The sequence below is a fragment of the Chenopodium album genome, chromosome 20, assembly GCF_948465745.1.
Source record: "Chenopodium album chromosome 20, dcCheAlbu1.1, whole genome shotgun sequence".
In the NCBI taxonomy this organism is placed as follows: domain Eukaryota; kingdom Viridiplantae; phylum Streptophyta; class Magnoliopsida; order Caryophyllales; family Amaranthaceae; genus Chenopodium; species Chenopodium album.
The window spans coordinates 36507111-36576533 of record NC_137853.1 but is presented as its reverse complement, the minus strand read 5'-3'; the positions used below and the strand labels follow the sequence as shown (position 1 = coordinate 36576533).

Below are 69423 nucleotides of genomic sequence, written 5' to 3'. Positions count from 1 at the left end.
AATGGTGAAGATGAAGGGAAGGAGGAAGAAGAAGGGACGATGAGATAGAAAGTGGAGGTTAAAGTGTCATGGAGTTTGGCAAGGGTGGTGAAGCGACAGCATGGGACGTTGAGACTTGAGAGGTGGGGGGTCTGGCCGTCTGGGGAAGGAGGTGGACAGAAAAAGGATTTTTATAAAACTTTTTTTCCTTTTTTTTTGTTTAAATTGAAAAAAATAATAATTTATCATTAATAAAAATAATAATAATAATTTTAAAATAAAAAATAGAAAAAGGACCAAACACATTATGACACATGGCATTATTTACCTGAATAGCAGGTTACCTCCTAACTCAACAGGTTATGACTTATTTTTAGAAGAAAACCCATAAAAGTCGACTTATTTTGAGTTAATCGAAAGCTTGACTTATTTTGAGAAGACCGGATAAAGGTTGACTTATTGTTGACAAATTTTCCTATTTTGAAATGTTATGTTCACTTTCTGAATGCATAAGTTCATATTTTTTATGCCTATGTTCACTTTCTGAAAAGCTAATGTTCACATTTAAGGGAACCTATGCATATGTTCATATTTTTCATGATTATGTTCATTGATAAAAAAAAATAATAAAATAAATAAATAAAATAAATAAATAAATAAATTCAGAAAATCTGATAAAACCAAAATTCGTTATTATTAAGAAAATCATATATACTACCTCCGTTAACATTTAGTTGCAACTTTGGAATATTTTATGTCTCTCAAAAAATACCCCAAAGTTGCAACTAAATGTTAACGAAGGTAGTATAATCTAATCAATCGAAGTTAATCACAAAGTCACCAGTCACCACATAAGAAATCGAAAATCACACATTTTTATGCCTATGTTCACTTTCTGAAAAGTTAATGTTCATATTTTTTATACCTATGTTCACTTTCTGAGAATTTAATGTTCATATTGTGCTGTTGTTACACCTATTTCTAGGTGCATGAGTGTGCACCTAAGAGTATACGGGAATTGTCAAGTAATGAAATATTTTAGAGCCCATGATTCATATACAACTAGTCTTCTAAGCACGCAATGCGTGCATGTAATCATAAAAAAACGTAGTAATTGTATAAGGAAGGACTGCCTTTAGGGAGTGAGGCATCTTCTTTCGCCTCTCCAACTATGTCCAATGGCTCCATTATAGATGACCATGGTTACGTTAATATGGTATATGGACCTCATATGTATAATTTATGTATCATAAGCATTGTTTAGGGTAAAAATACCCCAGGTACGTGGCCCAATCTCATAGTGACACGTGGCCCAATAAACAGGTGACACGTGGCCCTATGAGAATGTGACACGTGTCCACTGGTCATAGTGACACATGTCAGCCATCTCTAAATGCCCCAATGCTAAAATCAGAAAGAGAAAAGGGCCCTGATGACCTCAGGCCCAAATCCCGAGAAAACCTTGAAAGCCGTAAAACGGCGCCCCTTACGACACGTGGCGACTTCTGATTGCGCAGCCAATCATGTCACGAAATTCTAGGGTATAAACCCTAGAGGGGTACATGTTCTCACCCCTATAAATACCCCAATCATTTATGATGGGAGGGGGATTTTGTGACATAACATAAATACAGAGCATCAAAAAGCTCCAACTTCTCTCTACTTTCTCTCTCTAGCCTTTTCCGTTTCCGTTCACTAACTTGAGCGTCGGAGGCGAATATTCCGTACACCGGAATATTCGTTATTTTGCAGGTGTCCGAGTCTCATTGCCAGCAGAGCGTGACCAGTATCCGAGGGAATCACAAAAAACCCCGAAACATCTGGCGCCGTCTGTGGGGATACTCGTCCGTTATGGCAATAGACGGTCAGGCACCTAATTCTGGACCTCGTCCAGGCGAAGATGGATATGTAGAGGACATACATACTACCATACACTCAAGCAATCCTTTGACCGCCTCATTTGAAGAGGCCGAACAACCTTCCCCGGCTGCTTTAATGGCCGAGCTGACTAAGCTCCGCAAGGAGTTAGCGGCTGTCCAGCAAAAAGGGGGAGGAAGTATCTCTAAGAAAGCAAACAACAAGACCAATGCAACCGATGCTGGTAATACCCCATTCCGTCGTCCGCACGGAAGATCTCCCCGAGTCCCTCGGACCAATTTCTCTGACCTGCTGGCGAAAACACAGTCGGCTGGGGGGAAGGGCAGACAGCCAAAAAGAGTAGAGGCTGAACCGTCCCAGCGTTTTAAGGATGCAAGGGATTACATTCGGCACAAACAAAGGGAGAGGGCCGCATACTCTGACACGGCCTCTACCCCAACCATGCCGGAGGGAGTCTCCAACCAATCTTTCTCCCAATACACCAACACGGCTGCTTCTAGCAAGAGTCATACTATTACTCCCCGACCAGTTCAGCCGTTGCCATATCAGCCCCCTCAGGTACTCAATGGGTGGATGCAACCAACTCCCCAAGTTTTTGGGCAAAATGGGCCGTATGGTCAGATGTTCGGCCAGACTCCCTACCTGGCTGGAACGTCCGCTCAGCCTCAGCCCATTGACTGGCAGATGCGTTTGTTGAATTTGGGAGATAAGCCGCCTCCGTTTTCGCAAGACATATTAGCATCTCCTCAACCAGCAAAAGTCAAGAGTGTACTAGTGGGTGCCTATGATGGTACGGGCAACCCAGAAGAGCATGTTACCTCGTACAGGAATCTGATGTACTTGCAAAGTGTAGATGATGCTACATGGTGTAGATGCTTTCCGGCCACTCTCAAAGGGGTAGCTCAGGATTGGTTTAACAGCCTCCCAGCCGGGTGCATCAATTGCTTTACCACCCTCAGTTTGTTGTTTGTGGGAAACTTCTCATACAACATCCCACCAAGAAAGACAAGTCTCAACTTGGCTACAATTGTCCAAGAAAAGAATGAAGGACTACGTTCGTACGTCCAAAGGTTTAACCAAGAAAAAGCCCAAATTCATAATCTTCCGGACGAAATGGCTTACTCAGAATTTCTCCGGGGATTAAGGCATAATGGTTTTAAGTTTGATTTGGTAAGAAAAAAGATTCGGTCATACGCAGGTGTGTTGCGGGAAGCCGAAGCCTATATTGAGGCCGCGGATTTTTGTTCGCTCACCAAATCAGAACAGCCGGCCAAGGGGGCTGAGAAGAAACAATCTTCTCGGCAAGACTCGGCCGGTCGAAAGAAAGAAAGAAACAAAAGAAAAGAAATCTGGGTAGCTGATGACCAGCAACCCAAGTCAAAGAAAACCAAGACATACGAGCCTCAGTATGAGTTCAACAAGGATGGGTACTCTATTTTGATGGAGATAAAAGACAAGTTTGAGTTTGAGAAGCCTCAGCCTCTGAGAGGCTCAGCCCAGTACAGGAACAAAAACAAGTATTGTCATTACCACAAGGATGTGGGTCATGACACGAATGAGTGTATCAATTTGAAGAGACTGTTGGATAAGTTGGCCGACAAGGGTCTACTGAAACCCTATGTGACCAAATCCAAATTCACCTTCAAGCGGACAGACAACACGTCCGAGAAAAAGCAACAAAGCGAAAAGAAAAATGACAAGGAAGATGATGGGAATAGCACTGATTCAGGTTTTGTGGCCGTCATATCAGGAGGCTTTGCCTCAGGCGGCCCTACCATGAAAGGAATCAAGCAGGACGCTCGAAACCTGTCAAAAGTGATGCAAATGGACGTTGTTAAAGCCGAGCCATTTCCTGAAGTGATCATAAGTGAAGCTGACCGTGGTGAGGTCAGAGCTTTGCACAATGATCCCATGGTCTTTGTAATGAAAATAGCAAATTTGAAGGTGGGACGGGTATTGATTGATACGGGCAGTTCGGCCGATATCATAAGTCTCTCTGCCTTGAGGAATTTAAGCTTCCCAGAAGATGCTCTCCAAGATATAACTCATCCTTTAGTAGGATTTGGGGGGAATATCATTCATCCAGTCGGACGGATTGACCTTCCCATCCGTTTCGGGCAGAAGGGGGAAGGAAGAGACATGGTCGTCCGTTTCCTTGTGGTAAAAGAGTTGACTGGGTACAACGTAATCCTTGGCCGCCCTACTCTCAATGCAGCCAAGGCGGTCATAGTGCCTCACTTGATGTTGCTCAAGTTTGAAAGGTCAGACGGAAAAATCGGAACAATTCAAGGAAGTCAGAAAATGGCCAAGGAATGTAATCAGCTGGCCGTGAAGCCAACAGCACGCGGCCCAAAGTTGTCCGAGGTAAAGGAGGAAGGAGCCTCACTCCCAGCATACCAGGTCGGCCAGAAGCGTAAGGCGACCAGGACAGAGGAAGCCTAGCAACTAATGACTGTCGGCCGGCCAGATGAGTTGAGGCCCCAGCCGGCCGGCAGCCACCAGGATATAGTGCTTGACTCCAACCACCCAGAACGGACAGTTAGTGTCGGCACTATAGCCTTGGAATTGCTTGGGGATGAGTTAGTGCGGCTGTTAAGAGAATTCAAAGATGTGTTTGCATTTGAAGTTGGTGAAATGCCAGGAATAAGCCCTGACCTGGCCGTGCACAAGTTGGCCGTGAATCCTTTGATAAAGCCTATCCGCCAGAAGAAGAGAAATCACGGAGAAGAAAGGAATCAGGCGGCCGCAGCAGAGGTAAAAAAGCTGCTGGACGCCGGTTTCATTCGGCAATGCTCTTACCCAGATTGGGTGGCCAATGTAGTTCTTGTGAAAAAGCCGAATGGGACTTGGAGGATGTGCGTGGATTACACGGACTTGAACAAGGCGTGTCCTAAGGATAGTTTCCCCTTGCCTAAGATCGACCGCTTGGTTGACTCTACAGCCGGACACGCCCTCATGAGCTTCATGGACGCATACTCCGGATTCCATCAAATTCCTTTGTGGGAAGAAGATCAAGAGAAAACAGCGTTTGTGACCGAGCAGGGGTTGTACTGTTACAAGGTTATGCCATTCGGCCTCAAGAATGCCCCTGCTACATTTCAGAGGCTGGTTAATACAGTCTTCAGAGACCAGATCGGCCGTAACATGGAGGCGTACATTGATGACATGATTGTCAAGTCAAAAGAGCCGGCCGACCATCTCAAGGATCTACGAGAAACGTTCGCCGAACTCAGGCGGCATAAGATGATGTTAAATCCAAAGAAGTGTGTATTTGGTGTTGAGTCCGGCAAGTTTCTCGGATTTTTGATTGATCAACGTGGAATCGAGGCCAACCCTGAAAAAATTCAAGCCGTCCTTGACATGAAGTCTCCAAGAACAGTCAAGGAAGTGCAAAGACTGACCGGTTGTTTAGCAGCCCTTGGAAGATTTTTGTCAAGGTCAGGGGATAAGTGCCGTTACTTTTTTCAAACCATAAAGAAGAAAGCCATGTTCGAGTGGACAGAGGAGGCCGAGGAAGCATTTGTACAGTTGAAAAATCACTTGCATACATTGCCTCGCCTCGTCAGTCCGTTCAAGAATGAGAAACTATACATCTACCTTGCCATCTCTGAACACTCTCTAAGTGCCGTCCTTCTCGCTGAAAGAGACGGCCATCAGGTCCCAGTGTATTTTATCAGCCATGTACTTCACAATGCTGAGCTGAAGTACCCTCCAATTGAAAAATTTGGCCTGGCCTTGTACATGGCATCTAAGAAGCTGCGGCCATATTTTTTAACACATTCAATCGTGGTCTATACAGACCAACCCTTGAAGAAGCCGTTCTCAACTTTGGAGGCAAGCGGCCGCATGCTCAAGTGGGCCTTAGAGCTCAGAGGTTTTGACCTTGTATTTGAGCCAAGGAAGGCAATCAAGGGGCAAGCCTTTGCAGATTTTTTGGCTGAAATGACACGGCCTGATCTTCAGCCGGCCGGGGACCGAGTTTGGAAAGTGTTTGTGGATGGTAGTGCAACAGCGACCGGGTGTGGCGCTGGTATTATATGTGAATCTCCTGAGGGAGACAAGTATGAGTACGCGTTGAGGTTTCAGTTCCAAGCGTCAAACAATGAAGCTGAGTACGAAGCATTGTTGGCCGGCCTAAGGATGTGTAAAGCGGCCGGGGCAACCAAAATTGAAGTATGCTCGGACTCCCGGCTAATAGTCCATCAGGTCAATGGTGGCTTTGAGGCCAGGGAGCCGGCCATGATGAAGTACATGCAGCTAGTTAAAAATGAGGCCGAAGGCCTAGAGCTTTTCTCTCTCAAGCAAGTTCCCCGTTCAGAGAATCATCAAGCGGACGCCCTCTCCAAATTGGCTTCCTCGGCGTCATGTGATACTCCTAGATCAGTGTATTGGGAGGTAAAGGAAAAAAGGAGCATTGATGCCGAGCCCGTTCATATAATAGATAGAAGTTCAACCTGGATGGACGGAATCATTTCCTACTTAAGGGATGGAATACTTCCGGACGATCCGAAAGAAGGTTGGCTATTGAAGAGGAAGGCGGCCTGGTTTGAGATGAAGGACGGAGAGCTATTCAAAAGAGCCTTTGTGAAGCCTTACCTTAAATGTATAACTCCCGAAAGAGGGCATGATGTGTTGGATGACCTTCATCAGGGGCATTGTGGTTCGCATATTGGAGGCCGAGCCTTAGCTGAAAAGGCGACACAGTTGGGATATTACTGGCCGAGCCTAAAATCGGACGCCATGAAAATGGTGAAAAAATGTGACAAGTGCCAGAAATTTTCAACCCTTATTCATCGTCCAGCAAATAGCCTATCAGCCATCAGTAGTCCACTCCCCTTTGCCAAATGGGGCATGGACATTTTGGGACCGTATACTCCTGCATCCGGCCAGAGACGGTATGTATTGGTGGCAGTAGACTACTTCACCAAATGGGTTGAAGCTGAGGCCGTCCGGGGCATTAAATGGACGGATGTGTCAGCCTTCATTTGGAAAAGCATTATCACTCGGTATGGGGTGCCTCAGTCAATGGTGTTCGACAATGGACCCCAATTTGAGACGCGTCAACTCAAAGAATGGCTGGGCGACCAAGGCATTACCCATTGCTTTGCCTCGGTCGGCCGACCACAAGCCAATGGTCAAGTTGAGGCCTATAACAAGTTGATTGCAAATGGGATCAAGCGCAGGCTTGAAAAAGCAGGCGGCCTATGGGCAGACGAGCTGGTCAATGTACTATGGTCCATACGGACAACAGCAAAGAGTTCTACAGGGGAGACTCCATTCTTTTTGGTCTATGGAGCTGAGGCCGTACTCCCAATTGAAATGTATGAGCCCACTTTGCGGGTAATGCTTTATGATGAATCGGCCAATTGGGAGGCCATGAAGACCGCCCTAGATTTCCTTCCGGAAGCTAGGGGCAATGCGGCGCTTAGGCATGAAATTTATCGCCTAAGGATGACAAGGGCATATAACCGCCGAGTGTCTAAGCGGCCGCTCAAGATGGGGGATCTAGTGTTGAGAAAAATGGAAGCTGTTGGTCGTGCCAATGAGGACGGCAAGTTGACTCCAAACTGGGAGGGACCGTACAGAATCAGGGAAGAAGTCCGAGACGGCACATATCGCCTTGAGGCAATTGATGGCCGTCAGATCCCACGGACATGGAACACTGATAACTTGAAAAAGTATCATGTTTGAGCTTGGTTTCTTTAAGTACTTAGCCAAAAAGCTGTTTATACAGCTAGGTCTACTGACCGAGCCTTGTAATTAAAGTCGTACGGCCACAACAATGTACTTTTGACAAAAATTAATGAAAGTCAGGCATTGTTGAATTGTTTGTTGTTTTTATGTTTAAAGGCCGAGTTAATAAGGAAGCAAGGTTGCTTCCAATAAAGTAACGCGGCCTACCATTCTTTTTGAATGGCCGAGTTAACAAGGAAGCAAAGTTGCTTCCAATGTAGTAACACGGCCTATCATTCTTTTTGAATGGCCGAATCAAAAAGGAAGCAAGGTTGCTCCCAATATAGCAACTCGGCCACACACAAAAAAAAAAAAAAAAAAAAAGAAGCTGATTTAATTCAGAGATCAATGCGTCCGCCCAAATCTAGGCGGACGATTGAGGCAAGGTATCCCGAACTTGTGTAGAGAACAAGTGTCCTTTATAAATAGGGCAAGGGCATACCTAGGCATTTAGCCCGGCCAATCAAGGAATCTCTGAGTTGAGATAATACTCAGGATTTCTAGGGTACGTCCGAGCGATAGATTCAACGGACCACTCGTACAATGATAGCCGAACGGCCGATTAAATTAATTCGGTGCTTCACCTAGCCCAAGGGCAATCATTACTATGATTTGATTAACCTGCTAGCCGTCATGCCCTTTTAAGGCATAAAAACTACCAAGTTAATCAAACCACTTAGAAAATGGACTAGGCGAACACCGAATAAAGGGGCATACCCCTAGAAGCGTACGAAAAGGCATAATACTGAGACGTACGGAAAACTTGCAAAAAGCATAAAATTTGCAAAAAATTGCCAAGTACAAAATAAACTAAGTACACAGTAAGCTGAAAAAGAAAAGGAAAGCTGAGCAGACGGCTGCTGGAGGACCTGAGCTCTACTTAGCCGTGTTATCTGTGGCAGGCTCCTCCGCTATCTTGGCGTCCTTGGCCGGGGCAGCCTTCTTGTCCGCCTCCTCCTCCTCCTCATCCCCGTCCTCTCCGGACTCGGGGGAAGTAACTACTAGTTCTGGAGGAGGCATGCCGGCCTTCCTTGCCTCTTCTTTAAGGCAGACGTACTGAAGCCGCTTTTTGAAGCGTTCCTCGTAGTAGGCGGCTTCACCTTCGTCCACCATCAAGTTGAAGGCATCATAGAAGTATGCCTTAAGCCTGTCTTCTGCATTTTGCTCGATGCGGATGACTTCTTCAACGCTGATCGGCCGAGGAGTTTTAAGTTGCTCCTCATAGTCCGCAAGGGACTTCTTTAGGGTTTCCACCTCGGCCTTCAACGCGTCCGCTTCATCTAGCGCAGACTTAAGGTTGGCTTGTGCCATCTTCAGTTCGCTCTTCAGGGCCTCGGACGCCTCGAAGCCCAACCGCCATTTTTCCTTTTCCAGGACGGCCTCGTCCCTCTCAACCCTCATGGCCTCCCTGGCCAAGGACTCCTGTTCGAGTGCCTGGCCCAGTTTGACCAGGTCCTCTGTTTGCCGCGCCGCTTTGTCGGACAGCGCGGTTATTTGGGTCTCAAAGTGTACCCTTTGGACGGCGGCCGTCCCAGTTACAGCGTCCTCAGCTTTCCTGATTTCAATCCAAGCGTTCTTCAACCGTTCATTCTCCTTGTCCTTCCAATCTAGGAAGGCGTTCAAACGGAGGAAGAGCTGCGGACAGAAGGAAGAAACTCAGTCAAAAATATAAAAAGTTGGCTAAGTGTTGGAGAGCAAAAACATAAGGAGATAGAAGTCTACCTCGGCACTGCAGTTCAGCATGGGGCCGAGGAAGCCTTCGTTGATCCCCCGCAGCTTATCACGCTGCGCTTGTGGGACCGCGCGAACCATGGCCTCGCGCATGGCCTTCCTGTCCGCGCCAGTCAGTGACTGGCCGGGTACCCTCAACTGCATCTCCTCTGATATATCTGCGGACGACCGTGTAAGAGAAGTTAGCTGAATTTTACAACAGACTTATAAAAAGTGAGGAAAAAGATGGCTAACCAGTGGAGAAGGTTGGAGGAGAACGGTTGGTGGGAGGAGGCGGTAAAGGAGCTTCCTCCTCTTCCGGACGGCTCCCTTCAGCGTCGCTGGACGGTGGGTTGACCAGCACCGTCCCGATCCAGCGACCGGTCATTTGTTCTGGGGTTAACCTATCCCCACCGTCCGAAGGGACGGACTCCTCACGGACCTGACCAGCAACAGGTTCCGTGGGCTTGGAGGCCCCGCTTTGTGTCAGCCGGGGTTGTTCTCCTTTAGACTGCGTTGTAGCAGTCTGCGACTTTGCCATGGCCGCTGCTTGAGAAGACGTCTTGGAAGCAACCGTCTTTCTCCTCTTGGATGCGTTCGCATCAGGAGTGGACGTGGCCGGCTGCTTCCGCCTGGCCTTCGGGGTGGAAGAGGAGGTCTGCAAAAACACCAAGTCAGAACAATTTGATGGCGTCCGTGCGATTTGGGAAAGGAGCTCCCTGTCAGCATGCATGAACGGACATAGAGCGTCCGTGCAAACTCAGGAAGTAGGCTCCTTCCAATATAGCAGAGCGGACGCATTAAGAAATGAGAAATTCAAAAAATAAGCTAAGTGTTTACCTCTTTGAGTTGCTCGTACATCTTGAAGCGAGCCTTGTATCTGGCCAAGTCCACCTCGGACATCTCAACCTCCGCTTTTTGGGCCGAGTCAAGCATAGCGTACGCCTCCGCTGCAAAAACAGAAGGCAAAAGTGTTAGAATATTTTTCTGAAGAATTCTATGTGCGTACAGAAAAGTTTATATATCTAGGTGCCCACCTTGGGGCATGTTCTGGTACAGGCCGTACGCAGACATGAAGATAGGGTCCCTAAGCCAATTGGCAAGTGGAACCCAATGGCTAGGGACCCGTTCAGTTTTGTTGCCCCGCCTGACTCGATTAACTTTGAAGTACTCGAGCTGGTGTTCGTGGCTTGGGTGGATGGGCGGCTTGTCAGGCTTGAGGTCTCCGCGTCCGAGTTGAATAGGCTCTGGACGGCACCTGTTCATGCGGAGGTTGAACTCCGCGTCCTGAGTTTTGATACGGTAGAAACGGTGCTTCCAGTCCCTCCACTTACTGACACGGTCGACCACGACCATGTAATCCCTGGTTGCACTCAAGATAAGCCAACCATCCACCTCCTTTTCCAGCCGAGTGAGTGAGTGCATCTCACAAAAGACCGCAAAGTCTGGTGTAAATTTCTTAGCGATGCACGTCACTAAGTACCCAAAGATGTTCAACCAACTGTTTGGCGTCAGTTGGAAGAGGCCGATGTCATACTCGTCCAGGACAGTCCGGACGAATGGGTGAAGAGGGAAGCGGAGCCCTACATCAAAGGCGGCCCGGTAAACGCAAAACGCTCGTTTGCGCGGCTTCTCCTCATCCCAGATAGCCACAGCAATGGCCTTCCTGGGGACTTGAATCTCGAATCCCTCCCCCAAATGGAGGGACTCCTTATACTTCTCAAAATCTTTCTTTAAAAACTTTAGGGCTGTCTCCCCAATTGTACAGGCGTACGGGTCCCTAAAGTTATCAATGTTGGCGACGGTCTCTTCGGCCGCCTCCTCGCCCTCGGCTGTCTCACCCACGGCCTCTTTTTCAACTTCCTCCTCTTCCACTTGGTGAGAAGGGGCACTCCCAAACTCTGAAGACAGCACTCTGTCCAAATCTGCTGCCTCGGCCGAGCTTCGGCCCCTTGAGCTTGGGACGCCCATCGAAGAAGGAACGTCCTCCTCGACCATTGGACGCTTGCCTTTATCCTTGGCAGCGTCCGCCCCATTTCCCGAAGGAGGGGCGTTGCGAATAGGCAGAGCGGACGGTTCACGGATTGAGATTCCTGTTAAGGGTCTGTCCGCCCCACCCAGTTGAGGCCGAGGTTGAGAAGAAGGGACGGACGAACCAGAAGCGTCCGCCCCCGGGTTGGAAGGGTTGTCCATACAGGCTACCAGTTCAGCCCCATCCATGACTGAATTGGCAAATTGAGGGAACCTAAGTTCCGGAGCGGGTGCGGACGAGGCGCCTTCAGCTCTAAGGCGTTCCTCGAAGGAAGAAGTGACCTCCACGGCCAAGTGATGAGAGCCAGTGGAGGCGGTCGTTGTTTGGGCGGTGGAGTCAGTCTCCACCATTGTACTTGGATCACTAGGGTCATAAGGGACCCTAGGATGAACCAGACTTCCGTCTGGGTTCCTGGCCGCGTTAAGCTCACGCGTACGCATGGTTCTCGCCATTGCCTGTTGGGACAGAGAAGAATAAGTGGGGGTGAGTATGTACGCATCAGACATAGACTCACTCCAGGGAGGAGACAACTCTTCTCCGTCCACTCTAGATTCCTCAGTCCCAGGCGAACGGCCGGCCTCATGAGAAGAGTCGGACGAAGCCGAGTATGGATCCAGAATTGAAGTAAAAGAAAAAGAAAACGAGTAAAAGAGAAGATGTAGACGGCCTACCTCTGTACGTTCTGAAAGTTCTGAAGGTGGTGGTGAAGTTCTTGAAGATTGACCGGAAAGCTCAAAAATGCCCGGAAAACTCAAACTCACGGCGGCGCTCTTGAAGATTAAGGGAAAAATAACTTTCTCTCACTAGAACGCTCTGACTTCTCTCTAGAATTCACAATTGGGTAAAGTGTGAAAATGAGAATTCACCTCCCATATTTATAGAGTGAATTCAGGAGGGCAAAATGGTAAAACCATCTTTCCCGCCTAAACACTCAAACGGTAATTTCTTGAGAAATCACTCGAAGAAAGGGCCAGGACGACGTTAGGGTTCTGTTAACTTGTGAAAGAGACCAGATGAACAATTAACACCTTCAGCACTTAGTCTCCAAAAATTGAGAAAATCTAAGAGGAAAAGCGTCCGCCCAGTTCTCAGACGTACAAAGCATGATTAGAAAGCCAGGAAGTACATCTGAAATCATGGAAGCCCAGATTACCCCAAAGAAGATATATGGCCGTTCTGGGTGGTTAGGAGATAAGCTCCTCCCAGAGTACCAGAACGTCCAGTCCCATTAAAGTGGCCGTTCTGGTCAGTTAGGAGATCAACTCCTCCCAGAGTACCAGGACGTCCAGTCCCATTAAAGTGGCCGTTCTGGGTGGTCAGGAGATAAGCTCCTCCCAGAGTACCAGAACGTCCAGTCCCATTAAAGTGGCCGTTCTGGTCAGTTAGGAGATCAACTCCTCCCAGAGTACCAGGACGTCCAGTCCCATTAAAGTGGCCGTTCTGGGTGGTCAGGAGATAAGCTCCTCCCAGAGTACCAGAACGTCCAGTCCCATTAAAGTGGCCGTTCTGGTCAGTTAGGAGATCAACTCCTCCCAGAGTACCAGGACGTCCAGTCCCATTAAAGTGGCCGTTCTGGTCAGTTAGGAGATCAACTCCTCCCAGAGTACCAGGACGTCCAGTCCCATTAAAGTGGCCGTTCTGGTCAGTTAGGAGATCAACTCCTCCCAGAGTACCAGAACGTCCGGTCCCACTAAAGTGGCCGTTCTGGTCAGTTAGGAGATCAACTCCTTCCAGAGTACCAGGACGTCCAGAGTGCAAGATCAGAGGAGGCGGCCAGTAAGTGTACGAGCCACCCCCTCTGAGGGGCAAATGTTTAGGGTAAAAATACCCCAGGTACGTGGCCCAATCTCATAGTGACACGTGGCCCAATAAACAGGTGACACGTGGCCCTATGAGAATGTGACACGTGTCCACTGGTCATAGTGACACATGTCAGCCATCTCTAAATGCCCCAATGCTAAAATCAGAAAGAGAAAAGGGCCCTGATGACCTCAGGCCCAAATCCCGAGAAAACCTTGAAAGCCGTAAAACGGCGCCCCTTACGACACGTGGCGACTTCTGATTGCGCAGCCAATCATGTCACGAAATTCTAGGGTATAAACCCTAGAGGGGTACATGTTCTCACCCCTATAAATACCCCAATCATTTATGATGGGAGGGGGATTTTGTGACATAACATAAATACAGAGCATCAAAAAGCTCCAACTTCTCTCTACTTTCTCTCTCTAGCCTTTTCCGTTTCCGTTCACTAACTTGAGCGTCGGAGGCGAATATTCCGTACACCGGAATATTCGTTATTTTGCAGGTGTCCGAGTCTCATTGCCAGCAGAGCGTGACCAGTATCCGAGGGAATCACAAAAAACCCCGAAACAAGCATATTTCTAGAAATGACCAAAAATTTAGGACTTTGAGACTCTTGTTCTTCTAATAAACACCCAACTCATCATCAATTCTCCTTAAACTTTCATTCCTTCCTCAAAAAAATAACCAACCATGCCAACTTCTCCAAAAACACTCCAATATCATTATTTCCTACTATTTTCCACCACTAGGCTCCATCATACAAGTACGCAGCCTACAAGCAGATACATACATGCATAGTTTACCAAGTAGTTGCTACCTCAAAAAAAAAAAAAAGTTATACCATTCAAATCTTAATAAACAAAAAGCTTACAATCTCTTTCAGAGTGAATAAAGAAAGTAATAATCAGCCTTTTCTTGTAATATCTTTCAACCCGCATATTAACATCAGTCAGATCAATTTGGCTAATCCAAATTCGTATAAAGATAAATATTGTACTCCTAGCATTTCTAGATTCTATTTCAACCAAAATCATGAATGAGCAAAATTGCACACTTGCTCACTCACTTAGGTGGAGCCAAACAAGAAATCTACCAATTTACCCACTTAAATCCACCCAGCCTATAGTTCCTCTTCATCAAAATTCAAAGATTGAGTGATTCCCACTAAAATAAAATATCCGTATCAGACAAACAATGTGCAAGTCCAACACTTATAAGATTCACATGTCCTTATAATTCATACAAGAAAGATGCGTTGATTCAATTAATCTAGTTAGCAAAAATTCTTAAAATTTAGGGAAAAGCATACACGAGGCAACAAAATTTAATTAGTAAATCACAACCCATCAAAGTATTATAAAATTGAAATAAAGCTAATACAGTAATACATAAAATTCACAATTTTAGACCCCATAGTAGTAACACCACTAAGTAATTGAATTGATAAATAAAAAAATCATATAATAATTAAGTACTATATTTTTATTAATCCATGATCAAGATTCACCAAATTTAAACTATGGTCCTGTTTGGCAAAAGTAGCGGTAGCGGGTAGCTTTTAGCGATCGAGTAGCGGGTAGCTGTCAAAGTAGCGAGTAGCTGTCAATTAGTAGTGAGTAGAGGTTAGCTGTCAAAGTAACGGTTGATAGTTTAAGTGTTTGGCAAAAGTAGCGATTGCAATAATAATTATATAAAAATTCATATATATATTGTTTAAAAAGTAATAAAAATTTGTCAAACGCTACCCGCTACTTCTAAACGCTACTATTTTTATCGTTTGAGAAAAGCTACCTAAACGCTACCTCTATCGCTAACCGCTACTAAAATTGCTACTTTGCCAAACACTCTCAATTTTTTTCTATTAGTGTTTTGACTGGTCAAAACGCTAAACGCTACTTCAATCGCTACCGCCAAACAGGGCCTATAAGTAGCACAATTCATACTTGCAACTATAAGTAACATCAAAGTACTTCGATCTGACCTTATTTATTCTATTATGTGCCATCAACCAATAGCAAATCAATTCAAAAATATCAATAAGTAAACATCGTAGTTAATTATAAACAATGGATTAGAGGCAAAAATAACATGATAATAATCATGGAATCCCCTGCCTCGGATGGCTATTAAACTCAAATTTCTACAACAATAAATAAATTTAATACATTTCCAAACAAAAACATTAATAAAGTACGTGCAGCAATCGTGCTAGAATTCCCCAAAAAAAAAAAAAAATCAAAGCAATTTGCTGTTAATCAATATTAATTATGATGATACAAAATTGAGCCTCTTCTCAAATAATGATCAGAATAAAAATTCAGTAAATCAACGAGGAAATTAAGCAAAAAATTGTAGCAGCGACATATCACTTAATTCAACAAACATCAGCAAAACACAATACAATTGAAGCTAAATTTTAATGAACTCAAACAAATGCCTATTTACAACAACTATTTTCATCAAAACCATAAAATACCCAAGAATTGAACAAGAAAAAATTAGAGAAAAAGGGTGAATTTCAACTAACTCTAATCAATAAACAATCAAAATTACTTAATCTTTAGAAACTCTAAAATGTTACCCATTGCCTTGAATTAGCACCAAAAATAAACCCTAAATTGAAAATATATTTTCTGCCTCTAAAATTCCCCCTAAATTTTGTTGAATTTGTGGGATTTTCCATTTTTTTAACAAAAGGATTAATACGTGTCTAAATTCATGGTTATTTAGTGTAAATGTTAGAGGTTAGATAAATATATACAAGCAAGAGAAAAATCAAATTTAATGTGATAGAAAATATCACTCCATATATATTAGAAAAAGAAATTCGAATCTATCCTTTACAATTGAAAAAATAATAGTTAACATACCCAAAAGAAATGGAAAAAGCTAGAAACTTGTTCTTAAAACAAAATCTAAAGGTAATAAATGATCAATACGTGACTAACAATGAAGTTGTTCTCTTTATTAAAGATGGAACAATGAAGTTTATTAACTATGGAATTTTAGCTGGGTTAGCTTCGAGTTTTGGAATTTCTGCGCTATTGATTAGATCAAATGCTGTAAACGAATACGGTTCGACTTCAAGAATGTCTTTTCCTACTTCGCTTTTGAGTAGAGTTGATATTGGCACCACCTAACAATCATACATTAAAAATGTTAATACATGAGCAAAAAGCAACCAAATTGGTACAAAACAAAACAATATTGATCAATATTATCCCAACCTAATTGTTAATAGGGTTTAGATCACAACTAAAACTATTATAAATTATTAGCAATACCTTTGTAGGATTATCAAAAGTATTATCATTTTGCAAATCATCACTCGTAAGCACAGTTTTCTTCCATAATTTTACCGCGTTAGGATCAATACCATCGAATGAAATCTTTAGATTTTCCGTTACATTGTTGTAGTTCACAATCTACATGAAAAGAAATATCCGAATTAGAATATAATTTATGAAATATGAATGAATTATAGTTATATAATTTATGAAATATGAATGAATTAAGTTAGAAGGTAAAATTTTATAACCTTCACGGTTATATAATTCTTTTTGTCCTGCTGATTTGTCCAACTTATTGCGGTAAGATATGTGTTCTCAGGCATGGAGTGATTGTGAAAATGGACATTCAATAGCGTCGCTCCACTTGATTCTTTGAAGAATGTTTGAACCCAATAGCTAGCAATTCCAAACACTTTGTATGTATTGAAGAAAATCGCGTCTGGATTCCATCTATCAATAAGAAATAAGAAAAAATCATTTTATGAAATTTTTGCTGTATACATAATAGTATAACTACATTGAGATGTGAATTGTAATAAATCACCAAGCTAAGTACATACGTTCTGTCATTCTGGTTTACGAAAAGTGGGGCATAGCTCACCATTTCAACAACATCGCTGCATTACGATCATTAAACATAAAATCAATTTAGATTATTTTGGTGGCCGAAATTATATAAATTGATCAAAGTACTACTTTATATAATGAATAAGCTAAGTGAGATATGCGTGCCTGTTTTTCTCTAATGAAAGCAAGAAAGCTGCTTCTGCTAATGCTGCCCCAAATGTTCCGTTCGTCATTTGATCTTTTGGGTATATCACAGCATATTCACTTACAAAAGCCTGCAAGTTATAATCACGTGTCAATAATTATTACTCCGTATTATTATTAAGTGTTGATGGTGTAACTTAAATTGTCAGTAAAAACTTAATACGAGGGTACCAATTAATAATCATAAAACCTACATAATATTTTTTTGTAGCATGTAATGCATACCTTTGGTGCAAGAGGATCCCTTCTAACCTTGCCAAATAGATGAGTGAGATTAAGCATATCCGGAATATTTGTATATCTCTGAAAGTCATGATTAGACCAACTTATTCAGATGCATGCGAAAAAGTGAAATATGCTAAATATTTTTTATCTTATTTTTGTTTAAAAAAAAAACATAGTTAATTGTTGGAAATAATATTACATGAAAATCATAAATATCAGCCGGATGATCTAAGGGCTTCTGTGTTGCATCACAATTAGAGATTACTTTGATGTCTGGATATAATTTCTTTAGGGCTTTGTAGAACTTAAGGTAATTTCCTGTAGAACAACATCAAAATAGTTAATTTATATATAATTTTTTGAGCTAGTATATATAGATACATGATAGACCAAGTAAATTGTACCTGTGTAACTGTTTAAGTCACAACCCTCATTTCCAAAAGCAATGTACTTCAATTTAAATGGGTTTGGGTGTCCCAACTTCGCACGAAGAGAACCCCATGTTGAATTCGGACTACCTCTAGCAAACTCGACACTGTCCAACATTTCCTATTTTTCCATAACAAATATTGAGTCAATTGGCAATAATATACTTGTACATAAAATCATTTTGCAATGTTATGAAGGAACATTACTTGTACAAAAGGGGCAATTAAAGAGGTATCAACTTGATCCTTGAGACCAATTCCTGCAATAAGATCCTAAACATTAGTTTCATAGAAAAGAAAATTAGCCTAAAGTGTACAAATAAAGAGTTGAACTTTTAACAAACCATTGTTAACAACCCACACAGGCTCAACATCTAGATCTTCGGCTAGCTGCAAGAAGAAAGAGATTGTATTACAATTACAAGTTATATTTTTATTATAGAAAAAAAAAATGTATTCCTGATTACGAAATTACTAGTTATATTTTGTTATAAAATTTTAACTTTTTCAGGTCCTCCCGGCCCAGGTTAGCGGGCTAGACAATTTGGAAGAGTGGGGGAAGATAAGGGAATCCCACTCCCCCAAATTGTCACTAGTGGGGATTGAACACCCAACATCATTACTTTCCTTTCCACTAGACCAGCTTAGCTTGGTATAAAATATAAAATTTATACTTAGCTTCCATTATAATGATATAAAGAAAATACAATAAATATATATTTCGTAAGTACCTGTAGATATTCAAGATAACCAAGTCCATCATCACTCCAATAATTCCAAACATCCCCAAGATGTCCGGGCCTATCTTCCCATGGACCGACTGTTTCCTTCCATCTAAAGGCATTGGTTAGAAAATTACCTTCAACGTAACACCCACCTGCATTGCAATGTTGTATTAAGTATTTTATTTAGTTTTATTCAACTTTTTAATTAAAGATATCATTATTTATCCCAAAATTATGAAAAATACCAGGAAATCTAAGGAATCTAGGCTTGAGCTTGAAAAGCATTTCTATCAAATCGTTTCGGAATCCATGGCCCTAAGCAAAAAATCAACCAATAAAAAAATTAATACGAATATTTAAAATTAATAATTAAACAAATTTAAGAAAAGAAAAAAATTCACCTTGTATGTGTCAATAGGCATAGCAGATACTTGATCAAGCCAAATAGTTCCTTTTTGACTAGTAGTGAATTGAAGTCTTGCTTTTTTATATGATCCTTTAGCTTTTAATGTGAACTCCATTTTTGTCCAATCCTTAACTTTCGTAGCATCAGCCCTACAATTTAAATAACACAACCATGAGAAAACATATGTTTATATTAAAAACATAAAATACAATAAGTCATTCATTTTGATTTGTTTTGCTTTCAAAAAAAATAAAAAATTTGATTTGTTTTGATTGAGGTCAATTTAGGTAATTGTCGGTATATATATTGAACTGAAAATTTAATCTTTAGAAGACACCAAGTCACCAACTATAAATTTATAAGTAGCCATATTAATTTTTTTTTTTTTTTTGGATCATGCCAATATGTGTACATATGATTGTACCATATATATACGAGTCAATTTAAACATATATAGTTCATTAAAAAAAAATAATGTATTATGTACAAGGTATTTGTACTTACGTAACACGTTGGAAGGCAAGTACTTGTGTTCCATCATCACTAACAAATGATATAACACCGTCAAGTGATCCAGATGATTTAACGTGAAATTCCACTTTGTAACTCTTGCCTTCTTCAATATTCTACAAAGATTTTAAACCATTTTTGGATTAGGCATTTGATCAATAAGAAATACTTGATCATATAAGAATTAAACTCTTACTTACCATTCCCCAATACCCGGGATTATAGAGTCCGACACCTCCCGGTGGACAAGTATTTTGGTCACAATATATATCCATCCGAACAGCAACGGGGTTGTTTTTGAAGCATGATGATAGCTCAGTTACTACGTATATTGCTTCATCATCTCCAATCTTACCCCAAGGACTAATTGCCGAAGGAACATAGCGACCTCCGGCTTCGAATCCTAAACATTTATGTCATCAAACATATAATTAATTAGATAATGCTAATAAAGAAAGATAAATACTAGGAAATTAATTATATACTCTATCAAATCGTTATTGTTAAGCTCAACGTAATTATAAGAAAGTATAATATAGTAATTTCAAGAGTATGTAATATAAAAGTAATTAGTCACCTCGATTGCTAACGAGCTCCGCCCATAAACCACCAGCCCCGGCATGATTGATCTCCTGATCAAGGATCGCAATTAAAAAGAAATATAACTTTCATAATAAATATATACAGCGCCATTTCTTGGCCTAGTTTATTAACATATATGAAATAAAACGGAGAAAGTAACATAAATTATAGAGTACAATAATAAAAAGAAATAAGATATATACCTCGAAAAAGATACCAAAAAAGACGGGAGATATTTGACGGCCTTTAGAAACATCCACGGAGAGGGATGCAGTGGGATATCGACTATCAATAAGGTTTAGGTCCTTATGAGCCGAGCAAACTTGGAAAATGGTTAATGCTCCAACTAATAACCAAACCATCATATGATCATAACTACGCTTAGAATAAACCATCTTGCATTGACTTCTTGTACCAAAAAATTAACTTTCTTCAACAACCTATATAGATTATATATAAGAGAAATCAGGAAATTAAACAAGAGATGAATTTGATAAAGACATAACGCTACGAATTTGTATAATTGTATGCATTTATATCATATAGTTGGTTCGATATTCAGGGAAAAGAAGATATGTAGTGTCAATGCAAAGAGCAAGTTGATGATTGTTATTGTAGCATGATAACGATTTTCATTATGGTGATGGGTCAGCGTTAAGGGCAATTATGGTATGTACATGTAAATAGTATAGTAGTGAATGCAATGCATCATATATGCCTCAAATTTTTTAATTAAACAGAATTAACCTTAATTAACTATTAGTCAAATCTTTCAAATCAATGTGTGAAATAAAAAGATTTAAGTAATAAAAGTAAATATAAAAGAAACACATACTCAACCTTAATTAACCTTAGAGTAAAAGCCGCCAACGAAATAGAGAATGAGACCAAAAAATGTAAATGAGCGTAATTTTATAAAGTAGAGAAGAAATGTTATGCTTAAAATGATATCTAAACGGAGGTATTTATAGTCTAATTTATATGTGCAAATAGTAAATTTATTTATTTGCTAATATTGGATTATAAAAAAGATAATCTCCCTTGATGTCATCATGTGTTAATTATCCAGATTGTATCACTATCCATCCAAATTATCCAACTATCCATCCAAATTATCCTTTTTTTTTTTAATTTTGAAAAAACATCCAAATTATCCTACTCTTTATTTTTAAACGGAAATTATCCTACTCAAGTAACTTGACAGCTTGCCTCAGAAAAATTAAAAAAAAATAAAATAAAATACTCTTGACAGCTTGTTACCCCATGGTTTTTAGACATATATCAAACTTGGCGATATTTATCAAACTATATTTAATCCGCTATTTAAATAATTAAATAATGAAGTAGATATTTTAAGGTCTCAAAGATAATTATGAGCTAGGCAGATAAGTTGACATGGATAAAGTAATGCTAATGTTGATATATATAGTTCGGTATTATCAAATCGTTGTAAATAATGTGTAACGGAGGTATTATATAGATTAAAATAAATTATACGGTCTATTGTTTAATTTTATCCATCATACTTCCTATCTCTAAATTGTTTTTTTTTTTAATAAACCTAACTCTAAATTGATAAAATTGGTTCAATGTATACATTATTTTGTAATACACGCATATAAATCAGCAAATGTATCCAATTTTGTGGAATTTATAATTATAATTTAATAACATGCTCATAATAAAATCCATTAATTTGAAATATTAACAATTATGAATTATTTTGAGTGATATGCACATTAATTTTGTAATTGCGTATGAATGACTTATCCGGATGAACTATTAATTGCTGATTTGCCTGATTGGATTAATGTGAGAGTATATTACGTTATCAAGGAAGATAATTGAAAATGACAATTACGATTGTGCATGTTGACAAGAGGGACTGGATACTAAATTAAATGTGCATGTTGCCAAAATGAATACAACTACGTAGGAATTAAGGAATAAATGAATAATTGGATCTCATAAAGTTCACATGCAAGTTAAGAGCATCACCAAAATTTCATAGTAATTTTTTAAGAGTGTTTAGCGAGGGATAAAAAGATAAGGAGGTGGGATAAAGATAAAGTTAAAAATGATGTTTTTCCTTATTTGATATGAGTTGATAATTACCATTTAAAAAAAAAAAGAATTGATAATTAGATTGAGATAAGTTAAAACAAAACTTAACCAAACAAGATAATCAACAAGATTTATCTTTTTACCAATTGAGTATTGGTGTAGTGGTGATTGGGACTACACTTGGTAGGGAGAACCCGTGTTTGATCCCCCACAACAACAATTGGGAGAGGACTGGAACCTAACCACCCAAAATTGATCCTCGAATCCGAATTAGCCCAAAGGGTGAACCGGGTGGAGCACCAAAAAAACAAGATTTATCTTTTACGAAGTATTTCTCAATTTTATCCCCAATCCTTATTGACCTTATACTTGCAGTGATGCAAGTAATTGTACGTGTTTCGGTCTTTTACAAACTCACAATGCTAGTTATGATGTTGTTGCCGCCTAACTACTTATTAAATAACTATGCCCCATATTATGTACTTCGTATTATCTTCATTGTTAATTTCAAATTTGAGCCAATTCTAGTAGCCGTTAGTTGGTGGGGCACAAGCAAGGCTCCCTTTGAAATTGCATGGTTATTAAGTCCGTTGTGTATGACTTATGACTGTTATGAGACGGCTAATTATACATTTCACACTTGCAGTATGACTTAATAACTACTAATCCTAGTTGCATTTTGAATGTCATGACTACATTCTTGGCTTGGCATTTTCTTTTTTCTTTAAAAACGGTACAAAAAAATAAATTGGGGACCTTTCTCTTAAAGTCATCATCATGAGTTTACATCAATACTATATACTAAAGTAATCACCAGGAATATTCTAGAATTACACGTGTCACGTTTACATTAAAAAAATTTCCGCCAAAAGCTTTTTGTTTATTATTTATTTATTATTTTTCTTAGAAAATAAAAAGATAATTGTTGAAAAAAAAATAAACAACCTTTTTCAAAAAAAAAAAATAAAAATAAAAACATATAGCCTAAATAATAGAACAATAACAACAATTTTACATAAATATAAAATATTAAAAATATACACAATCTATAAACAAATACAAACTTATAATAATATATAAAATATAATTTTTTTCCGGTGAATATCCGAGCGTTGCTCGGGCAATGAACTAGTTGATATATATACTCCCTCCGTCCCTAAATCAGTGGCCACTAATTTAGGGACGGAGGGAGTATCTGACACTGAGTACGAATAGAAAATAGCTAATCCCAATAATATAATGTGGTATATAATATGCTTCTGTGTAAAATATAAGAATGTATGTGAAAAATATTGAACTCCTAAAATCACCTTTTGAATGTATGTCATATTAGAGCATCCACAATGGCTAGCTACATGTACATGTAGCTTTGGGTTGTCTCATTATAAATCTCCAAACTACATGGTTTAAGTTACAACATGTACAATGGTAAGCTACATTCTTTTGTAATACATAAACCATGAATAAAAAAAATCAACAAACAAATGCATAAAATATATTAAACAAATAAATATAATAGCATAAGGTGGAGTGAAAAGTTCTATAGAACTATGTAGTTTGGCTTAGCTACAAGAGGTTGTAGACTTGTAGCTCCACATTGGCTAGCATGTAGCTAGCAATTATTTTAAAAGTGCTAGCAAGTCTTTATGCACAATCATTGTAGATGCTCTTAGAAAACTCCCTTATTGAGTTGTTGTTGACTTTTAGAGCTTGTTTCGATTATAATGAAAACAACTGAATTGAACTGATTGGGATAAGAAAATTGAGAACTGAACTAATTGGAGAATTGTCCTATTTTAATGACATTTATTTGTGGGTGTGGGGAGTATTAGACTAGTAAAACACACGTTGCTTGCTATTGCCTAGTGGTTGTGCACGTTTTGGGCCGTTTTTGTTGAAAATTATATTGGTTGTGCATGGAATATCATGCTTGTTATTTATTAGCTTAATTGAACTATGAATATTCTAGGCACACTTTGCATGGCCCAAAATCTATTTTAAATATACAGGTTTTGGTTTTTTTTTTTTTTTTTAGTTGTAATATTTTTATTTTCACGCTTGTCGATGCATATTTTTAATCGTTAATATCTTTAATTACCAATATGTAAAGATTATAAATTTAGATATTAAAATTGTATAAATCAAGACGAATTCCACATGACTATATTTTTACTTAAGTATACATCGTCATAGCTAGTGAAAGTTGATTCCACATGACTAGTCAAAGTGAAACACATGAATAGTGTAAAAGTCAAACTGTTGCAGCTATAAAAAAAACGGAGGAAGTATAAATAATTTGAATTTTTCTAGGCACACTTTGCTCCTTTCTTTCTTTAATGTAATTTTATTTGATTTCCCTTAAAGAAAAAAAAAGGTAATTTTAATTGATACTTAAATAAAAATTTGAGACGGGTTGGGACGGGATTAGACGAGTCATGGATTGGTGTGGATATTGATGGTGGGGCAGAGGTTGTTTTAGATTTGTAATTGTTTGGGGCGAGGATGGAAATAGGGATAAATATATAACATGTAGGCAGGGGTGAGAACGAGAAGACCAACATTTGCACCGTCCTATTAACTACGTGAGTTTCACACGATAAATATATAATTATATCAAATGAAAAACTCGTATTATATTCTAGATAAGAAATGCATAAAGGAACTAATCTCCCTAGAGATCTTTCAAATATTATAAGGACATATATCATGTTCCCAAAAATATATCTAATGTAAATTATACGAGTAATGAGTACAAATATAAACAACATAACATAATTGACAAATCTAACTTTAGGTATACCCGAAAATAACCATTTTCTTAACTTCCTATGGAGGTTTGTAGTGCAATTTTATTATAAAAAAAAGGAAAAATTACCGGGAATAATCCGACCTTTCGCTCATTCGCTCAAAATAATCCCACCTTTAATAACAATCTGCTTAAAATGGTCCTATCCGATTATTTAACTTGTTATAACAGGTTATATGACACGTGTTGACATCTGATTGGTCAAAAAATTAAATTTAAATTTAAAAAATTAAATTTTTTGTAATTAATAAAAAATAATAATTAACTAATCAATAAACCACCAGCAACCCAACCACCCTCCACGGCTGCCCCACACCCACATGCCCGAACCCTTGCCTGCCCTCCAACGTCGGAGCGGCGCGCCAAACACCTCCCCCTGAACCGTCGACCCTCTTCCCCTCCCCCTGAACCACTAAACTACCCTCGAAAAACCCATTCCCCCTTACTTGTCGGATTCCAGCCTCATCCCAATTCCAGCAGTGAAAGATTGTTCTTCAACGGCAATGATAGGAAGAGTAGCACGACGCTCGTCAAGGAGAGCAACGACAACGGAGGTGGGTTTGGAGGAGGTGGATGTTGCAGCCATTAGAGGTGGTGGAAGAGAGAACAAGAGAATTAGGGTTTGCTACCCTCAAGGAAAGAACGAAGAAGGTTAGCGGCGATGAGGAGGTTGGAGGGAAAGTGGGGCTGGGGACGTGTGGCTGTGGTTAGGGGATCAGTAGCTGGGGAAGGGAGAAAAGTGGCTGCGACTGGGGGAACAGTGGCTGGGGGCTGTTGGTACTGAATAGGCTACCGGTCACTTAGGACTATTTTAAGCGGATTGATATTAAAGGTCAGATTATTAATAATCGAAAGGTGGGATTATTTTGGGTCGATGAGCCAAAGGTCGGATTATTCCCGACAATTTATACAAAAAAAAATTAATGCGGAGTATTCATTATTAAATACATGCAAAAACCCTAGCTAGCTTAGTACTCTCGTATTAAATTACTCATGATCTATTAAGTCATTTTACCCTAATACACAAATCATAATTACAATTATACATGCCATCAAGCTAAGGGACCTAGTAATGGAGTGAAGAGTCATGGGGCGGGATTAGATGAGTCATGGGGCGGAGAAGGTGGAAATTAGATGGGTCGTTGGCGTGGATATCGATGGTTGGGTAGAGGTTATTTTAGATTTGTAATCGTTTGGGGCGAGGATGAGAATAGAGTTAAAAATATTACGGAGTAGGTGGGGAACTGGGGATGAGAACGGGAAGACCAACATCCACATTGTCCCATTAACATCGTGAGTTTCACACGATAAATATATATTTTATTTTCATTTCAAATGAAATATTATATTCTAGATGAAAAATACAGAAAAGGAATCAAAGAAGCATAAATGATCTCTCTAGAGAGCTTTCAAATATTCTAAGGACCTAAATCATGCTCTCGAAAATATATCTAATGTAAATTAACTAAATTATACGAATAATGAGTATGTGTTGCAAATAATAGTTAACGGAGGAAGAAACATAATTGACAAATCTAAATTTAGGTATACCCGAAAAATAACCGATGTTCCTAACTTCCTATGGAGTGTAGTATGTAGTGTACTTTCATTTATAAAAAAATAAATGTAGAGTAACGGAATATAGAAATTTGAATCAAAAAAACCTGACAGACAGACGTTAAAATTCAAAAAATCAAAAGGCAAGGCGCGGCCGTCAATGGTTGCTCAGTCCCTTCACTCTCTTTTTGTGTTTATCAAATCAAACAATCATTCAAAATTAAATCATGGATTCCAAAGATAATTGTCGAAATGAACTCCGAATTGCAATTCGTCAACTCACAAATCGTGGTCTCTATTCCCCTTCCAGATGGTCAGTTTCCCCTCTTTCTCTCTTAATTTCTTCAATTGACAATTTTTGGGTGAATTTCTGGGGTTAGGATCTTCATGGGTATATCCAATTCAGTGCAAGATTTGATTTTTAGTGTAATTTGATTGATTTTAATTGGTTTTAGTACTATTCTTTACTGGGTGTGGTTTGAATTTCATAGATCTTATATTTGAATTCAAATTTCTTGTTATTTGATTGCTTGAAAATCGATAAATTGATTGTTCTTGGTTAACTTCTGGTTTTTTTTTTGAAAATTTTTATGTGGGGTTCTTGAATTTTTGGAGTTTTCTGTCTCTTATGGGTTTGCCCACCATCTGTTCGACGAATTTCCTCTGATTAGAAGGGTTCTAGCTCTTGGATGTTCTGTGTAAACTTGCTTACATGATCAAATTATTAAAAAAGGAACTAAATTTGGTATTACTGTGGATTTGGCATGATAATTATTCCAGGGCAGCTGAACAATTGCTAGGTATTGAGCAAGACCCTGCAAAGTTTACACCTTCTCATACTCGATTTCAAAGAGGTAGCTCTAGCATTCGTCGTAGATTTAAAACCCATGACCCTACTTCAACGCCTAGTCCTAGTGTTTCCTTTGTCTCTACACCAATGCCAGAGGAGGATGATGATGTTGTGGATAGTGATTTCTACCTTTTGGCCAAGTCGTACTTCGATTGTAAGGAGTTCCGGAGAGCTGCCCATGTACTTAGAGACCAAGTTGGACGGAAAGCTGTGTTCTTGCGATGTTATGCCTTGTACTTGGTATGCTTTGCTCCCTATCTTTTAGCTTTATGATTTCTGTTAGTGTAAGCTATTGCACAAATATTATACTGTATGAGTTTAGTAATCAACTTTGCTTGTGATATATTATTTCTTGACTCCTCGGTTTTGAATGGTTATGTAGCAAGTTATTTGAGACATCTAAAGTACTTGAAGTTTAATAGACATATATTGCAGTGACAATTGGTGTATATTATTAGGCCTTAAATTGGAGACCTTACATAATTTGTATGAGCTCAAATTCGTTTGTTTGTAGCAAAGGTAGTATAAGATGAGTTTGTGAACATGCACTTCCTTCTCTTAAAGCACTAAAGAGCACTGAGCTATTGGCAGGCTAGTAATTTATATAACAGCATTATATAGGGTGCCACAGTTAATGGTATGTGGTGCAGAGTTAAAATTGTAAGATTATTTCTTGTTTTTTCTTGAGGAATGATTCAACAGAAGAATGTATGCGAGTGGAGTATGTAGAATATTTGTGGATCCTTGGGTTTATGAATTTGATGCTGTTGAAGTTGTAGATTAGACATCGTGATAATTGATACTGGCTGCTATGTTGAGGCATTGTTCTATAAATAGGTGAGCAGGCTGCAGTTGGGATTTTGGTTTACTCGTATTTATTATGTTGATTAAGGAAAGCATGTCTACTGGACATTTTATATGTCCAATTTCAATAAAGTATATCCATTTCCAACGAAATTGCAAGGATGAATATTTGAAAATCGTTACTTTTGGTTGCAAGGGACAGAATTGTCCTCGTTTGGTTGATCTCTTCTTCTTTATCATGAAGTAGGCCTTTCTAATGAAAGTTTGCTAGTAAACAGATTGTCCATTAAGATTGTACCCTTCCTGCCATCCATATAATAATCTTAATAAGCAAACTGCCAAAGATTCTAGAGAGCCACTAGTGCAATGGATAGTATGGAGTATATTTCTATGACATGTCAATTATGATAATGAACCTCAAAACAAGTGAAATAAGTTCCAGTCTGCTGATAAATTTAGTATGTATTGAAATTTTGAAAGAGACTCCTTTCCTTTAACTAGATCCATTAAATTGGGTATGCACCTGTAACTCTTCAAGTCTGCCACCAAAATTGGGGCTATGGGGATACTGAAGATTGAAAACAAGTTTACATACTTGATTCTCTTATGCAGATCAATCAAATTATTTACCATTACAAAACCTATATTTTGTATTCCAAAATCTGAACACTTGAGTACAGCGATCAGGACCATGGTTTGAGAAGTTTGCTGCTCGGATACTAGATCTAATATATATGGACAAACAAATATGGCAGTGTTAATTATACGTCTCATTGCTAAATAGTTGGATTATGTCAGTTTGTATTTGTTGTGTAATTGCTTTCTATGTTTTGTCTATTATCATCTCACACTCATTTATATTGTGTAGAAGTAGATGCATAAATCAAGCCTCTCCTAGTATTCTCAAAGTCACTAAGGCTCTGTTCTCCTTAGCATATGATTGCGGAGTTTAACTCAATTTTTTTTTAACTTTACTTAATTTTGCTGAAATTTATATTAATAAGCCTAATTTAGGATGAAGCCTTGTCTAGACCTCCCATACCTCTCAACACTGGGATTTGACTCTTTTTTTTTTTTTTTTATTATTTATTCAACTCAATTGAGTGACTTCTTAATTTGTTTTTTAATTTTTTGTAAAGGCAGGGGAGAAGCGGAAGGAAGAAGAGATAATAGAGCTGGAGGGGCCTTTAGGTAAAAGTAATGTTGTGAATCGCGAATTGGTTTCCCTTGAAAGGGAACTATCCACGCTGCGGAAAAGAGGTGTTCTGGATCCATTTGGGATGTACTTGTATGGTCTAGTGTTAAAAGACAAGGGAAATGAGAACCTTGCTTGTGCTATCCTCGTGGAGTCTGTAAATAGCTATCCATGGAATTGGAATGCATGGTTGGCATTGCAATCACTCTGCACTGCCGTTGACATGTTAAACAGTCTTAATCTCAATAACCATTGGATGAAAGACTTTTTTCTTGCTAAAGCTTATGAAGAACTCAGGATGCACAAGGAATCCTTGGATAAATACGAGCAGCTCCAGAAAACATTTTCATTTAGCAGCTACATACAATCTCGGATGGCTAATGTGCAGTATCATTTAAGAGAATTTGAACAGGTAGAAGTCATCTTTGAGGAGTTATTAAGAAATGATCCATACCGAATTGAAGACATGGACATGTTTTCTAATGTGCTTTATGCAAAGGAAGCGTTCTCATCCCTCAGCTACCTAGCCCATAACGTATTCTTGACTGACAAATATCGTCCTCAATCATGTTGCATAATTGGTAATTATTACAGTTCCAAGGGCCAACATGAGAAATCAGTTTTGTATTTCAGGAGGGCTCTCAAGTTGGACAAAAATTATTTATCCGCCTGGACTCTAATGGGCCACGAGTATGTTGAGATGCAGAACACAGCAGCCGCAGTGGATGCCTATCGTAGGGCAGTAGACATAAATCCATGTGATTATAGAGCGTGGTATGGATTAGGGCAAGCCTATGAAATGATGGTAATGCCTCATTACGCTCTATATTATTTCAAAAAATCTGTTTTCCTGCAGCCAAATGATCCGAGATTGTGGATTGCGATGGCTCATTGTTATGAGAGTGACCATTTACGTATGTTTGAGGAGGCAATTAAATGTTATAAACGAGCTGCAAATCGCCAAGACACTGAGGCGATTGCTATTAACAGATTGGCAAAACTATATGATCAGCAAGGGCAGCATGCAGAGGCTGCATTTTACTACAAGAAAGATTTAGACAGAATGGAGGCAGATGAAAGGGAAGGACCAAACTTAGTTGATGCTTTGATGTTCCTTGCTAAATATTATAGAGCCCAGAAAAGATTTGAAGAGGCAGAGATCTATTGTACCCGATTGTTGGATTACACAGGACCTGTGAGTTATCCTAACATCCAAGTCCTAATATACTTTAACAATAATTTTGGTTGATTAGTTTGCTAATTTCTCAGCTCGAATCAGCTTTATAACATCTGACCATGTTTTTTTCCCTCCCTTTCTAATATTGCAGGAAAAGGAAACAGCAAAGAGTTTACTTAGATCTATGAAAATGGCGCAATCTGGTTTCCCGTCCATGGATGTTGAGCATTTTCCACCACACGGCTCTCATTCCTGAATGCAGACTGTGTATGTATGTTGGCAAAGCTTCTTTTGCTGTACACAATCATTCTGTATATGCATGGAGTAATTTAATTCATGGTAGATGGAATCTTACAATTGAATTTTGTAATTTGTAGTCTATAGAAGTAGCTTTATTAGGACCTTAACATTATTTGGACAGTTTAATTATGATATTTTCTTCTTCTTCCTCCCCAAGGCTAGGAGTCAAAGTTTGGATCTACTTCATTGACTTCAAAAGTCAGAGGATTTCAAGTGTCTGAAAAAATCTTTCAAAGAATTATATGAATAGTAAAAAAATGGAGGGAATAACAGTTTTTGTGAATTTGTGTGGCTTCTAAAGTCTATTACATTTGGATAAAAATGGTCTGAGAAAATTAAGTTTATTGATAAATTCCTATAGAAGATGGTTTGACAAATAGTTATCTGTTGATTTAGCACAGAGTGTTATTTATTTATTTTTTAATTTTTTTCTTTTTTTGAATGAATAGCAAAGAGTGTATTTGGTGAAGGTAAAAGGTACTGTAACATTATTGGCCATTTAAAGAAAATCATTAATGATTAATTAAGAGAAAAAAAAAACTTTCACATTATTATCTTGGTGCTTCTGTGACTAAATATTATGTATCCTTTTATTTATTTAATGGAAAGTAGTTTTGTTTTTGAAAAAAATATACTTGTCGAAAATTAGGACTATATATAAGGTAGGGTTTGAAGTTTAAATTCAAAGGAAATCTTAGTAGCCCTTCCATATCACCGGGTGGTCATACCTCATACGTACGTCGTATGTGCGGCTTGTTGTGACTTGTGAGTTCCGAATTCCGATCCTGGTGCTTTCGTTTTAAGGTTAGTGACCTTCATAAAATCCTAAGTTCCTTATAGTACTACAGAAAATCATAGCATTGTAGCACTTTTAGTAATCATGACCAGATCAAGAAAGGGTGCTTTAGTGCCTTACAAATACAGAATCTAAACATAGGTCTTGTATACAACGAGTGTATTGCGTACATCACCCTTAAATCCCTGTCAAATAAAAAAAATGTTACTATTTGGACAGTTGACTTTTATTTGATTTAGGTGACTAAAACTGTTTTATATTTCGTGTAATATACCATCGTGTACAAGTATACACCAAATCCGAATGCAGGAACCATGTATGCATGTGTTACATTTAAGCAGACGTTCTAGCTATTATGGTCTGTCTTAGAACATCAAGTATCATAATTGGTCTTGATAATTTTGATGTATTAATTGTTTTTTCCCCTGTTTTTGTAGAATTCAGCTTGCCGTCATGTCCAATCGTTCTTCCAAATCCCTTTGCTTGATTGATATTCTTACAGAGGATCTGCTGTTTGAAATTTTCTGCCGTCTACCATGCTGTGAATCAGTCTTACAGTGCAAGTGTGTCTGCAAGCAGTGGTTCAATGTGATATCAGAACCTAGATTTGTCGCGCAATTTATTGCTTATAAAACCAATGCTCAGTTGTCCAAGAACAGCAAAAGCCGAAGGGAATTAGAAGGGGAAGAAAAAGATGATCCTGGAGTGATTTACATAAAATTAAACAATCAGAAATCCGTAATTTATCCCAACAATCCGCCTTTTACATCTCCTGGCAGACTTGACTATTGGCTCGATTTTCTTCCATGTTATAGAAGAAAAGGACATCACCCTATCATTGTGGAAGCAAGGTGTAAGGACATGCTTTTATGCAGCAGCTTCACATTATCGAAAGGTATTCTTCTGTACATTTGTAATCCTCGTACGAAGCAATATTTACAGCTCCCTGCACCATCCCACAGAAAACGGTCTTGTTTGGTAGGTTTTACTTGGGATCCTTATTATGTGTTTGATAAAGAAGCTGGCCTAGTTACTCTCAATTCTTCTTGTCAATACACTGTATTCTATAGTTCAACCAAGAGGAACATTTTCGACTGGCAAATGTTATCTTCTGAAACAGGAGTTTGGAGGAAAGTAATCTTTTCGTCACCAATACAAGTTGGTTTTGGGTTTAAAAATTTTATGTACAAAGGGGTGTTGCATTTTTATACTAGTAAAAACATTATTGGATTTGATGCTAAAAAGATGGATGAGAATGGTGTCATCAACGGCCATTTAATTCGAATACCTCCATATCATGCTTCCGATACTGATTAAAGGCATATAAGTGTGTCCATTAAAGTTATTGGAGGACAAATACTTGTTGCAAGTGCTGATCCTTGTATTGAACCACAACCCACTGTTTTATATGGTATAAAGATTTGGTAGCTTAAGAATTACAATAGTGGTGAATGGTCTTTGAAGCATACCATTTATATATGCAATTTGGTTTCTGAAGACTCTGTCTTAACAGGACATATTCATCGGGGATGTCCGGACACAAGGGTTGTATGTTTCCACCCAAATGATGCCAATATCGTGTTGTTATGGCCAGCTAAACGAGGAGTTGTTGAATGTAACTTGCTACGAAGAACACTAGAACCAATTTGTAATGTTGAAAGCAGTCAGGAAAATTATGGTCTTGATTTCCCGGTGTGGCCATCACCACTTCCCAAACCTACTTAAATTTGATAGCTATTGTAGTTCGCCGCGTTAGGAGTTGTATAACAACTATTTTGGCATTCATATTGTTTCCCCTTAAATCATAAAGTTCCATCAATTTAATTACATTAATTTTATCTTTGATTTGTAATTATCAAAATAAGCTCAAAGAAATAAACAGAACTACTCATATCTAGAAAACAACCAGCAAGCGAGTTTGAATTCCAACTAAATTCATACAACGGAGAAAACTCGAATGTAATTTGTTTATCAAATCATAGTAAAATCAATATAAAGAAATTGAAAGCAGTCTTTCTAAAAACAAATTTATTTAGAAGTTTTAGCTACGATCAGGATCTGCGAAAAAGCTGTTGATCGAAGGCATGATCTCTGAAGACTTGTTACGAATGTATTTCCTCAGTAAATGCTCAGCATATTTCTCACCCTCTGAGAAATTCTCCAAAACTCCAGCACTTCTGTTCTCCTTGGTAACCCTGGTTCAACCAAAACGATATCAGTAATCATACAGATACACATGCACACACGTACACACATACAAACACTACGTATTGTCACATAGTCTGAATAGATTTCTGAGTGTCCTTATACTTAGAGTTGAAATATCCAATACACTACGTATTATTCTGAGACAAAAGAAGTACATTACTAACAAAACTCCGATTTATACAACTAATACAACAAATCAACAAAACATTAAGTTATGTGTCACGTAACAAGAAAAAAGTTATGTAGGAATAACATTACCTGACTTCAGGGTTTATGCAGATGTTACGAACGAGTTGTAAACCACATATACCAACAGCAACTCCAACCGCGGCAAACAAAGGATAAACCTCAGGTCTCAACCAACGATTGACAGAGGCCATTCTTGGGTAATGACTTCCGGTTAGATCGTCGGAGAGAGAAAGTTAAATGCGGGTGAAGTGTTAGAGGAGAGAATGGAGATGGAGCATATTGAGCTGAAGGGAGGATGAATTTGTAAGAAAGGAATGCAGTTGCTAGTTGATACAATTGTCGGTCAGACTATACGATTCCCAAGGAGGTAAAGCCAATCAGAAGATTTAACAAGAATGATACGCAGCTGGAATTTGTTATGCTATGGGCGCCCATTGGTATAATATGGGGCGGTCCATTTTGCAACTTGCTTTGAGTCCACACGCAAAGCAAATCGCCGCCCAATTTAAATTTCTGTAATAAAATATACCGTGCCAGTCCGGAGAGTGCGTACAATGTCTATATCAAACTATACGCACTCTCCCCAATTGTCTAGCCCATTAACCTAGACCGAGTTAATCCCTAAGTGATAGGATCCTTCATCTACATTCTTACATGCACACCAAAAAAAAAAAAAAAAAGACAAGGGGTAATTGATGAACTATACGATTATACTTGTTAGGTGCATAAATTAACTGCAAATATATGTTCTCAAGTCCCAACCTCAAGTGCCCCTATTTTAATCCAAATACAAAAAAAGCAATCACTTTTGTATTCATATGAACATCACATGGCTAGATCATTTAAACAGCAGATGTGAATGTAAAAACATACTTTAACAGCACGAAAGTGACATATTAGAGATTGCTTCATTAATCGGTATTTCGAAACTAGTTCTGCTGCCCGATGAGTAAGAATTCACCACTAACCAGCTCCTTGCAAGATCAAATGGTAGTTACATATAATCATTATGTGATTAATGTCCAAAACCATAACCCAATAAATGTACGACTTTACAAAGAACGAATGACATATTGAACACTAGCCATTCTAATTGCATAAATTTTAATTGCCGAACGTTTATAGGGATATGACAAAAAGTTCCTCAGAGCCACTTTAACAAAAGGTTTCTGTGGTAAATGTCTTCCACCTTGTTGTTTACCAGTAATCATCCAGCAGTTCGGCGAGCCCTATCCCGCCAAGAACCTTGTGGCTTCGAAAGCACCTATACATAATTACAACTCATGATTTCCCAAAATTTATCTTTTCGTTGAACAACATTACAAGTGTTCAGTTTTAGAAACTTACCTTCTCATTGATGAGACAGCTAGCTGGTTCATCATCTTTAGTCTCTTTGTTTCCATTCTCATTCTCATTTTCACTCTCATTCTCTCTCCCTTCTCCATTTTCCGATGCATATGAAAGACTGGATTCTGGGACTCCAAACATGGCTTCATCATGAGCATTCTGGATTTTATCCTCACTCTTTGCCTTCAATATGACAAGAAATTAACCCCATTAGGTAAGCAACTACATGTCAAAAACTTAGGTTCTGCTTTCAGATACAAGATTTGACCGCCCAAATACAGCAACAGAATTATGATTACGATTATAAAGTACCTCTAAAGATTTGAACCGAAAGCTTTTACCAATATGCTTGACCAGTGCCGCATCATCATCAGCAGCTACAGGCATGAAGGGATTAAAATCTTAGTTTAACATAAACTTCACATCAAATGCATGCAAGCACATACGTAGTACAGAGTATAAGGCAAATGAGGATAACCCATTTAAAAGTTAAAAATGAAACAGAGAGAAGTGTTATTATCAATTCTAATCCCTGTTGCCTGCCCCCAGATTCAGAACCAACATCTTTCATGTACTACACTGTGTCCCTGAAGTCTACCAGGAAAAAGAGTACCATTTACCTTCAATTTCCTCATCATCTACAGGGGCATCTTTGTTGAACTCAAACCGCTCCCATTGTGAGCTAGTACCCATCTTAGTATCCTTCTCAGCTGCAGGAAAGAATTGAAATCAAAATCAACTTCTTATGGTTAAACAAATGAGGAACTGAGCAGCTGATACAATATGAGCAGATAGTTCAGATCCCAATAGCTTTAAAAAATACATCTAAACTTTTTATAATAAATTGACCTCATTACTTATCCCAAATCTATCTTATTTCCTACAGCTCCAAAGCTTTCCCATCCCCTTGAGCCTTCCAGGCTTTGCTAGAGGTAGGAATTGTAAGATGAAGATTAGTGCTCAAGACCTTCACCTTTCCAGGCTAGAGTCTAATATAAGAACAATCCAATAGTGTGGGTTCAATGGTCTCAAGGTAACATCAAGCTAGGGCATCTTGGATTTTGAAGCAACAAGCTTTGCCTTTTGGAGATATAACAAATGGTCATGGATTATATAGTGGAAAAACGCTTGCAAAAAAGATCATGAGGCAAGGTTACTTTTGGACAACCATGGAGTACTGGGATATACAAGGGCTCACCAAATTGTGACCTTTGCCATAATCGTTATTTTTTTTTTTTTTTTTAAAGGTAAGAAAAAGGGAAAGAGTTAGGACCTCCTCCTCATAAACCCATACACTATGTTACTCGGACTCTTCGTTTTACCTCAAGTACCCGTGTCGGACCCTCGGACATAGGTATGACACTCGGACACTTCATTTTAGTTCAAAATCATAGAATTTTTTCACAAAATAGCCGAGTCGGACACTTGGACACATACCCGTGACGGATATGGGTACCCGAGTCCGAGTAACATAACCCATACATATATGACGTGAGGGTAACAAGGCTTCTAAATGATTGGAAATGCCAAGGATCAAGGACTAAGCTGACTGGGTCTCCCAGTTAAAACTCCTAACCATGCAAGGATCGGGAAAACGAACACAGAATTATGGCCAATTTCAAGTACGGAATATTAATATATCTCTTAGTAATCAAGACTTCATAAAATTGTAAGTGGGTGACAGAAATTTAATATTCTGTATTGCCCCATAATGCACGACCTAGTAGCTTCAGGCCAGCATCTACAATTGCGCTTAACTATTATTATGATAAATAAATAAATAAATAAATAACAAGCTGCACAATTCTTCGAAATAGAAGACATATTCCAAATTTGAATATGTCTACTAGAACAAATTCAAGCAAGGAGTAAAAAGAATAAGCCCAGTTCTATACAGATATTTGGAAATTTGTTGAGATTCTCCAAATAACCAATTTTGGCAAGATATTAAGTCAAAAGGCTTATCAATGCTTTGCTCATAATAATATAACATGCAATGTGTGTCACAAAGTGCACTGCAATACAAAAGAAGCTCTAAATTATACCAAAAAGGAATAATAATCAAGGTATAACACCCCACCAGACACAACCACTTGACCATAATAGATAGAAGTGAAAAGGCTTATATTAGATGCCAAAAAATTACTGATTATATGAGCACGATGTTGGTTGAATGGGGGAGAAGTCCATCATGCATCAAAAAGACGGATAATCTATTTCGTGTATACACATATATAAGCCAGTAGAGAATTTCATAATCAGAATTACTCTATCAGGGGTCTAAAATAAAACTAAGGGGGCAAGATTTTGGTTAAGGACTGTTCAGTAATACTCCCCTCCTGCTACAATCCTACATACAAAGTATTTGTCTTCTACAATTTGTTTGTCCCATTTTCAAACATTTACACATCTATATATTAATCTATCCCTAAATCAAAGTCTCACCAATCCACCATGCTAATAAACTAAATGATTATAATTCAATTATTTATTACACTTAATGATAATGGTAGAAGTTTAGACAGTGAATTCCTTTTGGAAGAAAAAAAGTAGTTAAAATTCAGCAGGAGAATGTATAACTCAATGCTTTAAAATATAATGCGGCGCAAAATATGTGTCTAACAAGTGAAAAGCTAAGAACCTTCATCATTAGCTTAGCGAGCATGTATCAGTTTTTTTTTATTTAAAAAAAAAAAATCCAACCCAGATGTCAACTGAAATTGGTCTGGATCAGATGCAGAGAGTTTCACCGACAAGTTTTAATCTCAAAAAGAACGGGTAGCATGAAAGAAGAGGGATGGAAATAATTTATTTATTTATTCAGATGAAGCAAAAGATGTTTCCTATTTGCTAGCCAAATTGATTTGGTAGTTAGTCGTCCGGTTTATGGCCTCTATCACATTTCAAGCATTCTAATCAATTCTCCGTATATAGCAGATAGCTCATTATCTTGAAGGACACAGGGGAATGATCTTTCAGGTTTTAACATACGGACCAGACAGGAATAGGTAGATGTAATCTCATATGTTACATTTTTTGACATCAAACATAGACAGGTCTCTTAAAATATAAAACCGAAGAGATAGCTTATTAATCACATATGGAGAAGTGTATGATAGAGACTAAAAGATGGGAACAAAATATCAATGAAGTGTGTATTGGTACGATATCATATGTGACCCCATCTCACAGTCCCAGCCTCCTAGAGCCTCCTAGGGTAACTGACAATTTGTAATCTATTTTGAGCTACAAAGTGTAAAGTTAGACAGGCCCAACTCTCGTAAATGCTCCTACACCAGCTACAAATATAAAAAAAAGCAAGTAAACTAATCCAGACTATGATCAAGACAACAAACAAAAGTCAGGTAATACCTGTTTGTGTAAGCTGAAGTTTCATCTTAGCTTTGACTCTTTCTGCAGGTGTCTATTACAATCAAATAAAAATGGAGTATTATCAATCACACTTGTCAATAACATGTTACAAAGTTCCTGAACATGCCTGCACACAGACAGAGGAGCAGCAGATGGTAGGGAAGGCACTGTAAGACCGCTCCCTACCCCCCCCCCCCCCACCCTTTCTCGCACAGGCACATTCCTCGTTCATGCTCATGAATAAAAGAGTAGGCTTATATATCAGAGGTGTTAAGAGCTACTAGGTTTATTGACAGCCCTTCAGCAAGAAAATCACATCTCATTTATGCCTAATTGATTGATCTAGTGCAATAATACGGCCGTATGAAACCCATCATTTGACCTCAAATCCTGGAAATTCAATTATGTTGTTTTTCATCGACCACAAATCAATATACTGAAGGTTACAGTCTAGGGAGTAAATTATCTACAAAGGCCAATAAAATCAAAAAGAAGGTGTCAAGAGCAGATACTGATCTAGCAAGCAAGGTTCAAAACTGCTGACTGAAGAGGGTGATACAGCATGGAACAATTATAAGCAGGTAAGTGATTAATAACAGTCTTTTTCCTTCATAAATAAAGATCATGGTAACCAGGTCAAATGCAGATAAGTAGCAAATAGATAAGGCTAATACCTAGAGCTACATCAAGTCCTCATAATGTATTTTGGTCATGTAGCAACCTATAAGAGTGGGGATTCAATAAAGAGCTAATGCAACTTTATCTTGTCTACTACTCTACTCCACTATATAAACATGCATTTCATTGGGAAATTGTCAAGCTAGTTGACTGACTGGCCAAGAAAACCCGTTACGAAATGCACATTCACATCAGAGTCATGAATGGAAGAATATCTTGGGCAACAATGAGCAATAGTGCAACTTTCCTGAATGTCAAATGAGGAAAAAATCTCAAGGCTTTAGAAGGGTTTCAAGGTCAACTGTAATGCATAGATGTGAAGTAGAATTCTTTTTAATACAACTGCATCATGAAGCGTTGAAGACCTTTTAATACATCAACCATCAGTAACTGCTGAGAGCACTCCGGTAAATCGATCAACAAAGATGCATGCACACAATAATACATTTATCCAAAGCCTGAATCAAGTATTGATAGCACCATATCAAAGGAAAGAACAATGAGCAAGGCAACTATAATCCAATATAAGTACTCCGTAGTATATAAAATTATTAATTCATTAAAACAACAAAAGACTTAGCACAATCAATTATTCAATTGAAACTCAAGAAGCATAAACCATATGCATTAAAACAAAGCATAAACCATATGCATTAAAACAACAAAAGACTTAGCACAATCAATTTGTAAAAAGAACATACCATCTTATCATAGCCATCAATTAACTTAGCATAATCAACTACACCATTACCCTCCTTCACAACTCTCCCATCTTTCCCACCACCTTCTCTTCCTTTATCGGACCGCCTTCTATCCCTCGGTGAAAAACTCCTACTCCTACTCCTCCTATGCCTCCTCCCAGACCGTCTCTCATCATCAGAACAACTCCTAGACCTACTCCTCCTCCTCCCTCTCCTCTCCCTCCTCCTCTCTTTACTCGAACCTCGATACCGCCTTTTTAACCTCTCTCTCTCCTCGTCAGACCCACCATCACCACTCCTCCTACTCCTCGTCCTCTCCCTGCTCCTGCTCCTACTCCTACTCCTCCCCCTCCTCAAATCTTTCTCTCTTCCTCTTTCTCTTTCTCTTTCTCTATCTCTATCTCTCTCTCTGCTCCTACTTCTCCTTCTATCCCGGCTTTTCGGAGAATCCCTAACCCTAATCTTCTCACTTGGGGCATCAATTGAGGTTGTGGGTTCCTTCTTTTTGAGCTTATTTTGGATATTTTCAATCTGGGTTTTTCGATTAATCTCTGTTTCCTTAGTGGGGCTTGAAGCTTTGACGAAATTGCTGAGAAATGAGGAAGAAGAAGGTAAAGCTGAACCCTTTTTTGGTGGTTCGTCGGAAGTGGTGGTGGTTGTGGATGAGGAGAAGCCGAGTCCTTGCTTGAATCGGGCTGCGCCACCTCCTTTCCGAGTTAACTCGTCGTAGTATGCTGCCGCTTTATCTTCCTCCATTGTTGAATTTTTCTGAAGCTCCAAGTTTGGTTTAGGAGAAAAGGGAGAGTGTAAAATTTAACATTTGGTTCGATTGTAAAATAAAAGAGAGAGTATGGATTAACTTTGTAAAATTATACTCATGTAATATTGCTATTTTAAGTAGCAGTTTAGGGTAAAATTTGTCATTAAACGGTAAATTTTTGGTTTATTTACAACTTTGTTACGTGAGAAAATAAGAATTTCTCAATTGATACTTCATATCAGTAATGCGGAGTAAAATATTCTTATTAACCGACCTTCTAAACGAATCAACCTGTGGCCAAATGACTATCTATATTTTGTAACTTCCTTTTTGGAGGTTTTGCTTGAACGTGTTGGATTGATTTTTGATGGTTTTGGGTACCAACAACCCCACTGTACCTTGTGTGAACCATCATGTACTAAACTGGAAACTGTCAAAAACTGGTCTGGATTAAGGATCAACCCTGACCAGAAACAATTTTGGGCAGACTATTGAAATAAGATTCGACTTGATTTTTTTTTTTCTTTTCTTTTCTTTTGGGCAAGCCATGAACAAGCATCTTAAATTGTGTTTTTTAGGCGGACTTGAAAAGTGTGCTAAACACGATCAAAATTTACGGGGTTTGAGCAAGCATTTTTGAACCCAACTTTGACCCAACTTAACAAGCTTATTTTTAGCCTTCGGCTTGTCCTGTCCCATGATCATTTCAAAAGATATGATCGACAAATTTTGAGAATATAAAGTGTTAAAAAAATTTCTAGTAGTGTGCACTTCTAAACTTTATAGCTGGTGTGTATACCAAAAATTAATGTCTAACATTGTATCTACGCAAATACAATTGCATATTGGCATCTAGTCCATCCACCATATTCAAATAAGATAATGAGTTAATGACTACTACTCTTCCATTTTAATTTTTTTTTTTTTTAAAAAAACCAAATCTGGTAACACTAGAACATTTTTCTCTAAACAATTTTACCAAGTTGCAAACTTGCTTCACTTGCATAACCTAACCTCCTTTACTCTTTAGTCTTTACAGTACATATAAAGATATACGTAGTACTTTTTTAAAAATAAAAAAAATAAAAATTTGAGCATTAATGATTAGTCAAATTGTACCAATTCAACTCTAATTACCAATTGATCATATTATCTACCTTTTCAAAATTGTTTAATATAATCAAATCAAACCTTTTTGGACAAAAAATAGACGGTGAAATCAAGTTGGATGGACTATATACGAGAAAAAAAATCACACAAAATCCGATTTTCCGAATCTCAACTTTTGTCACTTTTTGCCACCCACTGCAGAATATAAATATCCTGCCTTTTTTTCTCTCTCTGTTCTTCAACAAAACCAAACAACAGAAATCCTCAAAAAAAACATAAATCCTCTTTTTTTTTCCTTAAAAATCCCAACATTTAATGCAAAATATTCTGTCTTTTCAAGGGTTTTGCATGTTTCAAGCTTATTAATAAAAAATAATCCATTTCTCCTAAGATTAACTACTATAATGGCTGAAAAATTTGAAATTCATGTTTTAGCTGTTGATGATAGTTTTGTGGATAGAAAGGTTATTGAGAGACTCTTAAAGATTTCATCTTGCAAAGGTATGTAAATAAATATACTTGTTGATGAAAGGGGAATTATTTTTTATTTTTTGGTTTATTTTTCTATTTTTGGCTAAATGGGTAGTAATATTTTTGCAATAGTTTCTAAAAATGGGTTGTGATTTTTGGAATAATTGTGCAGTGACAGTGGTGGAAAGTGGGAAAAGGGCATTACAGTTGCTGGGATTAGATGAAGAGAAAAGCTCTGTTGAGTACACAGTATGTGCAATTTTAATTTTATTTATTTATTATTTAAATAAAACAAAATTATACTATGTTTGATGAATTCATTATATTGTGATGTTTTATTAGGGATTGAAGGTGCATTTGATTATCACAGATTATTCCATGCCTGAAGTTACTGGATTTGATTTGCTGAAAAAAATCAAGGTTATCTTTGCTTCTTTGAATCTTTGTTTACAATTTCTATGATTCTGCCCTATGATATAATTAGTTTTAATTTGTACTTTTGTTTGGTAATTTCTGCTGGAAAACATGCCATTATCAGCCTTATAATGCCTGTTCTTATATATTTTGGCACTGATTTAAAACTAGAGGATTGTATAAATTTTGTGGCTTCCTTATATAAAGTCAGAATATAAGTATTCTGAATTTAGGCACAGATGCTTTTGACTTTAAGTATTGAACAGAAATTTGAGTATAATTCTGCCGTCTTGTCTTCCACAGGTTCTTGATGTGATTTCTTTTTCTCTTGTTCTAATTTTAGCAGGAATCATCAACATTCAAGGAAGTGCCAGTGGTGATAATGTCATCTGAGAACATCCTTACTCGAATTGATAGGTATGGCTGCTTTGACAATTCTTGATAGTTTGATAAGGATTGTTAGCTAGTAATAGTTAAGAATTTTGCTTTACCCAAGTGAGCTTGATCTAGTGGTAACCTTCCTACCAAGCTAATTTATGGTCACGTGTTCGAATCTTGCCTATAGGGATGGGGTTGACACATAAAGGATCTGATTTATTGAGTCCTGCACCTTACCATTTAAAAAAAATTTAAAAAGTTTGTTAAGCTTTGTGAACCACCTTCTTAATTGTAATTTGGTATCAATTTTGTAATGAAAATTACTAAAGTCCTATTCTTGCTCGAATTGCAAACAATGTACTCTGTGATGAAAGTTACTAAAGTCCTATTCTTGCTCGAATTGCAAACAATGAACTCAAGGTGTGATAAGGCAAATTCAATCTGTTTCTGTTTCATCAGACAGAAGTTTAATCCTGTCTGACTTAAGAGATGCATGAATGCACGCAGATTACAAGTAACCTTAACTGACATTAGTTTATCTTTGTCAAATATTGCAAATCGCATGCTTAAGATTTGATAATCTTCTTGATAGTGATGTGAACACTATATAGATAATATAATTATCATATGGTCCATTTGGTCAATGGAATTTACACCTACCTTTTGTTTGTTTATCTTATACTGTAGCATTTTGTTTCTTGTACCTACTTGATCTATGATGTCCTTGCTGATTATTCTGATATTCTTCAACTTTAATTTATGCAATGAGATCTTGAAACTATTATAATTAACGATATGCTTTGATCTGGTGACTCTTGTAATCAGGTTCCACTAAGTTTAAGGTATTAAGTACCTGTTAAAAGTAGGATATTCGATGAGCATAAAGAATAATCCTTAATTAAATCAAGTCAATGACTGACTATCATAAGAAACAATAAAATCTATCTATGAATTTCATAATCATATACTCTTAAGAATATATATACAAGGGTAGAAGATTTCTTCTGTACAATGTTTTTTATAAAGTGTTGAATAGTACTTCATGCTTTACAGAACGAAATGTGATGTATGGAGTACGGGTTTTTTTTAGCACTTATCAAGCATTATGCTAAAATTTAGGAGTCGCACTATGTTTAATTGGATATAGAACTCACTTTGTCATTACTCTTCGTGTGATGGTGATATTATCGCAATATTAGATAAGTAATGCTATTAGAGTTTTGAGCTTGTCAAGACGTGTCTTTGTCAGTTATTAGCCTGCTCTATAGAGGCATTTAGATGGCATATTCTAGTTTAAGGTCTCTAATCATTTTGCTGCACAGGGTGCTGTACACATAAACATTTCTTTTCTGACTTAAAGACTCTGCAAGCTCAAGTTTTCTTTTTCTAGTAACTTACCAACACCATTATATATTACGATTTTCCTCAATCAGATGCTTGGAGTTGGGAGCAAAGGATTATATAGTAAAGCCTGTGAAACTTTCAGACGTGAAGCGCATAAAAGAATTCATCATGAGTACAGGTGACTTCGATGAAGCTAAGGAAAATGGTATTTGTAACCCAAGTAGTCTACAGGTGGTTAAAGGTCTGTCATCACCAAAATCATTCCCATTCGCTGCACCTTCACCTTGCGTTATCAACCCATTACGTCTCAGCTTTTCGTGCTCTTCACCAAAGTGTGCTTGCAGATCAAGGCATCTCAGGTTTCGTAGCAGAAGCTTGGAGTACCCTTCAGAGTTGTCGCTACACTGACATGTCATTCTCTGTGTTTTTTTTGTGCCTGAAAGAGAGATTTTTGTGTGCATATGATGAACTGTAAATGAAGAGAGAACAAGAGAAATTCGAGGGAGAAAAGCTGAAAGTCTAGCTAGAAAAAAAAAAAAGATTTCTTTTTTCTCTAAATGAAGCAGTAAATTTTTTTTTCATGACTCTAGAACAATGGTATGTCGAAATGGATTTTACTCATAGCAAGTCATTTTTGGCTAAGTACCTACTTTTGAAAAAATTCGTGTGAATTGATCTTATGCTTCCTGTTATAACATGCAAGAAAACTAGCTATTGTAAAATTTTCACATAATATGGGGTATGCCTTGTTCAAGCTGTGTTAGGGCCTGTTCATATTTACTGAAATGAACTGAACTGAACAGAACTGATTGGAGCAGAACTGAACTGAGATGAAATGAATATTGTATGAGAGAAGGAAAATAGGAGCTAAACTGAACAAAACTCAACTGATTGGAGCTGATCTGAACTAAACTGAATTAAGCTGAAGTGAACAAGCCCTTAGTCTTAAGGAAATGCCTTACTTATTTTCTCATAATTGGTTTAAAAGTCATACGGATGATTCAGAGTCCTTAACAAGAAAAGTACTCTAGTCTAGTGCTAAAAACATGACTAATTACAAACTTATACGAAGTAATTCGTGATAGAAATTCACATATGCAAATTTGAAACCCTTCTTTTGCACTATGGAGTATGTGGTTATTGCTACTCCGTATTTATTATTGTTAGTGACTTGGTGTATAAGCCAAACTAATGTGATAATTTTTTGTTCAACAAGGATTTTGTGGAATAACAATATAAAATGAAAAATACAATTTTTATATTCGCAAAAATTCCCATAAGCGTAAATAATTGGATAGTATGGATACCAAGAAAAAAATCCAACCTCAATTACTGAATTAAAAGATATCAAAATGAGTTGGAAATTTCTACATGGTGACCCCCTAATATTGCGTTTTTTTTTTTAAGTTGTGCCCTCTTTTTCAGAAGTTACTCATTATAACCCTAATTAGTAAATTCAAGCACTTTGCAGTTTGCAGTTTGCACTAGCTAGTTGTCCACTGGATTCCTATTGCTCATTATGAATATGAGGCAATCTTTTAAAGATGATCTTAAACGGAAAAGGGATGGAGGGAGTATACTATAGGGGAGTATCAAAGATTTAGTGACTGATCCATCCGTAATACAAAGTAGATTATTCCCTATGATTTATCTCTGACTACTTAAAGAAGCTTTGAACCTTTAACTGTATCCCTTAAAAGATTGAATCTTTTATACTTTAATAAGTTATATCTATAGTAATATATAAAGTGAGAAGGGTTTTTGGCGATAAATTTCACTTTCCCAAAAAACCCTTCTCATATATTTTTTTTATATATATTTTTTAAAAAAAAAAACTTTTATAAAAAAACTATCATCCTTTTTTTTTAGATGATTCATACTCTACTATTTAGCCCCATGAACTCATAGACATATAATTTTTTTAGTAACATATAGTTTTATACTTGTAATAGCTGTATTTTTTTAACAATAATTTTTAAACCCACTAATAATTTTGTACTATACTTTAATAGTATAAGGTGGCTAACATTCTTGAAAAAAAAAAAAAAAAAAAAAAAAAAAAAAAAATCAAGCTTGATAGATTTTTAGTTATACACACCGACACACGCATCACGTGTGTCTCTCAGCTTGTACGTAGTATTTCATAATGTCCTTATGTCCCTTAAATCGGGATTAACACTTGAACTTTTGATTGGTTGACCACACTGATGATAGTCAACCCAACCATCCCAACCCAGGTTAGCGGGTTAGACCCCACAAAAACTACATCAATATAGGCACATTCTCACATTCAAATCATAGTGTGTGAGACTTTCTCTCTCCCAACCAGTATTCCACCCACAATTTGTCCCCTTCATTTCTACCGTCACAGTCTCACTTTCCCTAAATTGATTTCAATGCGGAACCAAGCACCAATCAGATCACAACATCCGACGCCGAATTGCCAGATTTACCGACGGAATTGTGGACGGAGGTCTTTGCTAGGCTGCCGGCGAAAACCCTAATTCGATTCAGGTCTGTTTGTAAAACCTGGTGTTCTTTAATCGATTCCTCTAATTTCATTCTTATGCATCTTCAAATTTACAAAAATAATCGCAATCAATCCTACTTGTTAGCTTCGGAATGGTGTAAGAGGCATCGTGTGCATATTCATAGTAGAGACACATGTAGGAAAATTGATCAACTTATCGAATTTCCTGGGAATTGGGATGTTTTAGGGAGCTGTTATGGGTTGATTTTGATCAAATCCTTATGGTTTTCCTATAGGATTATGTTCTATAATCCTTGTATTCTCAAGTCCTTGGTGATTCCTCCTTGCCCTTTTGTATCAATGGGATACAAACTCATAAATTATTGGCCGGGTTTTGCTCCATTTAGTAATGATTATAAGGTTTTTGCTTTCGGGTAGGTTAAGTATCCCGAGTTTTCGATTGCAGTTTATTCACTAAATGATCACCTTTGGAGGATTAAAGATAGGTGTGATGTTCACATTCCAGGGTTTTTAAGTTTCTATGGTGAAGATGGGGATGTTATTCATTATGAAGGTTGTGTGTATTGTTTAGGATTTGATAAATACAAGCGTGGTGTTGCGTGTGATTCACATACTCATCTTGTATCGTTTGATTATGATTCGGAAGAGTTTGACTTTGTGGATTTGCCTGATGATGCAGAACAAGATACCATTAGATTTATTTTCGTTCTTGGTGAGTCAGTGGCATTTTTCAGTATGTCTTCTAAGCGTGCTTGCATATGGATATGGGTTTTGGTTAAGGATGATGGAAAGTATTCCTGGAGGCTATGGTATTCTGGAGATGCGGATATAAGTGCTCTTCAGTTTCTTCAAAGTGTTACTAACACGAAGATTTTCAATGTGGAGAAGAATACATTTTTCTTACAGAGTGCTGGTAGATTATATTCTTATAACTTTAGAAGTCATCAAATACAACATTTACAAGATTATATTGATGGCCCGACATTTTTTGAGACTTATGTAGAGAGCTTAGTGTTGCACAAAGGAATCCAAGGGTAGACTTTGGTATCCTTCCCGTCAAACTGTTGAATATAGAAGAACATTGGTTGGATTTAGACAATTGCTAGTAAAGCAATGCAGATGCTCTTAATTTGGGCATTTTTTGCCACAAATTGTTAAAAAGGTCTGTTAACTCTGTTGACATTGTATTATTATTGTATGGTTTTCGTGTGTTATAATACATTGGTTTATATATACCTGTTTATGACATTGTTTAATTTCATAATTCTTCATTTTTGCCCTGTACAAGGATAGTTTACCTTTTCTCATTTGCTAGATGATGAAGATTTCTTTTTTCTCTGAACAAAACAGTATATTTTTTTCCTGACTCAAAAACAATGTATGTTGAAATGGATTTTACTCAATAGCAAGTAATTCTTGGCTAAGTACCTTTTGAAAAAATTCATGTGGATTGATTTTATGCTTCCTATTATAACATGCAAGAAAACTAGCTAATGTAAAATTTTCACATAATATGGCGTATGCCTTGTCCAAGCTGTGTTAGTTTTAAGGAAAGGCGGACTTATTTTCACATAATTGGTCTAAAAGTCATAGGGATGATTAGAGTCCTTCACAAGAAAAGTACTCTAGTCTAGTGCTAAAAACATGAGTAATTATAAACACGTCAAATCGTTACAATGGTCAAGGTATTCATCTTTACTTTTCCATATATATATATATATATATATATATATATATATATATATGAATATCATTGATCACTAATTCATCATACTACATTTTTTTTTTTTATCATGAAAACAAATTTTGAATTATTCTTTTCAACAACTATACTTTTGTTTTATGTCCTTTATTTTGTTTTTTCTTAGAATCACACTACCTTGTAATGCTTAGTTATAAGTTACCGCAAATTTAAAGTTTTTATAATTTACTTTTAATCTAAAACCCTACTATTTTAAACCAATTTATCAATTTTCCAATTTCACCCAATTTATATATAGTTCTTACTCTTCAATTGTGAATTAAGGTTTTTAATTCGGGGATAAATTATTGAAATCGTTGAATGTGAGCCTCATATATGAAAATTTTGATAATATCCTAAATTAATCCTCAATAATTGTGTGTGATTTCCAAATAAACAAATCCATATTATACACTGTTGCAATAATGATGATCAATTGTTGTAAATGGCTAAATGCATAACTTTGGAAGATGAGTTTCACAATAATCCCACTAGGGGCTATGTATTTGAATGTGTTATTCATGTTGAACACGTTATTTCTCGTTTTGTTCAAAACCAATTGTTGCATCAAATTAGTAATGTGACAACTAAATTTGAATGCAGTTTATAATCGTTAACGTGCATTTGTAAATTATTGATATACAAATAGTAATGTGACAATTGCTAGGCTACCAGCAGGGTAGTGGAGGAGAACTTAACAATGCTGTGGCTGTTGATGTCGAGAGAATCCAAGGTTTCATTGTCAACTTGCATTATACATGCCAAATTGGTTTAGCCTTGCTAATTTTATACAACAAGTTAGGATTTCTTGCCTCCGTTGGTTCTTTTGTTGTAACATTAATTTTGTGGTAGCAAACTCTCTATTTATGACATGACAGGAGAAGTTTTTTTTTTAAAAAAGCTTATGGAATATGTAGTAGATTTAAGAAACACCTTCTCTCAAAAAGTGAAAATTAGATAATACACCCGGGTGCACCATGCACCCGGGTAAACATCCTATGGTAGAATGGTAACACAATATGATGCACGATTAAAGTAGTATAACCTCCATTCTGCATACCAAAAGCTTTTAGCAGTCAACATCTTTATTGGAGCTTAATTATTACCTTTATTATCTTTATTGTACTCAATATTATCTTTATTGTACTCAATAATTTGCACCATCTGATCTCTTCGTCTACTGTAAAATTAAGAACATTATACATTGTCATCTGATCTTGTAATGCTTAGCCGCTCTGGAGTATCAATTGCTTGAACACTTTTTTTTTTTTTAAGTAGTTATTGAGAATAAGGGCCTGTTCACATTTACTTAATTTCAGTTCAGTTCAGCTCTTAATTTCCCTCTCACATAAAATATTCATTTCAGCTCAATTCAATTCAGTTCAGTTCAGTTCCAATCAGTTCAGTTCAGTTCAGCTCCAATTAGTTCAGTTCAGTTCATTCAGCTCAATTCAGTAAATATGAACAAGCCCTAAATGTGTAACTAAATATTTTGAAGGATAAAATTGAAAGCATACTATTCATTAGAGTAATTAAGGATAAATGTGTAAATAAACATTTTGAAGGGTAAAATTGAAAGCACACTATCATACTTCCCTACTTTATAAAAAGTACAAGAAAACTCTTATAAATAGTGTGCTTCCAATGAATTCGAATAACATTGATATATTATTGCGCTTTTACAAAAATCAATGGTATCTTACGTCAAAATATTTTAAATCAAAAGGGATATATATATCTTACATAAAACTGTTTGTATCATTATACTCCATAAATTTTAAAATTTAAATCAAAAGGGATATACATATCAAAAGGGAGAATTGCTTCTTTTCTTTCCCTAGATGAGCTCCAAGATGATGCTTTAGAGAACCTGCCGTTGGGCTGTTCTGATACAGCAGTTGAGATTATTGATGGATACTTCACTTATGATAATATGTCTTCGTCTAATACTAAGGCAACATTAAAAGATATAAACATAAAAGTGTCTCATGGTATGAAGGTTGGTATATGTGGTACTGTTGGTTCAGGCAAATCGAGCTTACTTTCTTGCATTCTGGGTGAAATGCCTAAAATCTCAGGGGCGGTCAAGTTGTGTGGGACAAAGGCTTATGTTGCTCAATCACCTTGGATACAGAGTGGTACGGTTCAAGAGAACATATTGTTTGGTAAGGATATGGACCAACAAAGATATGATCAAGTACTCGAAGCTTGTTGTCTTAAGAAGGACCTAGAAGGTCTTTCATTTGGTGATCGGACTGTTGTTGGTGAGAGAGGAATTAACTTAAGTGGTGGACAGAAGCAAAGAATACAAATTGCTCGTGCTCTCTACCATGATGTGGATATCTATCTATTTGATGATCCTTTTAGTGCTGTTGACGCTCATACTGGTTCTCATTTATTCAAGGTTTAATCTTTTTACCATTACCTTGTACTGTATTAGAAAAATAAAAAAAACTTTTTAAAATTCTGATTTGGTAATACTGCTTGTTGATTTTGGATTGCAGGAAGTTTTGCTTGGTCTTCTGAGCAGGAAAACTGTCATTTATGTTACTCATCAAATCGAGTTCTTGAACGCTGCTGATCTAGTTGTGGTGAGCTCAGTAACATAGTCTGCTTTTCTTCAATTTGGGATCATTAAGTCATCTAACCTTTTGTTAAACTTGTGACTACCTCAAATTTTTTGTAAGGTCATGAAAAATGGAAGGATTGTACAAGCTGGAAAGTATGATGACATTCTTGTTCCAGGGTCCGAATTTTTTCAACTTGTAGGTGCACAATATACTGCTCTGTCGTCGATACCTGATTCCAACAAGGCTGTATCTACTTCTGCAGACAATAAGAAGAGTATCATAAGTAACGAAAATGTGAATGGTGAGGTAGATGATGAGGGGGGAGCAGCTGGTTCTGCACCTGCAGAACAGCTTGTAAAAGAAGAAGAACGAGAGAGGGGTAGAGTCGAGTTTTCTGTCTATTGGAACTACATCACAATTGCATATGGGGGAGCTCTGGTGATTCTTGTAATTCTGGCCTCAATTGTCTTACAAATTCTTCAAATAGGGAGCAATTATTGGTGGGCATGGGCAACTCCATCATCAAAGGATGTTGAACCTGTTTTTAGTGGATCTACTCTACTGATTGTTTATGCATCTTTGGCAATTGGCATATGTTTCTGCACCCTTGCAGTATAATCGCTTGTTGTAGCCACAGGATATAAAACTGCAACCATACTTTTCAAAAAAATGCTTGAAGCCATTTTTCATGCTCCTATGTCCTTTTTCGATGCTACACCTGCTGGAAGAATTCTCAACCGAGTAAGTGATCATTCCTTGTATAATATCTTTAACAATTTACTTAATACAGAGTACTTATATATAACATCCGATGTTACTAGGACTAGAGTAACCATGCTAGATGTTGATGTGTCCAAGTGTTGAACTTGAAAATAGAGTGTCAAAGTGCCCATATCTGGCCTTATCAGAGTGTCGAGTACATGTCATGGGTATTTGAGGTGAAATGAATATTTTGTAGAGCTTATATCACAATAGTGACTTGGCTCAATCTTCCTGTACTGACTAGTTCAATCCACTTCCTCCCATATAGTGTTCGACTGATCAAAGTGCTGTGGAGACTCGAATTCCATCCTTACTTGAGAGGCTTATATCCCTTTCCATCCAACTTCTGGGAATTATTGCTGTGATGTCTACAGTTGCCTGGGAAGTTTTGATCATATTCATCCCCTTGATTTTCACCTCCATATGGTATCAGGTAAGACTGTAACTTTACAAGTATACTTCTTGTTTCATTGTTAGAACATAGATTAACTAACCGAGAAATTGTCTATGGTTAAAATAAAAGTAAGATAAATCAAGATCAGTACATAGCTACCATTTTGGATTTTGCTTGTTTAAACATTACTTATTTATAAGGTCCCTATTTACTTCCGAGCCTATAGAATGTTTACACTGTTCTAGTTCATATTATGAAACACTGATCATCTATCATATGCAGCAATATTATATGTGTGCATCAAGAGAATTATCACGGTTGAGTCCAGTATGCGAAGCTCCAGTTATTCAATATTTTGCTGAAACTAATTCGGGAATCACAACTATTAGGAGCTTTGATCAACAGTCAAGATTCCAGCCAACATATATGAAAATTGTTGATGCATATTCTCGACCTGAATTCCATCTTGCTGCTGCAATGAAATGGCTAATGTTGCGGCTGGATGCATTCTCTTGTATTACATTTGCCTCCCTTTTAGTTCTCTCTATGTACTTCAGAGAGAGCATAGATCCTGGTATGTATTAGTATTGTATCTTGCTCTTTTTCGGCGTATATCTTTGTAATGGGCAAATCTAAAACTGCAAGTCTTATCTTCTTGTACAGCAATCGCAGGATTAGCTGTGACATATGGACTCACCCTCAACGGTAAGCTGTCTACGCTAGTAAGTTGTTTATGCCATTGGGAGAACAAGATGATATCAGTGGAGAGAATTCTTCAGTACACGAACGTTCCTAGTGAGGCTCCTCTTATCATACAAGAAAATCGGCCAGATTGTTCTTGGCCATCACATGGGAACATCGATATCTATAATTTGCAGGTCCGGTATGCTCCACATCTGCCACTAGTGCTACATGGTGTGACATGCACTTTTCCAGGAGGTTCAAAAACCGGTATTGTAGGAAGAACAGGAAGTGGTAAATCAACTCTGATACAAGCACTTTTTCGGATAGTTGAACCTACAACTGGTTGTATTGTAATTGATGGTATTGATATCTCAACTATTGGACTCCAAGATCTGAGGTCAAGACTGAGCATCATTCCTCAGGATCCTACCATGTTTCAGGGAACAATACGAAGTAATTTGGATCCACTCGAACAATACACAGATAAACAAATTTGGGAGGTTGGTTTTTTTTTCTAGTTAGTATTTCCTTTGCTTTCTATGATAGAATTCATAATCCTACCACATTAACTTTGGAAGGTAAACCACCTATCCTAACTCGAATGAATTTAATACTCCGTACTTACAGGCTTTGGATAAATGTCAGCTTGGAGATGAAGTTGGAAAGATGGAAAGGAAGTTGGATGCTAATGGTTTGTATAACTTGTTATATGTTGGTTGATTATTTATTTTGAAATGATTTATATGAATAGATAAAATGAATGCAGTTGATGAGAACGGAGAAAATTGGAGCATGGGTCAGAGGCAATTAATCTGCCTTGGGCGAGTACTACTCAAGAAAAGCAAGGTTTTGGTGCTTGATGAAGCCACTGCCTCGGTTGACACAGGCACTGATAATCGTATACAACAAACTCTTAAACGTTACTTTTCTGATTGTACAGTCGTTACAATTGCTCATCGCATCACTTCTGTTCTTGACAGCGATATGGTCTTGCTTCTTAGCCGCGGTAAACTCCATTGCTCTGTTTTTCTTAGAATGTACTCCACACTACCAACCTCTATATGTTATTTATTGTATCATAATTTCAATCCTTTTTGTAGGGATCATTGAGGAATATGATTCCCCTAAGAGGTTGCTTCAAAACAAGTTGTCCTCGTTCTCGCAGCTGGTAGCAGAGTATACAAAACAAGATCCTGCTGCGTTTAAGATTAATCATAGATAAAGTTTTGGGTAACTATGTTAAATGTACTGACAGGTAGCTATGTAGCATACCACATTTGTTTTAATACTAGTTATGATTTATTAAAATGCAAGTTATGCTACAGATAATCTAGCCTTGCATCTTCCTAATATCACGTTATTATTATTATTATTATTAATTTATTAAATTAAAGTATTACATAATATAATGACAATTAACTATGATGAGTATAATCCAATATAATCTTGATTAAGGTGGCTAGCTTGACAAAGACATGATCTTTTAAAGTCCAAGTCAAGCACGTAAGTGGGAAGCAGGGATGAATATTCCACGAAAAAAATCTTACAATCATTTTGTTTATGACCATAGAAATAGCACAATTTTACCTTTCAAGTCAATGCAAGTAGGATGACAAATATGCCCTTCTGAGCTGCATCATACATCGGCCTATATTAATCTTACAAGAGGGCATTTCAGTAATTATTATCCCACTGCTAGCCTACCTGAATACTCCCAAACATAACATTTGGCCATTACCATCAGCAATAATCAGAACAGCCTATTTCTGCTCTCTTCATGTAAAAAAAAAGAGCTTCAAGTATAGGTATGGCAGGAGAGAGTGTAGGATTAAGTGAAGAGTTAATTGGTCGAGCTTGCGCTGTAGCCATAAAAGCTCACAAGTCACCAACTGGTAAGCCGTATATATGTGAAATATCTAGGAGCTCGTTATCAGAAGTGATCTTTGGGTTCACAGGAACTTGGGATTTGGGTGACTGGTTTACACATAAGCCTTTTGGAGAGGCAAAGATCAACCTTAATCACTTCCCATCTCTTAAAACTATTGGCAGCAACGAAGCCGCGACAGTAAACCAAGCATATCTTCAAAGATTTGAAGCGCTGTTGGCAAAAACATCATTCAAGACTGAGGTATGATTTTATGAAAATTGCTTGTATAATCATGAAAAAAATATGTATACATTCTACTCAAAAACTAGAACATTTAGCTTACAGAATTCAGATTCTCAGGTGGAAAAAGCCGCAACAGAGAAGCAGATAGTGTTTACAGGACATTCCTCAGGTTCAGCAACAGCTATCTTTGCAACTCTTTGGTTCTTGGAATCCTGGAACCAGAGACGCAACAACCACGGCCCGCCCCGCTGTATAACCTTTGGATCACCACTTGTGGGTGACAGAGTATTAACCCATGCTGTGAAACGAGAACATTGGAGTCAATATTTCACACACTTAATCATGAGATATGATATCATCCCTAGAATTTCCCTCACTCCTCTTCCCTCTATAGAGAAAGAATTGCAGACGATTCTTCATTACTACAATCCAAAATCTCCCTTTTTCGCAAGTGATTCTGTAGGAAGAACAGCAGAAGCTTCAACGTTCATTCTGACAGTGATGAGAAACGTCTCATTAGTGACCAGTCGTGCAGCCTGCAAATTCATGGGGTGTACAAACTTGTTACTGGAAAATGTGACCAATTTCATTGAGCTTAGCCCTTACAGACCCTTTGGGACCTACGTCTTCTGCATTGGGAATGGAAAATTTGTCACCATAAAAAACTCTGATGCCATTCACCAAAGCTTGTTTTACTGCCTTCAGCTAGGCTCTGAATCAGAGTGGAATGAGGTAGCCCAGAGAAGCCTGAAAGAGCATTTAATCTATGAGCATGAATTACTTGAGAGCATGGCAATGCGCCGTGTAGCTTACTTGGAGCATCTAGAAGATCTGCCTTTATCGACAGAAAACATGGGAGAAGGTGAAAATTTCAATGTCTGTGGTGCTTTGAATGATCTAGGCTTGGTGAGTTCTAACCTAACCTTTCTTCTCACTTCAAAATTATAATCCTCCAATATAAAATGTTGATAATAAGCTGATTGTTATTCCAGAGTGCAAGAGCCAGACTGTGTCTTCGAGCTGCAGGAGAGCTAGAAAAACAGAAAGTTAGAAACCAAATCAAGATCAGCAGCAACAAGAACAAAATCAGAGATGTGCTGGATATGCTTGAAAGATATCAAGCCAATAGTGAGGTTCGGAAAATAGGATACTATGACGCCTTTAAGATGCAAAAGCACACTGAAGACTTCCACAACAACATCAGGAGATTGGAATTAGCAGGCATATGGGATGAGATAATTGAGATGTTGAAAAGAAATGAGTTACCTGATGAATTTGAGGGGCATAAAGAGTGGATTGAGATTGGTACTAGGTACAGGCGCCTTGTTGAACCCTTGGATATAGCCAACTACTACCGCCATTTAAAGAATGAGGACACTGGATCATACATGGACAAAGGTAGACCATCACGTTACAGATACATACAAAAATGGCGTGAACATGTGGAGAAATTGAAGGCTGAACCAGTGCCAGAATCCTGCTTCTGGGCTGAGGTTGAGGAGCTTTGCATTAGTACTCGCAACACACAGCTCTTTGAAAATGTCAAGGAGAGAGTTCTCCATCTTGAAAGAAATGTAGCATTATGGGCCCAGAATGAGCTGCTGGGCAAAGACGTATTCTTAAATGAATCCTCCTTTGTCCAGTGGTGGAAGAGGCTCCCTATCCAACATAGATCAGTATCTTGCATCAAGGATCTATTTCAAGTATAATAATAATATATATACTCCAGTCTCTATCGGAATCAGCAATTTGCAAGAATACAATTTACATGTTTAGGAAAAAAATGTTTTTCTTTTTTTTTCGAAATTCCCCTGTAAACAGACAACAGCTGTGGCACTGGAGAGATGCATAGCACTCTACCAATAAATAGATAATTGTGGGTTCAGATTCTGAAATACAGAAAATGGCATCATTGTTAAGTGACACAAAGCACCTGACACCAACAACTAGATAACCGTGTGTTTAAATTCAGAAAATAACAGATGAGATAATTTAAACAGATACATAGCACCTATAACAATAGCTAGAGAGCTGCGTTTAGAATCTGGAAAAACAAAAGGTAGGGCATAATTAGAATTTAGATAAACAATGTGATAATGCATCTTTGGTTTGACATGCTAGCTGAAGGGTTACACTTCAATTACTAACTTCTCAAAATACCAACTATAAATTACAGTATATAGCAAATTTGTTCTGGCTCTCAGAAAATCTTTCATCTACAGCAGCACCCAACTAAAAATTTTTATTGGCTAAAATCCAAGATAAGGCAAATCGTTGGCATAATAATGTTGAAAGTTAAAAGGGGTCTATAGCTCCCTTCCCATGCCAAAGCCTAGCCTGATCTTCAGGCGTTGGTAGGCTTCCTTACCCAACTTAAGAGAACTATATAGCCTTCATTTAAAAGCTATTGGACAACATAATTTTTCATTTTTTTTTAAAAAAAAAAAAATACTGTGTCCAATTTCCCCTTTCAGGTTATCAAAAGATTAAAAACAAAACTAAGCATCAAATTATCCAACTTAACAGCAAGTATTTAGCTTTCATTCAAAAAGATATTGAACAAATATCAGCACATCCGAAAAACTACTTCAATTACTAAACAAAACAGAACCTAAGCAGGCATTACTTGATCTCAATCATCGTTGAAAGCCTGAAACAATCATAACCTTCAAAAGACAGCACAAGCAATCAGATATAGGTGCACACTCAGTCACAAAAGGGAGGCTCAAAGGTGAGCTGTCAGCATCTAGAAGGTTGGTATAGAAACAAATAGCCCAAGGCAAAAGTACCAGGCGTACACACAATGATTATCACTAAGTTGCTAGCCTCAGTTATTAGCTTTACATTTGCCAGAGGGAGGTTGCCATAGCCTCTGCCCTCTCTGCTTTTATTTCTGTCATCAATTCTATTGCCATACAGCCCATACAAACTCTGTAACTTAAAAAAAAAACTGACATCCAAAACAAGGCATCACAACTAAACTGGGAGTCTCTTCTCTCCAGGCAATATGATAACACTGTCATAAGCCATTCCCAAATGACACAGACTAAAAGCTACAAGTGATTAACACCTGATTCTAAGATCTCATGACATAAAATTTCTCAACATAAACTATGTCCATTGTGTAACCACAACAGTAAAGACTTAGAACCCAGGATTCATGTTTGTGTCTTGTGTTTATTATTGAGAATGATTGCACAAAACATTTCAAATAGCTTATATCATACACAACATTCCAGATCTGTTAATCAATAAACGGTTGACAACGGAAATCAAAATGGATAAACAATTAAGATGGCACATCACTCGTACAATCACCATAGTTTGTAATGTAATTAGTTAATTACGTAAGACCACATTTGTGAAATAAACAAGGCCATACACTGCAGGCAAATCACCAGTAAAAGAACAATTGACTTCACATCTTCACTTCCCAAATTCTAATCTCTGTAATTGAAAGGTGATAGGCATTTCTTTACACCCAGGTCAGAAACAAGATAGAGCGCAAGTAGGGGTAATAAGAAATGGTAATTAACCACAACAATGTTCAGGATACAAATGTTAAAGGACTCTTAACATAAGTTGACATTTCATTTGAAAAAAAAAAAACATGCATATAATTTAACAAATTAAATTTATAAAAATAAAAAAAGACCTGGAGAATGACACTTTCCCATGTCCAACTTTAGTAAGAGGAACATATGAAATATTACAACAAAAATTCCGAATAAACCCAAAAGGCTACAACAGAAGCAGCGCTAATGTAAGTACAAACTGTCCATTCTTGAACTAGATAAAAGATTCAAAACTTTTGACACGGAATAAAGGAAAGAACATCACATGGTCAGACGATTACAAAACAAGTGAGCAAGCAAATTACTTGAAAAAATATAGGTTTCAAAACCATAGTCCATACATAGCTCCATATCACTTCCATATGGGAGACAAATGGTCAGTATCACAGAAGATCAATTCATCAACTCTTTCCAAAGCAAAAACAGTAGTCAAAATTATTCTCCACAATACAACTTCTCAGAATAAATTATGCACCAACATTACAACTCTGTATAACATTTTTCTACACTAATATTTTGGCTTGCATAATAAGAAACTTACCTGGATAAAGTAACCTAATTACATGCCATAGTTCCCAAATTAAAATATGATGCCCCCACATAGATCTTCAAGCTTCAAGAAAATGAAATTGGCAGAAACATCAAAAACAATATTAGAGCAGCAAAACCAGGATATTAGAGGCCCTATGACATCAATCACTTCAAAACATGATTACAATTAATTTGAAAGCTATTTGCTGTACAATATGGCCATAACATTTCACTACTCAAGCTTAAAAGTAACATGAAATAAAAGATACAAATGCACTAAGAAATAATAGCATGACTATAAGGCCTATAACTTTATGGTATAGTATATCATGCATAGCAACATCACAATTAAGAAAAATAAAACTATACCTTCAGGGCTTCATTATCCAGGAAAATGTGACCAGGAAATCATCTTTTCAATGAGCTTTTTGAAAAAGATGGCATTCTTCCAAGCATAGAAAGAACACTACATGTTTGACACCCTCAGGCAATCAAGCCTCAATCTAACAATCACTAGATCCTTAAACAAAATGTTCATTGCCATAACTGAAGATCATCAGCATTACCTGTCATGCTGTCAAGGTATTCATACAACATAAAGTAACTGTTCAATAAAAACTGAAACAACATTCCACGAACCCAAAACTAAGCCCTCTAGGCCCATAACAAAACAAGAAGTCAAACTACAGGACAATTCAGAGATTTTAGGCTAGTCTAGACAGGCCAAGCTTAAAAAGAACTTGAAAATATGTAACAACAATGATGATGACAATAACAAAATAGTACCCCCTCTGTCCCCTTTTTTTTGCACCATGGATCCACTTTTAGTCATAGCTTTTTGGGTCAAATGGTGCAAAAATAAGGGACGGAGGGAAAAAAAAAATTAAAAAAAAAAAAAAAATAATAATAATAATAATAATAATAATAATAATAATAATAATAATAATAACCAACAAACAAAAATAATCAAACAAATTCCATGGTTATTTTTGTAAGCAAACTCAGAGGAATGACTGAATGCTTTATTATTGATCCTGTCTTATAGATCCTGGATGATTCTTATATACATCATTGAAATTCATCAATTAAATTCTCTCTCGCTACATAATGATCAGCATCCTTGACCTTGCATAGTTGCATATTAAAAACCTAAATCAATAACCAATAATAGCCAATAAATACACTAAGGACACCAAAATGATTTCTTCCAGCAGCAGCGGACACTGATTTCACGAAACACATAGAAGATTTATTTTCTTTAGTAGAATTGGATCCACCTTCAGCAAGAATGAGCCGGAAACAAGCAAGATACTACCCAGGGCTAAGTAAAAAAAAAAGTCAGAAAATTCAGATAACTGGATTATTTTTATCCAATAATTGATTTGATATTCGAATAATCAGATTTCAGACCAAATCATCATAATAACCAAAAAAGATGTTTGATCCAGATTTTTGTGATTAGATTTGTATCGGATCCAGATCACAAATTTTCCATATTCCTTCAAATTTTTAATGCACCTATTCACAGACTTATGAATTGAACCATCTTGAGCTTTTATGATGTGCTTCTGCCTTCCTTTAAATTAATGCTGCTCAACAGCACTCCGAGTTATTTCACAACTGATGAGAAGCCACTATCAGATGCAGTACAAAACTGTAGAGATCCTGAATGTCACACACTCACACAAAAACCATTAAATTTCAATTTAAGATACAGACTTTAGTCCTTTACAACATAGCAGTGATACACATTAGTTACAGGCAAGGAATTTTCGCTATATCAGTACTTCTTGTTCCTGTCTTATGAGCCATAGCACCAAACCATCTGTAAGAGCTCTTAATTTTTCTAAACAGATGAAAACATGCAATTTCCTTCAAGCTGAACAAACATTCCCAGCAAGTTCCATTTAAGTTCTCTAAAATTCTAACTGAGAAAGTTGCATAAACACATAAATGAGTATTTAAGCCAAAAAATTGTGTTGGAAGTAAAATAATAAACCAAGGTGTCCCAAGCACAAAAGCTCGGCCTAGAGCAATTTTAATTTAAGAGATGGAAGATTTATGGGATGTTGTCTTAACCACCGGCAGGCCAAACCACTATTTAATACGAGTAGTATTTAAACAATGAAAAGGAAGGTTCCAATGTCAGTCATCAGCCTTTCAGATCATGGCACTCAAATTTGGTATCCCCAACATGGCCAACAACCTCATTGTGGAGTCAAACCAGTATCTAACGAGCAGAGGGCATTAACAGCTCTCACTAAGAATAGCAGTATAGCATACAGCCTCCTACATAAGTTGTGCTTCTAAGACGAGATTTTGAAAATAACATTTATGGGTACGTGAAACTGAAAAATAAATGGTGTGAAAAAGAGTCGAAAAAGACTCCATAAACAAACATAAAATGGACCCACAGAGGGAAAAAAAAAGGCAAATTAAGAAGTATACATACTAGGCAGTAAAGAAGGATCTCAGCTTCTTCTATCAAATTCTCTTTCAATGTGGCGAAACAGAAACCAAATTATCTCCAGCACGAAACAAAAGTACGTATCCATAGTATATAGCTAGTATCAAATCCAAGGATCAAATAGTTTGCTGCTAACATAAAAGACAAAAACAAATAGAGAACAGACAAGATTGTAATGATCTTTAATGTATTCAATTTCTGTACCACTTATCTATTCACATACTAGCATCAATTCCTCTACAATCAGCAAAAGCACCACACAGATTAGGACCAAACTCTCTATATTCAAGCCAGCTCAATAACTCGGTGCTTAAAACCACAAGCTTTTATACCCACATCTACGAACTAGAATCAGGCTAGATCAACACAACACTGATAGACACCACAAAGTAAAAACTGAGAATTCCACCATACATAAGCTGACCCAAAAGAAGTACGACAACTTTATATCCTAAACCCTTGAAGACGACATGCTACAAGAGCGAGCCAAACGAATTGTTAGACTACCACCGGACACACTGGCCTCCTTCTCTACTGGTTCTGAAGCATACTCCTTCCTGCATCCAGGACAACGCGCATCCTCCTCAAGAATCCTCTTGTGACAAAAAAGGCACAAATGGAACCCACATGGGCAAGGGAGAAAACTGGAGTCCGTCAAGTCCAAATCCTCACAGCATATAGGGCACGATGTAGGCACACGAGGAGTCATATTGTTACGAACCCAAGGGTTTGCAAATCCTTGAAGCCTCTCAGCACCAGTCGGAAAACTATGCTGTTTAGCCAAATTGGGCAAACTCTGAGGCCTGAAAGCATCATCCGGTCTCCAAGCTTTGCAATTTTCGCTACCCCTGCCCAAAATCCCAACCCCAACGCTCTTCGATTTCTCCAATTGAGCATCCACATTCTCACAGATAGGCAGCTGACCTTCAAAACTCAACCCAACCGCGGTTTCTTGGCCAGGGGAAAGATTAGAATTAGAGTTATGACTCTGATTAGCATCAGGAGCACCAACCAAAGCATCTGCAACAGCCTCCCAATCATCCAAACAGTCATCATCCTCACAACCACCACCACCATCACCATCCTCCTCTTCTGTCAAACTCCCTGAGAAGCATCCCCTGCCGCTGCTGAAGCTCGAGGAGCTGCTGCTACTGCTGCTGCCAGTATAAGTAATCCCTGAATCATTTCCCCTAGAAATACTACTCGTCGGACTATTCGACGGGGACGATTCCGAGTCACTAAAGTGGTGGCTGATCTCCTCCACTCCCGGATTATCCACTTCTAAATCCTTACAGCATTGCACCGCCTTCTTCCGAGTTTCAATCGCCGGCCCATTGAATTTACCACCACCACCACCAACATCAACAACAGGAACATTCACTTCCTCCTTGCAATTCTTGTTCTTCACTATTATTAAAATTAAATTCATCACAAATTTCACCAATCAATCAAACTTCAAACACTAATCGAAAACCAATCCAAGATTTTAAAAAAAAAAAAATTATAATAATAAAACAATGCAGTACCTTGAGAAAGCCACTGTTCACGGCGAGCATCAAGCTTACACTGCTTCAATTTCGCCGACCTATTCGCCTGAACAATCACAAACTCCATTTTCAGACCAAAATCAAACAATTTTCATGCAATCAAAATTTTCCCAAAATAAAATCAAATTAAAGAGATAAGATAATTAATTACCCGTTTTTTCTTGCCGAAATCCTTGGAAACATTAGGAATCGAAGCATTGATGGTTGAATCAGACACCATGGTTGAAGATAAACCTCGAATTTGATTGAAATCAAAAACCCTAATTTCCGAATTTTATTTTTTTGGACGACGAAAAATATAAAAATATCTGACAGAAAAATATAAATGGTGAAGAAAGAGAATGGATAACGGAAACTGCTCTGCTCCTCTCGCTCGCCTTTTCGCAGTCAATTAAAAAAACCATCATGCCATTTTCTCAACCATATATATAATCTTTTTATTCCAATTTTGCCCTTGATTTTTTCTTCAATTTACAGGGATTTAGGGTAATTTTTCAGCTGTTGTTTGTGATGAAACGGTGTCGTTTGTTTATTGGGGGTTTGACTTGTGTGAATGACGTTAGATGTACGTGTGTGTGCTTGTTCCCCAAGGTAAAATATTGGGTTGGAGGGGTAGTTTGGGGAATTTGATATTTGGGGAGTAAATTGGATTGATTAATTTGGATTCTTTTACAAAATCTCTGGATTGGATTTGATTTGCTTAATGCTAGGTGGAAATATGGAATTAATGCCAGCAAAAAAATAAAGATAAATAAATAAATAGAGAGTACAAATGTACAATTGACATTTCACATCAATACTATATACTAAAGTAATCACCAGCATTATCCCCAAATTACATGTGTCACACTCACATTAAAAAATTTCCCGCCATAAATCTTTTTTTCCTTTTTTTTTTTTTCAAAATAATAAGATAGCTAATAAATAAATAAAAAGAGAATATACAACCTAATAAACAACCTAAAAAAATAAACAACTTAGATAAATAAATAAATAAATTTAATCGTTGATCTATAAAATGCATTATATATCCCTTTAATCTATGTATTGTTTGATTTTTACATAAAAAAAAGGATTTTCACTCAATTTCAAATTTATAACATGTCAACAAACTAAAATTAGAGATAAGTACTTTACATTAATGTATTTAATCTATATAAATTTGATAATATAGATAGTACTACGTATAATTTATTTATTTAAAAAAAAATTCTTTTGAATATCCGAGTGTTTGCTCGGGCAAAAAACTAGTGTTCTTAATATTTTATGGTTTGCACAATAATAATTATGACAAGGATGAGGGATGGTGAAAATAAATGGTTAAAACTTAAAAGTAAGAAAAAATAGATTTCACTTGTTTTTTGGGGAGATAATTCAAATTTATATGCTTGATTGAAAAATATATAGTGCATTTCTTTCAAAAAAAAATGTGGTGTATATTTTTGTAAATGTGTAGTTTTTTTTTACAATGGTTCAAAAGGAGACTAGCTTCCAACTGACTCGGCACTACAATTAGAAAATTTAAACTTCTTAACCAAACTAATACAATAACTAAACAGGGAATTGGGGTTACAAACGCTATAAACTGCTAAGCAATGCAAATAAGGGTGTTTCAAAAAAAGAAAAAAAAAAAAAAGAAACACGATGCAAATATGGGGGATGAGAAGATCCATCGCCAGTGTTAGCCCTAAGTTGTTCCAAATTTGTTCAATTGCGCTTATTGATCTTGCAAAAACAACGGGGATACCTTTTACTTTTCTTGTTCTTCGCCCTTGACCTGATTGATCTTCCATTTTTATTTTTTTTTACATGACAGATAACGTACATGTATAAAGTGGTGGAGAGATTTAATGTGAGGGTATATTTAGTAAATTTCATACGTTTCATAATGTAACATGATAGTGAAATGAAAGGTTAGGTAACATAACCACTAGTATCCATAAGATTTGTACTAATACCTTAGTGACACATGTATTAAACACTCATCTTTTGGCAAGTATCTAAAGGTTTGAACTCCGAGGGGCGTATCACATACTAACCTTTTGAGCTCGAGCAATTCCGTCAGTCTTGGCCAACACTAGGCTCTTATGAGTACTTAAGGAAAACAACACCACATTTTTCCCTCGAAGGAGGTTATCTCTCATACTCACATAGGTGTTTAGTTTGTGTATTACGTACACATTCCCAACATATTTAGGGTCCTTCTCTGTAGGCTTAAAACACATTCAAGCACCTTGCAAATTGAAGATTTTCTATGAAATGGAATAAGAACACTAGCTAAGACGTAAAAAGTTCAACCTTATCAACTCAATTATGCATCCACTACTCAACGAGCTCTTAGGCTAGATATATTAAGGGACACTCCAAAGCTCAGTCATTCGTACCACTATCGTTCCCTACTCGAGTAATACCTATATTGTAATTTGGATCATTTTTTAAATATAAAGTTTTGAAATTTCTTAATATTGTATTATCTCAATTTTATTTCTGGTATTTTTTATTTAATTTTTAATTTCATGTCTTAACAATGAAGACAAGCTATGAAACTATAGAACAACTAGCTTTTGGACCCGTTCTACGCACGAGTTATGCTTAAGTTATAAATTTATTTGAAACTTTACAAATTATTTGAATGACTTTATTTTATCGTCTTTTGACATATTATAATATTTTATGAATTAGTGGTAATAGACTAATAGTTGTAGAGAAAATGGCTTAAAATCTGGTAGACGGAATAATCGGTCGTTGGACGATCACCCTAAAACCAAACACTATTTCTACCTAAACCAACCTAAGACAAGTCTAGGGTAAGTAGAGGATCGTATCCACAGGGAACGGGTAAGTACACCAAGAGTATGAAACGGTTGCAATCTAGTTCGGTCACAAATTGGGGGTTTTGATTAGATAACTACTATGGAGGCAAACACTAGGGGGAAATGGGAATTGACGCCAACCAAACCAATGGATCAAAACAATAGGCAAGCATGAACACAAATTGGGTGATAGAGAGGGCACTCAATGTTGCCTTATTTCGAAGCCACAACACTAAGCATTCCTAACCAAACTCAACTAACAAGATAGGCCAACCAAGTCTTAACGATGAGAAGTAGACTACTAACTCGGGTTTGTCTTTCGATAGGTCCAAGAAAGCATTAAGGCACAAGCAATTGGGATTTCTCGCCTAATTGTTGCAACTAAGACTACTACATCATTCAAACAAGGAACCATAATCAAGAGGAGATTAGCATAACCATATAAGAAAAGGCTCACAACTAGACTTCATCTCTCAATGCAAGCATAGAAGTGAATACATGAGCAATAAGTGGCCATCCAATTACACATGCAATTAACCAATTCTTTAACAATCAATCATCAACCCAAAATGAACATGCAAGCACAAACATCAATCAACCCATGGCTTGGTTGGGTCTTCACCCAACCCCTAGCTAATTGACTACTCACTAGACATGGTGAAGGACATCAAAACAACAAGTTCCAATTCAAACATTAAGTTAACAAGTTGAGAGGAGTAGTAGGAATAAGGTAGATTAGACATGCAACAACAATTAAGCAAGATCAAGAGAGAAATTAACAATTCAAAGTAGATAAAAACTGAAATTAAAGAGTAAGAGATAGAGGAAAGAGATTACTTAAAATGCTTCAAAGTTGAGAAATTGTTGAATTCAAGAGAACAATCTTCAATTAATCTATTACAATGATTGAGTTTGAGAAGATCTAAGCTAATTAATGAGGGTTGAGAAGAACTAAGGGCCTAAGAAAACTAAAGGGAAAGAAGATCCAGAAAACTGAAGCCAAGCGTCCTATTTATATGCCCAAAAATTACATCGTAAAATCCGTCAAAATCGGGCTTCAGAACAGGAGGAGCGCCCGCTCCTGGGTGTGGAGCGCCCGCTCCTTGGTGTGGAGCGCCCGCTCCTGGGCTCTCTGCATGCCCTCTCCTCTTGCAACAGATTGGGGCGGAAAGTAGAGGATCGGGGAGGAGCGCCCGCTCCTTGAAGGCTGCACGCCCGCTCCTATATGTGCAGGGGGAGGCAGAAAGTGGTGCTGGGATGAGGAGCGGCCGCTCCTGTAAGGGTGCACGCCCGCTCCTGCCTGATAATGCTCCTTCGAGAAAGTCTTCATGCTCATACTACTTAACCATAATCTCATTGCACCTACAAACACGAGCACACACATAAAAAGAAACGGGGAAGCCAAAAGATGCAAGTATGCACAAAAAGAGTTAGAAAAAGGGATTGAAGTAGGGGAAAGAGTACAAAATTGTGTTTTAAAAAGCCATGATAAGTGGACAAATAAAACACTTATCAAAATCGTAAAATCATATCTCTATCGCATGATATATTAATCAACATTTTGTATAAAAAACTACTTTGTAAATACCAAACACTTATTATAATTTTACAATTTTTACATCAAATGTAAAGGCATGATATTCTTCTTTAGTCTTTACCAATATATGTCTCTTATATTGCGCTTAATATCTTCAAAATTAAAGCCCCATGACACGCAAACAATGTCATCCTATGGAATTTCCATAGTATTCTTGCCACCTCGATATTTCCCTTTTCAATCATCATCCCCATTGTTGTAGAAATTTCACATAGAATTTTGAGAGATAAACTAATTTTTTAGTTTTTGAAACTTAATGAGTGTGAAAAAATCTTTATTGAAAATTTGTATTTATATAAGAAGAGGAGGAAGATAAGGGGTTAAATTAAAGAAATGGATTATGAATGTTAATAAATTGAATTGATAGATGGAATAATGAGAAGAGGAGAATGTTTAGGAAATTTAATTTGTTATTGAATTAAAATAAAGATTACAAAATATAAAAGTTATTGAGAAATAAAGGGGGAGATAAAGAGAGAATTTCTTTGAAAACATAAGGAGGGAGAATGAATAAAGAAAGGTGAGAAAGAATGATGATATGTGTCAATTTTGGTTTGTGTTTTTAAATACTAAGTATAGAAGTATAGATATAGATAGAACAATTTTTTTTTTTTTTTTAAAAAAAACTATAGAACAATAATGCCACAATAGAATTATAAAACCTCATTTAACTCCAATGTAACTATGTAATTGGGGTCAAGTTTGATTAAAAAAAAGGTAAATCCATTGCTTCTTTTATTTATATTTAAAGAATTTGACACCAAAGTAACTAAGTAAGTGGGTTCATTTGACTCCTCTTATCCCTTAATGCATCTGCCTATGCATGTAACATTGACAAAGTAACTCTAGCAACACTAATCGAGTAACCTCTAAAACACTAAATCCCATGAAGACTAATCACACAGTATGTCTAGCCACGTTTAAAAATTTATGTTGATTAGAGTTTTCAAATAGCGAAAAAGTTAAGATAAAAAGTATACAAATACTTGTACAGTTGTACTCCCTCCAATTTTAAATACAAGCTCTATTATTTTATGCGCGGAGTTTTTGGAGAAATTGAGAATAGTAAAAAAAATATAGAGGTATCCGGGTTAGTGGAAGGTAAATTAGAGGTCTAAAAGTAATAAAATTGGGTCTCACTAGTTGAAATAAATGAATTAAATATTATTAAAATTTTCTAAATAAGAAAATGGAGCTAGTACTCCGTATTTAAAAACAGCCGCAAAAGGAAAGTGAAGCAAGTATTTAAAACCGGTTGGAGTACTTCGTAATTTCGTATACGGAGAACTAGATACTCCGAAGAAGGTTAACTGGATTTAAGCCAATTCAGGTTAACTGTACGTTGGCATGCCGATGCTAATTTGATCTTTCAATTTTCTTCATTCCTAAGATTGAATTTATTGATGATAGCGATAATAAGTTTCCGGTACGAATTCTTTGTAATTCTTCTTTGAATTTTATTACAAATTTGAATTATTTAGATTTCAATTGTAATTTTTTCAATTGTTTTTGCCGGAATTTACTAGGTGTTACTTTCACCACTTCAAT

General features: G+C 37.1%; 9 protein-coding genes, 1 long non-coding RNA gene and 1 pseudogene across 12 annotated transcripts in view; 7 read left to right on the top strand and 4 right to left on the bottom strand.

Moving 5' to 3' along the window:
* Positions 1 to 43, top strand: part of LOC145597138 (alpha-L-arabinofuranosidase 1-like) — a 3848-nt gene extending 3805 nt beyond the window's left edge. The window contains exon 5 of the mRNA XM_081653303.1: positions 1 to 43. This exon is cut by the window's left edge and continues 89 nt beyond it. Coding sequence (XP_081509429.1) covers positions 1 to 43 — 43 coding nt within the window.
* Positions 44 to 15922: 15879 nt separating this feature from the next.
* LOC145597352 (alpha-L-arabinofuranosidase 1-like) lies at positions 15923 to 20580 on the bottom strand. Its single transcript, XM_081653506.1, has 17 exons — positions 20276 to 20580; positions 20068 to 20122; positions 19691 to 19893; positions 19485 to 19606; positions 18976 to 19129; positions 18820 to 18889; positions 18581 to 18726; positions 18194 to 18239; positions 18057 to 18109; positions 17826 to 17970; positions 17621 to 17739; positions 17422 to 17499; positions 17158 to 17267; positions 16986 to 17042; positions 16674 to 16875; positions 16420 to 16560; positions 15923 to 16271 (listed from the first exon to the last, which is right to left on the bottom strand). Exons 1-17 carry the CDS (start codon positions 20465 to 20467, stop codon positions 16131 to 16133), a joined length of 2034 nt encoding a protein of 677 aa, XP_081509632.1. The 5' UTR covers positions 20468 to 20580; the 3' UTR covers positions 15923 to 16130.
* A 6013-nt stretch (positions 20581 to 26593) lies between these two features.
* Positions 26594 to 31016, top strand: LOC145597354 (anaphase-promoting complex subunit 8-like). The gene is made up of 4 exons (XM_081653508.1): positions 26594 to 26812; positions 27280 to 27589; positions 29293 to 30543; positions 30677 to 31016. Exons 1-4 carry the CDS (start codon positions 26727 to 26729, stop codon positions 30779 to 30781), a joined length of 1752 nt encoding a protein of 583 aa, XP_081509634.1. The 5' UTR covers positions 26594 to 26726; the 3' UTR covers positions 30782 to 31016.
* Positions 31017 to 32074: 1058 nt separating this feature from the next.
* LOC145597137 (F-box protein At5g49610-like) lies at positions 32075 to 32938 on the top strand. Its single transcript, XM_081653302.1, has one exon. It carries the CDS (start codon positions 32075 to 32077, stop codon positions 32936 to 32938), a length of 864 nt encoding a protein of 287 aa, XP_081509428.1.
* Positions 32939 to 33647: 709 nt separating this feature from the next.
* On the bottom strand, positions 33648 to 34253 carry LOC145597359 (uncharacterized). Its single transcript, XM_081653515.1, has 2 exons — positions 34088 to 34253; positions 33648 to 33816 (listed from the first exon to the last, which is right to left on the bottom strand). The coding sequence occupies exons 1-2, from the start codon at positions 34207 to 34209 to the stop codon at positions 33663 to 33665; spliced, it is 276 nt and encodes a 91-aa protein (XP_081509641.1). The 5' UTR covers positions 34210 to 34253; the 3' UTR covers positions 33648 to 33662.
* A 499-nt stretch (positions 34254 to 34752) lies between these two features.
* On the bottom strand, positions 34753 to 40941 carry LOC145597355 (uncharacterized). The gene is made up of 6 exons (XM_081653509.1): positions 40117 to 40941; positions 38738 to 38789; positions 35986 to 36075; positions 35678 to 35742; positions 35366 to 35548; positions 34753 to 35282 (listed from the first exon to the last, which is right to left on the bottom strand). Exons 1-6 carry the CDS (start codon positions 40870 to 40872, stop codon positions 35226 to 35228), a joined length of 1203 nt encoding a protein of 400 aa, XP_081509635.1. The 5' UTR covers positions 40873 to 40941; the 3' UTR covers positions 34753 to 35225.
* Positions 40942 to 42188: 1247 nt separating this feature from the next.
* LOC145597357 (two-component response regulator ORR3-like) lies at positions 42189 to 45172 on the top strand. Of its 2 annotated transcripts, none has more exons than XM_081653512.1 (5): positions 42189 to 42487; positions 42630 to 42706; positions 42800 to 42877; positions 43215 to 43288; positions 44683 to 45172. In XM_081653512.1, the coding sequence occupies exons 1-5, from the start codon at positions 42391 to 42393 to the stop codon at positions 44999 to 45001; spliced, it is 645 nt and encodes a 214-aa protein (XP_081509638.1). In that variant the 5' UTR covers positions 42189 to 42390; the 3' UTR covers positions 45002 to 45172. The 2 variants fall into 2 exon arrangements, with proteins under 2 accessions (XP_081509638.1, XP_081509639.1); XM_081653513.1 differs by having other exon boundaries at positions 42200 to 42487; positions 43218 to 43288; positions 44683 to 45169.
* A 1625-nt stretch (positions 45173 to 46797) lies between these two features.
* On the top strand, positions 46798 to 48330 carry LOC145597360 (uncharacterized). Its single transcript, XR_014103344.1, has 2 exons — positions 46798 to 47107; positions 47764 to 48330. It is a non-coding gene; the product is annotated as an uncharacterized LOC145597360 (long non-coding RNA).
* A 2413-nt stretch (positions 48331 to 50743) lies between these two features.
* Positions 50744 to 54585, top strand: LOC145597351 (ABC transporter C family member 3-like; annotated as a pseudogene). The gene is made up of 9 exons (XR_014103339.1): positions 50744 to 51229; positions 51330 to 51416; positions 51513 to 52136; positions 52426 to 52590; positions 52834 to 53125; positions 53215 to 53735; positions 53863 to 53926; positions 54002 to 54241; positions 54336 to 54585. The product of XR_014103339.1 is annotated as an ABC transporter C family member 3-like (transcript).
* A 323-nt stretch (positions 54586 to 54908) lies between these two features.
* Positions 54909 to 57240, top strand: LOC145597353 (protein EDS1L-like). Its single transcript, XM_081653507.1, has 3 exons — positions 54909 to 55363; positions 55463 to 56251; positions 56338 to 57240. The coding sequence occupies exons 1-3, from the start codon at positions 55043 to 55045 to the stop codon at positions 57052 to 57054; spliced, it is 1827 nt and encodes a 608-aa protein (XP_081509633.1). The 5' UTR covers positions 54909 to 55042; the 3' UTR covers positions 57055 to 57240.
* A 4792-nt stretch (positions 57241 to 62032) lies between these two features.
* On the bottom strand, positions 62033 to 63841 carry LOC145597356 (uncharacterized). The gene is made up of 3 exons (XM_081653511.1): positions 63617 to 63841; positions 63445 to 63511; positions 62033 to 63325 (listed from the first exon to the last, which is right to left on the bottom strand). Exons 1-3 carry the CDS (start codon positions 63683 to 63685, stop codon positions 62370 to 62372), a joined length of 1092 nt encoding a protein of 363 aa, XP_081509637.1. The 5' UTR covers positions 63686 to 63841; the 3' UTR covers positions 62033 to 62369.
* Between the last annotated feature and the right edge of the window lie 5582 nt (positions 63842 to 69423).

Excerpts from the sequence above, each read along its gene's own strand:
- LOC145597352 (XM_081653506.1), bottom strand. The coding sequence starts at position 20,467 with ATGGTTTATTCTAAGCGTAGTTATGATCATATGATGGTTTGGTTATTA. Across the intron at positions 17,740-17,825 it reads TGACTTAAACAGTTACACAG|GAAATTACCTTAAGTTCTAC; the intron begins GTACAATTTACT and ends GTTGTTCTACAG. Across the intron at positions 17,500-17,620 it reads CTGATATTTATGATTTTCAT|AGATATACAAATATTCCGGA; the intron begins GTAATATTATTT and ends CATGACTTTCAG.
- LOC145597354 (XM_081653508.1), top strand. The coding sequence starts at position 26,727 with ATGGATTCCAAAGATAATTGTCGAAATGAACTCCGAATTGCAATTCGT. Across the intron at positions 27,590-29,292 it reads GATGTTATGCCTTGTACTTG|GCAGGGGAGAAGCGGAAGGA; the intron begins GTATGCTTTGCT and ends TTTTTTGTAAAG. Across the intron at positions 30,544-30,676 it reads TGTTGGATTACACAGGACCT|GAAAAGGAAACAGCAAAGAG; the intron begins GTGAGTTATCCT and ends CTAATATTGCAG.
- LOC145597137 (XM_081653302.1), top strand. The coding sequence starts at position 32,075 with ATGTCCAATCGTTCTTCCAAATCCCTTTGCTTGATTGATATTCTTACA.
- LOC145597359 (XM_081653515.1), bottom strand. The coding sequence starts at position 34,209 with ATGGCCTCTGTCAATCGTTGGTTGAGACCTGAGGTTTATCCTTTGTTT. Across the intron at positions 33,817-34,087 it reads TGCATAAACCCTGAAGTCAG|GGTTACCAAGGAGAACAGAA; the intron begins GTAATGTTATTC and ends TGGTTGAACCAG.
- LOC145597355 (XM_081653509.1), bottom strand. The coding sequence starts at position 40,872 with ATGGAGGAAGATAAAGCGGCAGCATACTACGACGAGTTAACTCGGAAA. Across the intron at positions 36,076-38,737 it reads ACTTCAGCTTACACAAACAG|CTGAGAAGGATACTAAGATG; the intron begins GTATTACCTGAC and ends TCTTTCCTGCAG. Across the intron at positions 35,549-35,677 it reads TTCGGTTCAAATCTTTAGAG|GCAAAGAGTGAGGATAAAAT; the intron begins GTACTTTATAAT and ends GTCATATTGAAG.
- LOC145597357 (XM_081653512.1), top strand. The coding sequence starts at position 42,391 with ATGGCTGAAAAATTTGAAATTCATGTTTTAGCTGTTGATGATAGTTTT. Across the intron at positions 42,878-43,214 it reads ATTTGCTGAAAAAAATCAAG|CAGGAATCATCAACATTCAA; the intron begins GTTATCTTTGCT and ends TTCTAATTTTAG. Across the intron at positions 43,289-44,682 it reads ATCCTTACTCGAATTGATAG|ATGCTTGGAGTTGGGAGCAA; the intron begins GTATGGCTGCTT and ends TTCCTCAATCAG.
- LOC145597353 (XM_081653507.1), top strand. The coding sequence starts at position 55,043 with ATGGCAGGAGAGAGTGTAGGATTAAGTGAAGAGTTAATTGGTCGAGCT. Across the intron at positions 55,364-55,462 it reads AAACATCATTCAAGACTGAG|GTGGAAAAAGCCGCAACAGA; the intron begins GTATGATTTTAT and ends TCAGATTCTCAG. Across the intron at positions 56,252-56,337 it reads CTTTGAATGATCTAGGCTTG|AGTGCAAGAGCCAGACTGTG; the intron begins GTGAGTTCTAAC and ends TTGTTATTCCAG.
- LOC145597356 (XM_081653511.1), bottom strand. The coding sequence starts at position 63,685 with ATGGTGTCTGATTCAACCATCAATGCTTCGATTCCTAATGTTTCCAAG. Across the intron at positions 63,512-63,616 it reads ATTTCGGCAAGAAAAAACGG|GCGAATAGGTCGGCGAAATT; the intron begins GTAATTAATTAT and ends GTGATTGTTCAG. Across the intron at positions 63,326-63,444 it reads TGAACAGTGGCTTTCTCAAG|TGAAGAACAAGAATTGCAAG; the intron begins GTACTGCATTGT and ends TTTTAATAATAG.